At 43.2% G+C, this 72,089-nt stretch overlaps 1 protein-coding gene across 1 annotated transcript; it reads right to left on the bottom strand.

Annotated features, from left to right (window-relative positions):
* Positions 1 to 18,560: 18,560 nt before the first annotated feature.
* Positions 18,561 to 21,460, bottom strand: Il17a (interleukin 17A). The gene is made up of 3 exons (XM_059281276.1): positions 21,434 to 21,460; positions 20,212 to 20,423; positions 18,561 to 18,798 (listed from the first exon to the last, which is right to left on the bottom strand). Exons 1-3 carry the CDS (start codon positions 21,458 to 21,460, stop codon positions 18,561 to 18,563), a joined length of 477 nt encoding a protein of 158 aa, XP_059137259.1.
* Between the last annotated feature and the right edge of the window lie 50,629 nt (positions 21,461 to 72,089).

The following is a 72,089-nucleotide window of genomic DNA, read 5'->3' on the forward strand; positions in this document are numbered from 1 at the left end:
AGTCACACAGTATATAGTTCATACATCTTTACTTGAAGTGTTCATTGCAATGAGTCATTGGTCTGGTTTGAGGCCCCTGGCTTCTGCTACGCCCTAGATACTGGGCCCTCATTGGGACTCCTCTTGGATATCCTGTTGTTGTCCTGTGTCATGGGAGATCTTGTAGCTTTGGACCTGCAGGTCTGGGCCCTTCACATGCTCCAGAAATTCATAGATGAGGTGGATGTTGGAGTGGGCTACCTTGTAGTTCTGGTTCTGGGCCTGGGTGGTAGGTAGCTGGGTTGGTCAGCATGCCAGCTTTCCCTCATCATCAGCAGCAGCCAGGTGAGCTCTCCAGCACTGTCCTGGCAAACTCATCCAGTGTAGAAGACAGGAAGGAGCAGGGCCAGTTCTGCTCTCACACCCTCGGGTCCAGCTCACCTGCACTCACCCCACCTGGGCCAGCTCTACTGCTTTGCCTCGGTGAGGTGCAGCGCCCGCTCTCTGGATGGCTGCCCTTGGTGAGGGGGAGGGTCTTTTTTTTTTTTTTTTTTTTTGGTTTTTTGAGACAGGGTTTCTCTGTGTAGCTTTGCGCCTTTCCTGGAACTCACTTGGTAGCCCAGGCTGGCCTCGAACTCACAGAGATCCGCCTGCCTCTGCCTCCCAAGTGCTGGGATTAAAGGCGTGCGCCACCACCGCCTGGCTCTTTTTAAATTTGAGGAAACACTTAGATTTTGTTGAGGAAACTTAGAAAACCTGCAACAACATCAATCACTATGAGTTATGTCAGGTGGAGTTACGAATAATTGTGAAGTATTTTGCCTTTTCTGGAAGTGAGGAAAAGTTTGTGTTAAATTTCTTTTCAGCTCTCACTTGCATCTGAGGCTGAAGTCCAACACTGTGGAAAGGAAAGGGCCCCTGAGGAGAATGGCTCCGAGCTGCTCTTTCCAAGCAGGCTGACCTCACCCCTGTGCGTCTCCTTGTTGGGGACACCTCCCTCCCTGCAGTACAGAGGGCACATGGACTTGTGCTTCTTCTTCATTTCTCTCCGGACCCAAGGACAGAGCTATTATACTATTGTGGTGAGTGTCACAACTGCGAGCCACCGATTCACCAGGAAGGCTGCAGACAGCCTGGTTAACCACACTGTTTGTCAAGAGACGGGGTAGACCAAAGCGAGCAAGGCGGGGCTTTGTGGGAGTCGACTTGGAGGCGAGGGAGAGATACAGTCTAGGTTATCTGGGGCAGTGAAGAGTTTCATTACCAAAACCAGATCACTGTGCTACGTGCAGCTCATGCTGTTGCTGAAACATGGGAAGTGATCTAATAACTCTTGGCTGAAGAAATGTTAAACTCGTGCACAAGCCCAGTTAAAGTTATTGTACAACCTGAAAGAAAAAAAAGTTAAAAAGTAAATCTTGCCGGGCGGTGGTGGCGCACGCCTTTAATCCCAGCACTCGGGAGGCAGAGCCAGGCGGATCTCTGTGAGTTCGAGGCCAGCCTGGGCTACCAAGTGAGTTCCAGGAAAGGCGCAAAGCTACACAGAGAAACCCTGTCTCGAAAAACCAAAAAAAAAAAAAAAAAAAAGAAAGTAAATCTTGGCCCCCAAACATTCTTCTTCTTTTCTGGAGTTGACCCTTGAATAAAATTCTTTGCTTATCTCCAACATAATGGAATGATAGTCAGAATGTATAGTTCAAATATGAATATAAAACAGTAGACCTTTTCCCAAAATCTGACAGCTTCTTTCACTTTAGTATAATGCTTTTAAGATATATTTATGCTAAAGATCACCACTAGTTTTTTGGTTTTTTTTTTTTAATGTTTATTTTGAATTCTACATATATGTGTGTTTGTGCACGTGTGGGTGTAGATACTCACAGAGGCCAGAAGAGGGCATTGGATCCCCTAAAGCTGGAGTTACAAGCAGTTGTGAGCCATTCAAAGCAGGTTCTCAGGTCCTCTGGAAGAGCAGTTAGCACTCGTAAAGGATGATCCATCTTTCCAAGCCATGCTTTGTTCTTTTAAGGTGTTGGGTGGAATTCCATTGTTGGAATATACTCATATTTACTTATTCATATACTAATTGATGAACATTCTGGTTGCTTGTAATTTTGTCAGTTGTTACTTAAAATACATATAGATGTTTGTTGGTCAGAAAGTTTTATTTCTTTCAGGTAAAAATCTAGGAGAAGGTCTGCTGAGATTTGTAAGTGTACATTTAACTGGTAAACTATTTTCCAAAGTGGCATGTCCAAAAGTAAAAATACCAGCCAATTAGTTAAATGGAGTGTGTGTGTGTGTGTGTGTGTGTGTGTGTGTGTGTGTGATGTGTTTGAAATAGGGTTTCCCTCATATAATCCAGGCTGACCTATAACTCACAGTTGTCCTGCTTCAGCCTCTTGAGTGCTGAGTTACAGCTGTGTACCATCATGCCTGGTGTTTAGTGAAAAGGTTTTCATATACTATATTTCGATCATGTTTTTCCTCTCCCCCAATTTCTTCCAGATCCTCCCCACCTGCCTACCCACCCAACTTTATGTTCTCTCTCTCTCTCTCTCTCTCAAAAAAGCAAGAAACAAAATAAAAAAAAACATAAAGCAAACAAAATCAAAACAATCAAAGGGCTAATAAGGAAAAACAAAGCCAAAATGAAACAAAAAGTCCATGAAAATACCATTGAGTTTGTTCTGTGTTGGCTCAGTACCACTGGGCACGGAGCCTGCCTGCCATGGAGTGTGGTTGATATACCCCAGGAGACTCTATGGGAGAAAACTGAGTTTCCCTTTGCCAGTGGCTATCCAATCACAGATAGACTCTTGGTCAATCCCTTGTCTCCCTTCTCTCCTCAGTTCCGAGACACCATCTGACTTGAGCCTGTGCAGGTCTTGTGCGCATTGCCACAGTTTCTGTGAGCGCATCTATGCATCAGTCCTGTTGTGTCTGAAGGATCCTGTGTCCTTGGAGTCCTCCATCACCCCCGGCTCTTACAGTCTTTCCACCCCTCTTCTGCACAGATCCCTGAGCCTTGGGGGAGGGGGTTGAGAAAGACATCCCTCTTAGGACTAAGTACTCCAAAGCTTCTCAGTCTTTGTACATTGTCCGGTTGTGGGCCTCTGTTAATTCCCATCTACTGAAAGGGGAAGCTTCTCGGATGTGGGGTGAGTGAAGGGAGTCTGTGATAGCAGAATGTCATTAGGAGCCATTTTATTGCTGTTTCTTCAGCAGAATAATGGTAGGTTTTCCCCTGGGCCTGTGATCTATCTAGTCTCTTGTCTACCCTAGCAATGTTAGGCATGAGCTCCATCGCATGGAGTGGGCCTTAAATGCAATAAAAAAAAGTGGTTGGTTTCTCACATAACATTGGCGACCCTGTTGCATCAGTGTACCTTGCAGGCAGGTTGATGTTGGAGGACACAGGGGTTTTAGTTAATTAGTACTGACAAGTACTTTCCTCCCCCAGTAGCATGCAGCGTACCTTCCAGTACCATGCATGCTGACTGGTAGAGGCGAGACTTCTTGTTAGGCAGCAGCTCAGATTCTCCATGTTCAGTGACATAAGTGAGTGAGGTCTTCTGCAATGGGGCCTTGCCATCAGGTTGTGGAAAGCAATCAGGGACAATGGCAGTAGCCTGTGATGTTTGGGTGGTCTCATGAGACCCCTTCGGCCTGTGACTGAACAATATGTAACCCATTCCTGGCACTGGGAGGTTTTACTTGGTAGCATGAGATGTCTGGTTGGGTCATTGTGTATCCTATTACTTGGTGACTTCTATTTAAATTCATTTCATAGAGGAAGCTTCTACACTAGTATGTTTCCATATGGTTTTCAAGCAGCTTGCAGTGTTAGTTTTTCCTCCGGTCTTCCCTCCTTTATGTGACTCACCCATCTTCTCCCTTTTATCTCTCTATAACACTGTACCCATTCCCCCTTCCTGGGGAGAGCCTTTCCTCTCCCTTGGTCCCTTACTGCATCCATGGTTATTTGGATTGTTGTACATGTACCAAAAGCTTAAAAGCTGAGATCTACAAATAAGAATAAACCAAATTTAACAGAGAAATAGAACCACTAATGAAAACCCAAACTGATGTAAAAACTGGAAATGAAAACTTAGGATGTCAAACAAAACCTCAGAGGTAAGTCTCACCAACAGATTACAAGACATGGAAAGAGAATTTCAAGACTTGAAGACAAGGTAAAAGAAATGGATAGCTCAGTTAAAAAGGGGGGGGGGAATCTAAAATATAAACATACAAACAAACAAACAAAATCCCAGGAAATCTGGAACATTATGAAAAAGACCAAATCCACAAATAGAAGAAAGGAGAAGAAGCCCATGTCCAAGGCACAGAAAATATTTAAAGCAAAATAACAGAAGATTTCCCCAGTCTAAAGAAAGAGATACTTATCAAGGTACAAGAATCATGCAGAACACCAAGTAGACAGGACCAGTCAAGAAATGAAAACACTAAATGTACAGAACCAAGAAAGGACATTAAAAGCTGCATGTGAAGAAGATCAAGTAACATATAAAGGCAGACCCACTAGAGTAACACATGACTTTTCAATAGTGAAGAGGCTGTAATTAGCATTTACTTAGGATTCTGGAATCAGGCAATGTCATTCTATTAAATGCAGTTAAGTGTTCCGAGGAGCTGAATAGAAGAGATCAGCTTTGTGGGGCCTGGATGGAACAGAAATAAGACAAAAAAAATGCATTAGTATTTCCAAGTTATTTTTCTAATATTATTAAAGTAGAGGGAATGTAAATTAGTCTAGCTACTAAGAAAATCATCATTTTCTGAAAACATGTAGGAAGAGAACTTCTATATTATCCAGCCAGACTATTCTGAGTATATACCCCTGAACAAAGTTTGTTTGTTATAGAGACGTTTACATATCATATTTATTGCTTTATTATTCATAATAGCTCAATTATGGTGTCAGCCTGGGTACCCATTAATAGATAAGGAAAACATGGTACATATGCACAGTGGAGCTTGACTCAGCCAAAAAAATCAGACAGTCTGTTGTGAGATTGTCTCCTAGTAATGTCAGAAGCTACGCAGCATGACTGCCTAAACATGAGCTGAACAAGGACAACAGACAACCCAAAGTAGATGAGGAAAAATCCATGAGGCCTCAACTCTACACAAAGAACTATGGGCAACTAAGAAATTATGAGAGTGGGAGAAATAGTCTTCTCTGGGGAAAAGCATATCAATTGGTTATCCAGTAACAAATGATAATCCCTGCAAACATATATATAAGTAACATTATACAGACTGAGCAGGTTATATTTAGGAATATATGTATATATGCATGTAACTACAATTAATGAAAAAAAAAGGCCAAGAATTTGAAAGAAAGGAAGTAGGGTATGTGGGGAAGGATTTGAAGGAAGGAAATGAAAGAGGGAAAGGATATAATTAAATCACGGTCTCAAACATAAAATTTAAAAAGTATGTTGCTTTCAGGAAAATGTAGAGAACTTGATACCATTGTGTTAAGTGAAACAAGCCATTTCAATAAGACAAAGCATTTTTCCTCTTACATATAGAATCTGGGTGAAGGTGGGAAAGACTATCAAAGTAAAAGAGGGACTGTTAGGGATGGGAAAGGGAAGAGAGAAAGGAGGATAGAGGAGGAGAGATAAAACAGAGTACTAGAGGATGTGAATAAAGAATGTTATATTTAGCTGGGCGGTGGTGGTGCGCACCTTTAATCCCAGCACTCGGGAGGCAGAGGCAGGTGGATCTCTGTGAGTTTGAGGTCAGCCTGGGCTACAGAGCGAGATCCAGGACAGGCACCAAAACTACACAGAGAAAACCTGTCTCGAAAAAAAAAAATCAAAAAACAAAAAGAATGTTATATTTGTGCATGGAAATGTCATAATGAAACCCTTTACTTTGTACAATTAGTGTATGCTACTAATTAAAAAAGAGAAAAGAATCACACTACCACAAACAAGCAAACAGTAGGAGCAGAGGGTTCTGACTCAGACTGACTCAGGCTCCCAACTGTTTTTTGTTTATTGACTTCAATGCCTCCCCCACTTTTTTTTTAGTACAACAGACGTTACTGTGTCTAGTCTGGTGTGCTGGGGGCATAGTACAGGGCCAGTCTAAGAGAGTTTTCTACCATAAACTTTGGGTGATAGCATCATTTTTATTACTATCAGAAATATGTGAGACCCAGTGATTCCCACATCCTTCCTAAAGGCTGGTCTTCTTGGTTTTTAAAATTTGATAACTCTGGTGTGTTTGTAAAATGCTGTGCATGTTTGCACTTGTGTACATGCACGAGTGGGTGGAGGCCAAAGGTCAATGACTGGTATAATTCTCCGGGTGCTATACATCTTTTCTTCCCTCCCCCCACTTTGTATCTTCACTTCTTGGTTTGTTTCTTTGCCCCCCCTTTCTTTCCTTTCTTTCTCTCACGGGCATGGAACTCACCAGGTAGATTAAGCTAACTGGCCAGCGAGCCCCAGAGGTCCACCCATTTTGGCCTCCTCAGTCCTGGAATTATAAGCATGTCCTGACACTCTTGGTTTTTTAAAAAGTCTGGGTCCACGGGGCTGGAGTGATGGCTCAGAGTCAGTGGTGATTCCTTTCCTCTTTACAGCCGAGCTCCTTGGGAAATTGGCTTTTCCTCCTTGGCTTCCTATTCTTCCATCAACTTCGTTATCCTTTGTGATACTGTTCTTGCCTCTGTCGCTGCAGAAACCGTGTTGCCCCTCAGAATCAATAATTGGTTTCATCATAGCCCATGCTCGTCGGGTGACAGTTTATCGGACATCTCTAGGCATTGGATTCTGCTGCCCTCTCCTCCTTTGAGGCCTCTATTCTGGTGTCTCCACTTTCTGATTTTCCTTTGTGCACTTTTCATTGCTCTTACTCTTTCATGGGCCTTCTTTTGATCTTGAGCTATCAGAATTTGCAGGGGTCAGGTCCTTCTGTCACGTGACTTCCCTACAGGATATCCTGACAAACCCTGGCTTCTGAAACTTGTTCACACTTCCACACCATACTTTAGATCCCATCTGCTTCTACTCAGGGAGGGCTTTATTCACCAAAGATCTTTTGGCTTATATCTTTGTGAGGTTGCAGGCTAGTTTCTCTGTTTTCCTACTGGACGGCCCCACAGATATCTCAAACCCAACATGCTCGAAGGAAGGTCACTACTCCTACCTACTGCCTTATAATCTACCACCCCTCTTCTATTCAAGAGCATTGTGACCTTCCCTGGTGACCACATCAGGAATGTTTCCGTCTTTCCAACCACCCCATCGAATTCTGTTGATTTTATTTTTAATATATCTCAAATACATCCTTTCTATCCATTTCTGCCCTCTCCATTTTCTCACGAAAATAGCCTCATTTTCCACTACTTCATCCAGTTTAATTCTCTAGACATCCGCAACAATTATCTGTTATAGGTAAGGTTACCTGGGAATATCAAACCAGGGGATATCGTGGTCTGGTGGTGGGTTTGTTCTCCCTGGAAAACTTTCCCTTGGTGTATTTCTACACTGGGAGTCTAAACCTTGGTGGACCTTCCTCATTACTGACTCGCTGCACACCCTGACCTGGCCGCTCCACCATTATCCAGGCTGGATTTGAGTCAGATATATCGATTAGGAGTGGATTAAACAAATTTAGTTTCACGGAAGAACAGGAGGAACTGAGAATTTGATAGCTATGGGGGTGTGTGTGGAGTTGAGGACAGCACTCCCGTTGTCTTGGGTCCCGTCTCTACATGTCGCTGGAATCGATGCACCGTCCTATGCTCAATTTTCTTCCTTGCTCAGCCTGGATAAATGGCCAGTTACTGCAGTCACTCTTTTGTGTATGTTCTCTGTCTTTTGCTTGTTTCCCGTGGTCAAATTCAAGTGGCCCTATACCAAACACTATTGCACATGAGTCTCTTTTTACTAGGCCGGAACTCTCACTGGTGACTGCGGCTGGAGAAAAGCATGCAACCCTTGTTGACTAATTTTTATTTAAATATATGATCACTAACCTCAAGGAGATCCATAATACCACCCCGATGCCCATTTGCTCTCCTACTCTCCCATAAGTCTAGTGAATATTTACTCCTGTCTCTGTAAGGCAGTTACCAATTTATTACCTTCATTTCCAATTTTTTTTTTTTTTTAAGATTGATTTGTTTATTATGTGTACAGTGTTCTGCCTATGTGTTTGCCTGCAGGCCAGAAGAGGGCACCAGATCTCACTACAGATGGTTGTGAGCCACCATGTGGTTGTTGGGAATTGAACTCAGGTCCTCTGGAAGAGCAGCCAGTGCTCTTAACCTCTGAGCCATCTCTCCAAGCCCCTCATTTTCAAATTTATCTTTGTTATAATTTGTAGCCACTTCCTAGCTACATGACCATGCATGTGCTATCCCAGCAGTCAGGCAAAATGCTTAGTCACCTCAGGGCTTTACGGTTTACATAATCCCTGTACCCCGTGTCACGTAATCTACGCGCATGCGTGTTGTAGCTACACAGGCCCATATACCCATGGGAGAGGGAGACCTATAAAAGCAGATCCCACCCATTCCCTGCTCTCTCTTCTGAACTATTTGTTTCCTGTAGGCCTATTGCACCGTCCCACTTTCCCTCCCCTAATAAAACTCTTGTCGTGGATTTTGTTGTACCTCGTGTTCTCTCTCACCCAGTAAGTACGCTGAAAATAAATAACAATCTTGATTGATACGCTTTTCAATTCTCCACTCACCTCCATCATTCTTTACACTCAATAGGTGACTGTGCTTCTTATGCAGAAAATAAAAGCAACCAGAACTTTGGGAAGGTCTGTTACCTACCCACATTCCTGCATCAGATTACTCTCCTGTGATGATGATTGCACCCCCAGATAAAGCCAACTCTTCCATCCCCACCCCCCACTGGCTACTATCCCTTCCCCCATATTCGTGTTAGTAGCTCCGGAATCCTTCTATAAAAAAGTGTCTTTGTGTTATTGCTCAATTCACATCACTGGCCAATCGGCTTTTTATTAACGAGAGCAGCACATTTTCACAGTGTGCAGGATTATTCCACAGCAAAGAGCAATGAGGAAGAGCAGTGCTAGGCACTGACAAGAAAAACCTTGAGACATCAAGGGTGGTTGCTGAGTCCCACGCTTCCTCGTACGTTCAGCGCCGTTTCTTATCAGATGTATAATTTAGGGCACAGGTGACATGACTGGTTCTCAAAGCATAAATCTCACTCCTAGTGATGTTGGGGAAGTGGACATGTCTGTGGTTGAAAGCAAAGAGGCTTCAAAAAGCTCAGATCAAAGGTGACTCGTCCCTCACATACCTCATGCTGAATTACCACAGGTTACACTCACAAGTTCCTGGAAAGAGGAATTATGCATTGTGGTTTGCTCATGCTGTATGTCTGCCTAACATGAATGGCGATGGTGATGATGGCCAGGGAGACACACTCATGAATGAATTAGCATGTAGTAAAGACACATGTGTCACTGGCCCAATGTTTATTACTGGGAGGGCAAAGTTGGGAAAGCTGTCTCGTTCATTCTTATTTGTTCAGTGTTTTTCTGGAGAAGTAGGCCCTTAACTAACTCTTACTGGATGACCCCAAGAAAAGTTAGGAAATCACTGTACTGGAACGGTTTGAATGATCTTCCACTCCACCCCTCTGCCCAAAGATAACCTGATGTTGGTACCCGCAACATGGCTCACTGGGTAAAGTACTTGCTGCATAAGCTTGGTAAACTGGCTTTAATTCCTGGAACCCATGTAAAATAAAGGAGGAGAGAACCAATTCTAAACTCTACATGTCTGCCATAGCATGTACACACACACACACACACACACACACACACACACACACACACACATACACAGAGAGCAATTTTTAAGATAACATGATATTATTCACAAGTCAAACAATATTATCAAGTTTATTTCTAAAGAACAACTTCAAACATGAAAATCTCACAATCATTGTCCTCCAAAGCAATAAATCCTTCTAAATGTCCAACTGAAATCTTGAAATTATGTCCAATGTATAAAAATTCATTCATTATAAGTGTTATCCTGAAGGAGATGCAATAAAATATCAGATACTTTACATTTTAATTTGGAAAAAATACATATATACATATAACTGACACCAGTATATAGCACTGTGAAAATGTGTGCTCTCATTGTTAATAAAAAGCTGATTGGCACATAGCCAGGCAGAAATTATAGACAGGAAAACCAAAGTAGGAGAAAGATGGGAAGAAGGGCAGAGTCAGAGGAGATACCAGAAAGCCGCCCAGGAAGCAAGACATGCTAGAGGACAGGTAAAGCCACAAGCCACGTGGCAATACATAGATTAATAAAAATGGATTAACTTAAATGTAAGAGTTAGCTAGTAACAAGCCTGAGCTATTGGCCAAGCATTTATCATTCATATTCAGTCTCTTATTTGGTTGGACGTGAAATAAACCAGACAATGAGAGTACTTTGTTATCTTTGACTTTGTGTGTTGGTAGCATTGGCAGATGCATTGAGATTGTCCAGAGAAACGGTAGTCAGGATAGGCAGGACAAGACACAGGTAACAGAAGAAAGACACACTTGGGAAGAGGAAATCTCAGCCGAGGAATTGCCTCCTTCAGACTGGCCTGTAGGCATGTCTGTGTGGGTATTTTCTTTTTTGTTTTTTTGAGACAGTGTTTTTTTGCGTAGCCCTGGCTGGGTGGTCGGGACAGGAAACATCTGTTTACAGGTCTTCTTGTAACAGGTTCTGTGATTTTGAACCTGGAGGGCCAGGATTCCATTTCTATACACCCACATGGCAGCTCACAGCTGTCTACAACTCTAGGCCAGGGAATCTGACACCTTCACACCAACGCATACAAAATAAAGCTAAATAAGTTTTTTAAAGGGTGGCTTTGCAGTTAAACAGGAAGTCACATGTCTGTTCTCTCTGTCTCCTTCCTTTTTTTTTTCTCTTTTCCCATTTCATATGTAGTAACATCTTCTGAAAGTCTTTGATACTTACAATCTGCAAGGACAAAACCATCTCAGTTATTTAGCCTATGGTCTTCTGCAGAACTTCAATTCTTTCTTTCTTTAAACAATTATTTTCTTTTTAGGTGTGTGTATGTGTTTGTGTGTGGATTTGTGCATGTGAATGTAGGTACTCTTAGAGATTAGAAGAGGGTGTTGGATCCCCTAGAGAAGAAGTTACAGGTGGTAGTGAGCTGCTGGACATGGGTGCTAGGAACTTAATTCTGGTCCTCTGTAAGAGCAACAAGTGCTCTTAACCACTGAGCCATCTCTTGAGAATACTTCCAATTCTTCCTTTATGGTTATTTTCTACCCCTCTGCCCCTTATGCCCATAGAATACAATTTCTCTGAAGATAGGCACACTGTTACTCATCATTGACTTTACCCACGTTTTTTTTTTTTTTCTTGTCTCCCAAATAAATGCTTAATGTCACTTAAAGAATACAGTGACTGTTCCCTGTCACATTGGACCCATGTTCTGTGGATAAATGCCATCATCATTGAGAAAGGATGTGAACTAAAGTTGGCCACTTGGGTTTGCTTCAATGGGGAACAACCAGGTTGTGCAGCTGGTGAAGGCAACTCTTGACTCCCTTTCATCAAAGCTTCCTCCATCATGATATGATGATATCACTCTGAGATACGTGCATTAGTAAGCAGTCTTTGTTGTCTGGGTCCACCTATGTTCTAATTGCTCCCTGTCTCCTCACAGCGTCTTGCTCAAGGTAGCAAAAGACATGAAATGTGGATGCTAAGAATGTGAGGTCCTCGTGAATATGGAGGGAAGAGTTTTGTTGCAGCGTGCAAAGCACAAAGCTTCAAGTGCAGAAGTAAGAATGAACCAAACCAGGCGTGCTATTGTCTGAGCACATGTTCCCTGAGGGCCCACATGGTAGGGGTTTGGTGCCAAGCCTTTAGTTATATTAGGAGGAGGTGGAGCCTTTAACAGATGAGATCTGATAGAAGGAAGTAAGACTTGTGGGCATGCCCTCGAAGGGGCTGGGACCTCAGTCTCTTCCGCTGTCATCTTTCATAGTGTCTCCTCCACCACATGCTTTCATTACAAAGCAGGGCCAAGGTAGTCTGGGGAGGGAAGGCTGTGAATAATAGGAACAGTAGGAAAAGAGTGGTTCAGGCATTCAGGCAGAGGGGTCCAAAGCATAGACAGAGAATTCAACAACAGCCTAGTGGCTCCGTAAGAACCTCATTATGCTTAGAGCATTTAACTATGCAGCAAGCGGTGTGAAATAAACCAGACAATGAGAGTACTTTGTTATCTTTGACTTTGTGTGTAGGTAGCATTGGCAGATACTTTGAGATCATCCAGAGAAACGGTAGTCAGGATTGACAGGACGAGACACAGATAACAGAAGAAAGCCACACTTGGGAAGAGGAAATCTCAGCCGAGGAATTGCCTCCATCAGATTGGCTGTAGGCATGTCTGTGTGGGTATTTTCTTTTTCTTTTTCTTTTTCTTTTTCTGTTTCTGTTTCCTTTCTTTCTTTCTTTCTTTCTTTCTTTCTTTCTTTCTTTCTTTCTTTCTTCCTTTCTTTTTTTTTTTTTGAGACAGGGTTTCTCTGTGTAGCCCTGGCCATCCTGGAACTTGCTGTGTAAACGAGGCTGGCCTCAAACTCACAGAGATCCACCTGCCTCTGCCTCCTGGGTGCTGGATTAACGGTGTGTGCCACCACAGCCCAGCCTATTTACTGTTTAGTGATTGATGGAGGGGCCAGCCCACTGTGGGTGGTTCCATCCCTGGGGAAGTGGTCTGGGGAGGTATAAGAAAGGTAGCTGAATCTGAACCAGGTAAGCAAGCCCATAAGCAGTGTTCCTTTGTGGACTCTGCTTCCAGGTTCCTGCCTTGTGTTCCTGCCTTGGCTTCCCGTAGTGATGGACTGTGACCTGGGAGCTACAAGATAAGATAAGCCCTTTCCTCCCCAAGTTGGTTTTGGTCAGTGTTTTAACACAGCAACAGAGAAGCACATGAGGACACTGGGAATATCATAGTGATGAGAAGATATGGGCCCACAAAATGGTTAGAAAGTGAAAATCCTGAGCTTGATGCGTGAATGTTAGAAGTGTGAGAGAGGGAAAGAAGCAGGGAGAGTTACCTAAGCCCCACAGATTTCCAGCTTGGATGGCAGCTTGGAAGGACAGCACTTGCTGGGGAAAATGAAGTTAGAGTACAGGTAGTGTGCATTGGGGAGTGAGAGCCGCATGGCGTTCCTACTGTTTGGATGTGGTTTGTTTGTGAAATGTCCTCCATAGGATCGTGTGTTTGGGCATTTGGTCCCTAGCTGTTTGGGGAGGCGGTGCAGCCTTTAGGAGATGGAGACTGGATGGAGGACACTGGTCTCTGGAGTGCTGGCTTTGGGGTTGTACTAAGTTTCACTTCAGCCCAAGTTCCCCGCTCCCTCGTCTACCAGCCTCATGTTCCTGCTACCATGAGTTCTGCTACATCTCCCTCCTGGCCCTGGGCTAAAGCCCAACGTGTACACCAAAGCAAGTGTTTTCCTCCTTAAGTGTTTCTCTCGGATAATGTCAGTGTCAAGGAAAGTAACTCATAAGTTGTCTAAACATTCATTGCTGAAAACCTGCTCCCTCTTCTGGCGGATTTAAGGTGGTGAAACCTTTAAAAGGTTGGGCCTAGTGCAAGATAATTGAGTCATGGGGGCATCATCCTTGGGAGAGATCGGTGCTGTCTAATGATAGTCGACCGAGTCCCAGGGCACTGCCCTGAAGGAATAGGTTGTGATAGAAGAGCCGGGCACCTCCTCTCTGCCCCACATGTTACTTTGCGTGGATTCCATTTACCATGAAACCGTCACCAGAAGCCACACAGATGTTATAACAATACTAAATGAACAGAGACAGAAGGACCTGTTTCCTATGCCCCAAATCCTAGTAAAACTAATAGGAAATCATGTCTCAGGCACATGTATGTTCTCCTTTCGTGCTGCCCCTAAAATTTTCATTCAGTGAAACTTCCAAACAGTGAGCAGCAGGATTTTCGAAATGAATTTTAAAGCATGAAGGTAGCACCTGTCAGTGCTAGCCATGTGTGGGGAGCTTGAGACAGGCTGGCTATGAGAACCAAGCTCACATTGATAGTGACAGGAGCCAGAGAAGTTGCCCACTGGCTTTGGGATTAGAATGAAGTAGAGGTAGGCCATACAACTCTGGGTGCTGCTGGGGCACGCTGGAGAGTGAAGAGTGAACACTCCACAGGAAAGGTGCATGCTTTTCTCTTCCAAACAAAGAAATAAATTAAAAGAAAAAGCAGGGAGCCTGTGGGAATGGCTGGAGAACTTCCGTAGGGCTCCCCAAACTGGGCATGATGATAAGTTGGGGCATGGGGGCTGGGAATGGCTGTAATTCAAAGCTTGAAACCGACCTGTAGGTAAATATGACTCAGTTTTTATTTTGCTTGTGTTGAACACCTCTTATACTTGAAGCTGGCCGTGCCCCACTACTTCTCTTCTGGGTGCTTGGGTGCATCAGATGAGAGACAGAGGCCAGATCTGAGAACTATAGCTCTGAGAGGAAAACCTGTTCCTTACTGATCTCCGGTAGGCCTTGGTCATCAAAGGAAGGACTCCTGTTCCGAAAACAGAGTCTCCTTGCAGAATTTCCTCTTTTAAGCCAAATATCAGGTTATATTTTGGGGAAGTTTTTAATTTTTCCCTTTTGATCTTCAGTAATCATGTGCCATTCCCAGGGCCACTGTTATTGTTGCTTAATTTATTGTAGAATGCTCTGGTTTGTCCCATTGTCTAATAATAGAAGAGCCTTGTCCTCCACTGTCTTGAAGGCACGTGAAACCGAGAATGTGGAGTTGGGTAGTTCAAGGGCGTTGTTTCTCTGAGGCACAGCTTTGTACTTATCCAAATAGAGGAGAGATGAGGTGGTTCAAGTTCAGAGGTCCTTCTGTGTGCTCGGGGATGAGTAACAGGACAGTCCCTCCCCCACACCGAAGTCTGCGGATGCTCAACTCCTCGCATAAAATAGTGGCCTTTGCGCGTTACCTACCTGCATCCTTCCATGTGCTGTGAGTCATCTTACAGCATCTCACCCAATGTGAGCCCCGTGAAAACGAGGAAGACAGCACGTGTTCTGCACTGACACCAATCAGAGACCTAACTACATGCTCGCTTTTCACTCTTATTATCTTTTATTTTACGCACGAGGAGGCAAGAGGCTTAGAGATATTGCTCATGGATCAGCAAGTAAGGAAAGCCAGGATTGAAATCCACGCTTGTGTGATTCCAAATTTCTATTATTCATTTACAATTGGCATGGTAGAAAAATATACTATGTTTAAAAAGTGTTTTTGATACGAATAGAATTCTATCACTTTCCTCCTCCCTTTGATCCTCAAGAACCTCCCAGCTACCCTTCCTTGAAGATCCTCCACACACCCCACTCTCAAGTTCATAGTCTCCTTTTCTTTATTATCGCTATATGCAAATATATGTATGTGTATGCACAAATACATATAAATACAACCTGCTGAGTCCATTTTTGTTGTTGGTGTGCATATGGTTTCAGGGCTGACCACTCTGCATTAGACAACTAATGAGGGGCTCATCTCTAGGAGCGGCTAATTCTCCTTTTCCCAGAAGTCAATGGTTGCTGATAGTTCTTTATCTAGGGTTATGACCCCATGAAATTTCCCCCTTCCTTGTTAACACGTCCATTGATATTGCCATTGTTCTGATCTTGTTTATGCAGACATTTCTAGGAGAGACTGTTTCACGGCAGACTCTCTGATATTCTGGCTTGTAATAATCTCCCCCCCCTTTTATTCTTCTCTCATACATTACACCCTGTTTTAGTTAGGGTTTCTATTGGTGTAACAAAACACCATGACCAAAAAAAATCAAGTTATGGAGGAAAGGGTTTATTTGGTTTACATTTCCAGATCATAGCCCATCTTTGGAAGTCAGAACAGGAAGTCAAGCAGGGCTGGAACCTGGAGGCAGGAGCTGATGCAAAGGCCATGGAGGGGAGCTGATTACTGGCTTCCTCAGCCTGCTTTGTTATAGAACCCAGGACTACCACCAACAATAGTCTGAGCCTTCCCCCATTGATGACTAATTGAAAAAATGCCTTACAGGTGGATCTCATGGAGGCATAGTCTCAACTGAGGCTCCTTCCTCTCTGATGACTCTAGCTTGTGTCAAGTTGACACACATGACCAGCCAGCATGCATCCCGACTGATGCTTCCCTTCCCTCCATTCTTCCCAGTCCTTTCCCCAACCCTCCTCTCCCCTAGATCCACTTCTGCACTTCCCTTTAAAAAAAAAAAAAAAAAAAGGCCCTCCCAGGGATATCAGCTGAAATGGCATAACAATTACAGTAAGACTAGGCACAAACCTTCATATCAAGGCTGGATGAGGTCACCTAGTAGGATGAAAGGGGTCCCAAGAGACCTCCCCGCATTTCTACTGTTAGGAGTCCCACAAGAACACCCAGCTATACAACCATAACGTATATGCAGAGGACCTAACTCAGACCCATACAGGGTCTGTGATTGTTGCTTCAGTCTCTGTGAGCCCCTGTGAGCCCTGCTTAGTTGATTCTGTGGGCCATGTTCTCCTGGTGTCCTTGACCCCTCTGGCTCCTGCAATCCTTCCTTCCTCCCTTCTGTGGGGTTCCCCTGGCTCCATCTGGTATTTGGCTGCGGATCTCTGCATCTGCTCCCATCAGTTGATGGATGATGCCTCCCTGATAACAACTGGGCAGGCACCAATCTATGAGTATAGCAAAAATATTATTAGTAATCATTTCACTGAAAAAAAAATTTTCCCAGTCATGTTTGTTTTTGTCCTGGATCTCTGGGCTGTTCAGCTTCTGTTTCCTGGCCCTCCAGACAGTGTCAGGCATGGGGTCCCTCTTTTGGCATGGGCCTCAATTTGGACCAGTCATTGGTTGGTCACTCCTTAAAGTTCGGTGCCACCATTGCCCCAGCACATCTTGGAGGCAGGACAGATTGTAGGTTGAAAGTTTTGTGGCCACTGCTGAAAGCCTTGCCTGGCTATAGAAGGCTGGTTCAGGCTCCATTTCCCCATTCCTAGGAGTCTTCACTAGGGTCACCCTCAAATGTTCCAGGGAGTTTCCACTGCACTAGGTTTCCACATTGCCCCCCTCCAAGTACCCCCAAGTCCAGTCACCTTTCCCAGTACTGGGCTCTTACAATGTTTCCACCCCTCTTCCATTATATTCCCCGAGCCACAGATGCAGGAGCTACGCTGCACATGTGTCCACTGGGGCTGGGCTTCCCATAATCTGTTGATGATCTCTGCATTGTTCCCAGATAGAGTTTTCGGTGACACTCTCCATTTGCTGTAAAGAGAGATTTCTTTGATGAGGAGCAGCAGCTACACGTATCCAGGAAAGGTGCCTTGCACATCCTAGCTACACTCTTGATTCTCAACTTCTTAAATCCAAGGTTGTGGAACCTATACGCATGAAGGCTGATTATACTTTTTTGGGAGGAAGATTTATTTTTATATTTGTGAGTATGTGTGTGCATTCATGCATGCACGGCTGTGTGTGTGTGCCTATACAAGCAGGCAGAAGCCAGAAGAGGGTATCAGATGGCCCCCTTATCACTCTCTGTCTTGTTCCTTCAGGGCAGGGTGCTTCCCTAAACCTGGGACTTAGGTTTTCTCACATATGTTGGAGGCAGCAAGGCCAGGGATTCTCCTGTTTCAATCCCCCTTGGAGCTGGTGTTACCTGTTTGTTATGTGGGTTCTGGGACCTGAACTCAGGTCCTCATGATTACACAGAAGGGGCTTTCAGCCACTGATCCATCAGTCCAGCCCCCCACTCCCCACCCACTTTTAATAAGAAAGAATAAGGAAATAAATTTTATTTCAAAAATTTATTATTATAGTGATATTGTTACAAGGTTTTAACAGACCAGGGAGTTAAATTGACCAATACTTTTGAAGCTTCAACAATTTAAAAACAAGTTAATAAACACAAAACTGGGTTTGGTTTTCACTCCATTCATAGGAGGGACTCTTCAGTACACAAATAGTAAAAACAAAATTTCAATTAATATTTTTCCTAAGTAGGACTTCCCTATACAGATCCGATAATCATACTCTTTATCCTTTCTTTAAAGATTTAAGAAAAATAAATAGATCCATAAATAACTCATATAAATATAGGTTTTACCTGTTAAATAATAAAACTTCTGAGCCTTAAATTTTGTCTTCTTCAGAAAGAAATGTCGAAAGGTAGCTAATTCATTAAAATAACTTATGCCCCAAAGTTATCTCAGGACATATTAAATACATAAATAATTCAAAGTCAGCCATTTAAAGCAAACAAGAAGCAAACTGGCATCCCACTTAAACCCAATCCTCAAGGAAGGAGGAGCAGAATATTTTGACTCCACCTCTGAATCAGTATTACTTGCTGAGGATCAATCGCATGAACTGTTTTAAGAACACAAGTGAAGTTTGCTGAGAAAGGTGGGCGTTTCTTAGGGGCTGCATTGTGGCTGCTCCCGACTGCGGTCAGCCTCAGGCCTGGGCTTAGGCCACGTGGCGGACAATGGAGGAAACGCAGGTGCAGCCCACGCCCACCAGCATCTTCTCCACCCGGAAGGTGAGGGGGCAGTTCTCAGGCTCCCTCCGCAGGACCAGGATCTCTTGCTGGATGAGAACAGAGTTCATGTGGTGGTCCAGCTTCCCCTCAGCATTGACACAGCGCTGGTGGCGGCACTGTGCCTCCCAGATCACCGGAGGGTATCTGTCAGGGTCCTCGTTGCGGCTGTAGGGGAGACAGAAGCCAGGAGGAAAGTGAATTCTGGGTCAGCGGAAGGAAAAGCAGGAAGGGGGGGGGGAGGAGGGAGGAAGAGCATTAGGATGACAAAGAAGAGCACTGCAAAATCGCTGCAACTTGGGGTTGTCTGAAAATCTGGGCTCTCTCTCTTCCACCCCTTCCTTCCCCCTTCCTCATCTCCTTCCTCTTTTCCAGTGATAAGGATCAAACTCAGCGTCTCCCACGAGACAGATACCCTTTCTGTCACCGAACTGTACTCCCAGCTGAACAAACTTGGATCTTAAAGTTCATGACGTATTTTAGAAGAATGTCTTGAAAGATAAACAAATAAGCTAAAGACCACCGCGAGGACTGACACAACATAAAAGGTACATTTTAGGGTACATTTGACTTATGGGAAGAGATTAAAGGATGAACCATCAAGGACTCAGGTGGCTGTTCGCCTGACTCGGTGAAACTGGCCTTGGAAGGAGGGAACGTGCCAGAATTCTTTTCGAGACCACTTCTTGAGATGGAGCCCAAAGGTTACATGAAAAGCTGGAAACAAAGACCAAAGGCCCCTTATAAAAACTCTCCCTTATCACCTTATAAGATCTGAATAAGTAGTTCACTTAGACTTTTGAACTGATTGAACTACCTTTAGTATTGGGGAAAGTGGAAAAGAAGAAATCCTACAGATGAGTGAATCTAAAGGTTTCTTGCCACTGAAACTTATTCATATAAACTCAAATGATCAAAGTACTTTTGTACTGATGCCTTTATGGGGTCGAAGCACTATATGCCAAAGACATGTCCAGTGTAAGGAAGAAGAAATACTCAACATGATACTTCCTCTACCAGGATGCAAGTTTTGACTTTCCATATCTTCTTCAGGACAGGCACAGAAATACCTAATTAATTTTTAATTACTTTCAGCAAACCTCCTCAGTTGTAGCTTTGGTAGAGGAAACATAATGCTCTATGATAAATGTTCTGATTTCCAAAAAGTCAACTATTGACTTGAGCACTCATAAATGCTAGAATCACGGTTATTAATCTGTGGTGATAGGGAAAAATGCAGGCATTTTTATGCTCTGGGGTAAATTAATGCTCTGGGGTAAGTGTCCAGATTTCCAAAAATTCAAAAATAGACTAGCTCTCACAGGTGCTAGAATCATAGTTATTAATTTAGGTTGATTTTTGGCATTAGTGACAACTCTAACACGTTAGGGTGAAGTGTCCCCTGCTCGAGCCAAGAAGTCTGTAGAAGGAAACTTGGAGAACCATTGCTGAGCACAGTGGTCCTTCTAGGTCCCTGGTGATTCTGAGAGGGAAAATAAGAAATCATGCTCGGGGCATGTGTGATGAATCGGAGAGTAGAAAAACACAGATTTTTTTTTTTTGTTTGGAGTCCTTACGTACTGGAGAGTCCAGGGCGAAGTGGATCGGTTGAGGTAGTCTGAGGGCCTTCTGGAACTCACTTTCGGGCTAAGAGAGTTAAGGACTTTCAGGTTGACCTTCACATTCTGGAGTAAGTTCTTGCCCTCAGTGTTTGGACATCCTGCACTTTGTGGGATAGGTATCCCTGCCTTCACTCCAGCCTCCAGGCTCAGCAGCAGCCACAGCAGCAGAGACTGAAAGGGAAAACAGAGTGATGGGGGACTGGATTAGAGTATGGGTTTTGCTGACAAACTCATTATGGTGGAGTATATAGCTAACTATAGGAAACATACTATGTTCTGGAAAGATCTGTCCTGCAATTTAAAACGTTTTAAATTAAAAAATTCTTAAGATGACCAAAATCATCCTCAAAGCACAGAACTTCTTTTATTTTTAATCTGTTTTCTACATCCCTCTTGTGACTGAGGACAAGCATGCCGTGTTTTAAATGGCAGCGGTTTTAGAAATAGTGTCAAGTCATCTCGTCAGCCTGCTGGCTCGTGATGAGTCAACAGGACAAAAAATGACCTTGATTTCCCAGGAGGACATGTCCTTCTGCACCGGGGTTGGCACACACATGCACCTGGAAGGAGCGGATTGTAGAAATCCTATGTGACGTCAGCATCCATGTTAGAATTAGAAACAGTCTTTGCTCACTGGCTGCCTTGCAGATAAAAACTGGATCTTCCTATGTCTTCTTAGGTATATGTTCTGGTTGTTCTAAACTTTGCATGCATTGATTCTGTCATGAGAATCCGATTTCAGGACATATTTTTGAAGTGAAGTATTTAAAAAATATAAAGCTTTATTCAGAAACATGTATCTAATTAGAATCAAATGGTTTGAATGTACTAAGACCGGTATAAAACAATGGAAACAGTAGTTGCTTCCAAAGCTTTCAAATCTGCAAGAACAGAACTTTTGACAGACATTCTTTCTCACTGCACAGCATCATGTGACAGTTCTTATGTGGGTTAGTGCCATCACAACTGTCTTTCAGTTTTAACCTCATCTTACTGACTGATGCTTATCAGTTCTTGAAAATGCTCTACAATGATTTAGGCATCTACCAAAGGTTTCATTTCTAGTTCTACATACACAGATTCATGGACCTCCACAGTTAGAGTCCAGCATTTTACAGCATGTGCAGCAACATGACCTGGTTTCAGTCAACAAGAGCCTTGTACATTAGTGCAGCACTCACCACAGACGAAGTTCTCCCGGGACTCATGGTCGCTGGTTCTGATCAGCTGGTGCTGGATGAGCTTGTGCCTGGTGTGAGGTGGATGAAGCATAGCGCTCCCTTCTCTCTTTTTATAGGGTTTTGCACCTTCTGTGGTCACTTACGTGGAGAGTGGGTTGGGGGTGACACCATTTGGGTTAAGATTCCATCCTCAAACGAGGTCAGACAGACACCCTCTTATGACGAGCAGGGCATCATGTGTCTCAAAGGTAGATTGGAAAGGGCAGAAGTTCACTGTGCGAGGAAGCGTCACTTGCTGGGAGCTGAGTAGAGGTGCTTTGCTATGTATGGTTCGGCATCCTGTGTGTATGGACATATCTGAAGCCGCTGCAGAGATGTGCTCCATCTTATTGGTGTGTGGGGAAATCGAAGCTTGAACGTTGTCTGACTTGATCTTTCTCCTTTTCCTACCAGATTCCCTGGCCAGAGAACATCCCAGAAAACACTCAAGGTCTTGCCATATAAACAGATAAATAAAATAAAAAAATTCACAAGGATGGAATGCATTTTATTTAACTGAGTATAGCAACTGCTTTTCTTGGATGTCCCTTCTGTGCAACAAACAATCACAAAGTCCAGTTAGTTCTTAGGAAGCAGCTGGAGTCATGAGGTTTACTAGTGAAGACATGGCTGCCAGATGTTATCAAGAAACTTGTTAATACTTGCTGCTTTGTGGTTTAGTCTCATGCCTTTCTTTTTAGGAGGAGGGGACAGAAATCGAAGAATTAGGGGCTGAGTAGACGAAGGAAAGAAGGTATTCAAAATAGAGATGGAGACTGAAGAAAGACAATGGAGAAACTGAGGCACTGGGGAGTCGAGACTAGGAACACAGAGGAGGGATGAGAAGGAAAGAAGGAAAGACCCCTCATGCTCTCTCCTCTCAGTGAGATGACCTTTGTCTTCAGGACCTTGAGAAGAGTTTCTCTTCAGGAATAGAGGATGAGGACAAGATGGTGAATATGGGGGTCGTTAGGTCATTAGATAGAGATGTCATCTATATGTCAATTTTCTCTACCTGAGAATGAGGTAAGCCATGTCTCTTCAGCTTCTGTCTCACATTCAGCACAAACATGAGGCAAACCAGCAGCTCCCGTTCAGTAGCTGGAGCATCTGGTCGGATTGCTGGATTCCATCTGTGATCATGCTGGTCTCAGCAGCTGGCAGCAGCTCTCACATCCTTCTCCTCTCTCCAGGCCTTCTGCTGGTCCCCAACTCAGACTTTTCCCTGTTTGGACCAAGTTTGCTACTCTGACACTTCTAATGCCCCTGAAAGGATGCTCATTGCACATCTTTGTGCTTTTTTCTCTCGTTCTCTTCTCTCCTGAAGGAGACACATGAACTCCTTAGCCCCTGAGTTAGGATTGCAGTTTGGACAAACTCCCCTTCTAGCCTCACTCTTACCATGATCCATGTTAGGGTTCATGGGGTCCTGGTTTTCTATCTGTCCTCCTTCTACAACTTAGACACCTTTTGTTAAAGTACAGCCTTGGCAATGTCCTTTTCCACGTATATTGATTGTCTTGTAGGATCCCGTTTACATAGTCCTTCTAGCTGGGAATAACATCACTGGAATGAACATCCTACCACATTGCTACTTTATACCCCCTCTCTTGTCTTTAGTTTCATTGGCTACTGCACTGAATTCACCTTTGAAAAGTATGCTGTGGACATGTGTATTTCTGGTTTTGGATTGTACTGTAATTGTAAGGCTAATATGTCATTAATTTCTGTACGTTTCATTTTATATAATATAACCTTTTACATAACACAGGTCTTCATGGATTACTTTCTTTTCACTTGTCTCTTTTTGATAAGTAGCTGCACGTTCCTCTTAAACTGTGTGATGTTTGCTTCCTGACTTCCTTGCTAGATTGAGCTACCTGAACATGGGTAGCTGTTTTGTTAATCCTTGCATAGGATTTAGTAAATAGCAAGTGAGCTTTTTTATTGACTGACAATATGAAACATTATGTCAGAAATTTTAGGATCTTGTTTCTTTTTAGAACTCAGATGCATTCTAAGACACTATTGGTTGTCTCATCCCTGGGCTCCATAACCTGATCCCCTTGAATATAGTGTGACAGTGTTGTGGCCTATGCTGGACTCCATAGCATGGATATTCCTTCTTGTTGCTATCTGGCAAGGATGAGCTGGAGGGGAAGGAATATGTTTGCTGCTAATTCCATTGGTTGATGGTGAAGGGGAAGCTCTAAACCATCCTCCCACTCCAGTGTCCTTTGCTAGTGAAATCCAGCCTATGTACTGGCCATTGCGACGACAATCCTTGCCTTAACATAAAGGGAAGTTGGAGAAGCAATATCAGTTTTTATGATAGTGTTATTTAGACATAGTGATCAGAGCTGGTTGTGCCTGGCTTTGAGAAGAACTCCTTAGAGGAGCAGTTGGGAACACAGAGGTTGCACACAAAAGGATGGAGTTCTGTGCTTGCTGTTCCCTCAGAATTGGATCTGAGCCTTCAGGGGTAGAAAGAATACCACAGTGAGAGTTAGTGTGCTGGGAACACCAGAGGGTTCGATATCTTCACTTTCTCTGTGGCTCTGCCTTCTAAAGACTTATTTTGTCTTTTCAAAGGCTTAATGTTTTGCTTTGTAAAATGAGGGTTTGTCTCAATTGTTGATGGTGGTTGACTTTTTGCAGAAAGAAAATAGTAATGAATAAAACAGCAGTCAATTAGGAGTGATGATTTTGCTCAGGAGTGGTCTTCAAGTTGATCAGTCTTGCTTCTCTAAAGACAAAACAGCAGCTATGATGTTGGGGAGCCATGAGTTGCAGGGACCAGGGCTGAGTGTGGGAGGGTATGCAACAGGCGCCTGCTAGCAGTCAAGTGGTGTTTGAAGGGAAGAAATGTTTGTTGGTGTCTTGAAATTATTAGGCCATTAAACGGTATTATTTTGTGGCTATAACAGAGAATGGTACAAAGTGTAAGGGAAAATTCTTACTTTTGTAAACAGGATAGAATAGCTCTTGTCTCCATGTGGTGAAAAATTAAGACATTGCTAAAAATATAAAGCAAAAACCAATTTTTGTTTCTTTCTCAGATGGCAGGGTTATCATTGAGAAACTATCGTTTTACTAATTAGTATTCTGTAGCCCTTTTCAGGAAAAGCAACAACCATACTGTTCTGTATCAAGGAGGGATTTCACAGTTTTAAGTGGTTAACGTACATCCTAATTTAAATAGATGATGGCTGTTTGAGCAGGTGGGTGCCATTAGGTTTAAAGCTGTGTGCATCACTGTATAAGGCTCCTTTTCCATTGATTTTGTGTAACACATAGAGAAAACAGGCCTGGAAAGAATGTTCCTGGGTCCTAAATGTAGGGGCTTCCACTATTAAGGGATGCCACACCTGAACCAGGAACAATCCCCAACAGACACTTAAAGGAAAGACATGATGGTAAGAGAAGAGTGGATCTGTGATATTGACCACATGGAGGGCTTTGTGGAACTGATCAAGCTGGGATTTTATCGAGGCCTGCATTTTGTCTCAGCTTTAACCATAGTTGTGCTTCTGAGGACTGCTCTGGAACAATGCTGGGATGGGAAGCCCCAGGAATGGGTACCAGGTTTTTCTGGAGTCCCTGGTGGAAGAAAGTGCCTTCCTCATGTCACACAGTGAACTGAGCATGATTAATAAAATGGTTTCTTGAATTGAGCAGGCTGGTGCATGGGCTGTGTGTTTGAATGTTAGCATGTGGATGTATGAGCTCTGTGTGTGTGTGTGTGTGTGTGTGTGTGTGTGTGTGTGTGTGTGTGTGTAGGGGCCTGAGGTGTGTGTTGAGAGTCTTCCTAGCTTTCTCCCCACTTTCTTCCTTTGAGGCAGAGATGCTGGTGCTTACAGATTGACTGGCCAGAGAGCTCTAGGGATCCCTCTGCCTTCTGCCTCTTTTCCACTACTTCCTCTAGCTAGGGTTGTAAAGACTTAGTTTTATATAGATGCTAGAGCTCCAAACACAGTTATTTATATTTGCATGGCGGGCACTTATTGACTGAGCCATCTTTCCAGCCCCAGAAGCCCCTTCTACTATTCGGATTCTGTTTTTTCCCACCATTAATCGTTCTTCACTCTAGATAGCTCTTCTTCCCTGATGGAGATCAGCTGTGAGAGGTGCTTCTGAGTACTTACTTTGGTTTCTTTCACTACTGGTCTTTGCCAGTTCCCTTACCAAATATTGATCTCGTTATTTTTATTTGATAGAATTAAAATCCTACGACTGAATAGCTCTAAAAATCAAACCTAACCTATGTGGCTAAAAATCATTTAGTATTCATTACATTACCCATGTAGAACCAGTGCCCTTAGCAAGCTCTCAACAGTACTCAGTGATTCTATCACTAGAAAATGGTGGCTTCTTGTAGCACATCCTCTTTGCCAGCCCCAAAGCCCCGAGAATAATGCCTGGAACCTGAGTAAGAGAAGGAAGATGTGTCATGTCACGTCATTTCAAAATGACCGCAACCTATCTGTTTCCCCAGTCTCTACTTCAAAATCCAATCAAGCAGACCCTCCGAGCTTGTCAGCTTCTCCTCTGAGTAATGAGTATGAACCTCATGGAAACTAAGGCTCCTCTCTAGGTGAGTTTCTCACTGGTCTTTTACTGAAACATTGGTTTAAAGTGGGTCAAAAAACTTTCCATTTTTTTTTTCAACCAAGTACACTTAGAATTAGATACCTTTGTGTTAGCAGGTGCATGCAAATGGTTTGACTGGCGGGCCCCCACTTTGGTAATGCTGACTTCATTTGATACCCTAAGAATCAAGGTCAGCAACTGACTGGCTTTTCAAGTCTAAACGGATGTCACTGAAAAGTATAGTCTAAAATTAAGTAAGTAAACTAAACCACACACTGTGGTTGGATTATCTTTATTTTCAGCAATTTTGCAGTTAATATAGCGTAGGCAACCGCAGAAAATATTTAAAAAAGAAATATATAGCACATCAACTTGGAAAATATTGTTTATAGGTATTCTGTTCTTTAAATAATATCAAGGATGCTGTGGTGAGGGAGCAGGTCTGAGAACTGGAAAGATGGTCAAATTAATACCTTGAGTTTTAATTTCTGTGTTTCAAAATCTTTTGGGAGATTTAAGATGACGTGTTTACAAAAAAAAAATGTCAAGTATTAAAATTGTTGAATGTAGAAACAGAATCAAAAGTCCGAATCTGAAAGAGAAAAGCAAAGGCACAGTCCACAAGGGCAACATATCCGTATGTCTTTGAGCCTCCTGGAATTTGAAGAGAAGAGAAATGCCCTCAGATGTATTACCAGAAAGGAAGATGTTAACAAGCACCTTACTTTCTCTAGCAGCGGTTTTTGGAATAAAAAATTTGGCACTTACAAGAGATTCTGGATATTGCACTGGTTAAGAACATGTTTTTGGCTTCAGACATTCCTAAGATTGGGTCCCAGCTCTATCTACCTTAGCGACTGTGAGCTGCTGAGGATATCAGCTCACTTGCATGTGCATGCCCGTTTCTCTGCTTCTGAAGTGAAACTAACAACAGAATTTGCATGATGGGCACATAGTTGCAAGAGACAAACTCCTCTCTATGGTCTGACATGGATTCAGTGCTCAATGAGTGTGGATAAGCTATTAATGTTTATAGATATGTCAGGCATAAAAATCTGCCAAAGGACTCTAAGGAAAGAGGGTCTGCAGGTTGGAGAAATACCAGGTGTCTGGTAATCTCCATTGTGTATTCCCAAGGGGATTTTAAGGCTTTAGGCTTCCACATGGTCCAGATGAACTACACTTTCACTGAACAAATGGTTTTTTGAGAGGCTATTACAAGCGAAGCATGGCGCTGTATTCTGGGGATACAGCAGGGCACAGCCTACAAGCCTAAGGCTGGCTTTGGAAGAGTAGACATTCAGGGTAATGGAGACCCCTTATTCTATTCTGTGCTCACTGTACTGCTTGCTGATCAGTTAGTGAAACAGACGTGTTGGGTAGATGACCTGGAAAACAATGGCCCTGGATAGCAGACATAAGCATTTCTAGTGACAGAAAGGGGCAGTCCCTGCTACAAATGACAAAGTTGTTCTTTTGATTTGCATATCATTGCACTGACGATAAATGGAGTCCACAGTTTGCTTGTGCTTAACTTAATCCAGAATTCTGCATGCATCTACATTTTGTTTATCCTGTGTCTGTCTGTCCTTCTTTTCTTCCTTCCTTCCTTCCTTCCTTCCTTCCTTCCTTCCTTCCTTCCTTCCTTCCTATCTGAGAAGATAGGCTCATTCAGGGTGGTAAGGTGATAGTGTGTCTGCCTATCTATGTCCCATACCGACCACACATGTGTTCACATTGTTACAGTTTTCATATGAAATGTCCCTCACAGATTCATGTCTTGAACACTTGGGCCGCAGTTGGTAGTGCTAGTTAGGGAAGTTCTAGAAACTTTAGTAGATAGGTTATTGAGGGGTGGGTTTGGGCTGTCTGTCTTGTCCCAGGTTCCTCTCATCCTCACTCTGCTTCTTGTCTATCGTGCAGTGAGGAAAGTAATCTGCCACATTCTCTCACAGCTGTAATGTCCTCCCTAAGTCCATGGGTCGAAGAATCATTATTGGAACCCTGTGAAACCATGGCACAAAATAAGCATTCCCCCCACATACAGGAGAGAGAGAGAGAGAGAGAGAGAGAGAGAGAGAGAGAGAGAGAGAGAGAGAGAGAGAGAGATATTACTCATGCATAATTTTAAGTCTTAGAAAAAAGTTTTGGAGTGTACCTCTTGTTAGGATCATTTTAAGTTTTTAGAAACAACGTAGTATTTATTATAATACTGCTTTGTAACCATTTTCTCTCCCTATAGTTTATTCTAATATTTCCACCTAACATATAATCTCTTTCTCTCCCCTCTCTGTCTCCCCTACTCTCTCTCTTTGTGATGTGTGTGTGTGTATCTATCTGTCTGTCTGTCTTTCTACTTAACATTTTGAGGAATGGGTGGACGGTAGACTTGTCAACTAATTACTTACTGTGAAATGCCTTTATTCTATGTCATCTTCCCACAACAGAAACAATATTAATATCTTGGTATAAAGTAGATTATTGCAGCTTTCTACCTTTGCATAGTGACTTAGTTTGGTTGTGTAGTACTGTTGTGAAGACTGAAATGTAAAGAAAGATAAAGAATGTACCTCCTTGCAGAAATAGAGCAGAATTTGTGAATTCTTAATACTGGAAAATTGTGACTAATTAGGCCTGGGGAGATGGCTCAGTGAGAAACATGCTTGCTGTGAAAGTGTGAGAACCCATGCTTGTACCCACAGAGAAGTTGGATGTGGTGGTGCGTATCTGTAACCCCAACACACAGGGTGGAGAGCGGAGCCAGTAAGATCCAGAGCTTACTGGCCAGCCAGAGTAGCCAAAACAATAAGCTCCAGGTTCAGTGAGCGACCCTGTCTGAAAAAATAAGGTGGACATTAACGGAGGAATACACGTGAACTCAATCTCTAATCTCCCCAAGTACCTTCATGGACAAGCTAATATAGACACAGATACAGACAGACAGACACCATACACACACAGAAAGAAAATTATGACTAATTTAAATGATGCTCTGAGCTCAGAAATGTTGAATTCTAACTCAAATTAAAAAAAAATTGTTAAAACAACTTAGTGGCAAAGCTCCACAAATAGTTAGGAGAATGTTTGTAACATGTAATATGGAGAACAAAGTAATATGAAATGATTATGTGTTCGATATTTTAATATGTCTGGAAGGGAGATTATAAATGAAAAATTCCTTTTTGCTCTTTTGAGGTTTTACTGTCTGATTTGTACTTCTCTTTGGTGTTGTAGAATATTATTTTAAGGTGTGTTACATTTGTTTATGTTGCATTTAACTCTGTGAAGCTGTTACTGTGCCTGTGTAAAACACCTGATGGTCTAATAAAGAACTGAACATCCAATAGCAAGGCAGGAGAAAGGATAGGCAGGGCTGGCATGCAGAAAGAACTAATAGAAGGAGAAATCTGGGAGAGAAGGAAAGCTAGGAGCGAGAGAAGGAGGAGGACCCAGGGGCCGGCCAACCAGCTACACAGCAAGCCACGGAAGAAACAAAATAATATATACAGAAATAGAAAAAGGTAAAAGCCCAGAGGCTAAAGGTAGATGGGCTAATTTTGGTTAAGACAAGCTGGCTAGAAACAAGCCAAGCTAAGGCCAGGCATTCATAAGTAAGAATAATCTTTCGTGTGTGATTTATTTGGGAGCTGGGTGGTAGGCCCCCCAAAAGAGCCAAAATACCAACAACAACACCTTGGTGGAGAAACAAGGAGCCCTTTGCTTTAAGATCCATCCCTGGCACTGGGGACACGGCTCCTTAAACCAGCGTTTGCCTTGCAAGTGTGACAATCGGAGTTTGATTTCAGCATCCACATAAAAAACTGGGCGTGACGGCTTGTGCTTGTAATCCCAGGGCTGAGGAGGTGAGATAAGAGGATGCATGGGCTTTCTGTCTGGCCAGACCAGCCTAATTAGCAAGTGACCTCACCTCAAAAAACAAAGTCAACAGCTCCCAAGGTTGACCTCTGGCCTCTACAGACACATGCATGCGTGCACTCATACCAGCAAACACCCCCCCCCCCCCCACCAAAAGATGCTTTTCTATTAGTTTTGCTTGGTAAGAATAGAAATGGGGGGTTGGAGAGATAGCTCAGTGGTTAAGAGCACTGGCTGCTCTTCCAGAGGTGCAGAGTTCAATTCCCAGCAACTATGTGGTGGATCACAGCCATCTGTAATGAGATCTGGTCCTCTTCTGGCCTGCAGGTATACACGAAGGCGGAACACTGTATACATAATAAATAAATACATCTTTAAAAAAATAAGAATAGGAATTCTTTTCTCTTCTTTAAATACTTTTCTCTAAAACTGCTTTTTTTTCTTGTTATTTGTTCGATAAAATTTAATAGAATTATACTGTAATCTAGAAAACCTAAAAAGTGATTTAGAAAGAGGTTTACTTGGTATTAATTGCTGCTGTCCTACTTTGCCTGGCTGAGATATTTAGTAAAACAGGATTTTTTATATGTTTTGCATTAAGGCAGAAGCACCCTGTGTATGATGAAAAGGTGATGCTTACTATCTTGGTTCAGATCATTCAGGTTAAAAAGTAATTAAGGCTGAAGAGAGACTCAGTGGTTTAGAGCACTGACTGCTCTTTCAGGGGACCCTGAATCTATTCCCAGTGCCCACAAGGTGGTTCACAATCATCTGTAATTCCAATTCCAGAGGGTCCAATGCTCTCTTCTGGCTTCTGAGAGTAGCAGGTATGTACATGTACAGACATACAGGCAGCAAAACATTCACACATTTAAAATAAATTTAAAATTAGAAAAAAGGAACCATTTTCATTTAACCTGAAGGAGCGTTTGCTGTTTGTGTACTATTTTAACAGGGTTTGGTAAAAATGCCTGCAATTGGAGCTACATAAGATTTTTCTTACTAAAGAGAAACACGGCCATCCCAGCTACTATGGACAGTGTTTTGTACCCAGTAGAGATAACTTTATGAAATTAGGGTCTTGAAGGCTCAGTGCACAGTTATTTACAATCACCTGATATTCTTGATGAATTGCTTCCTTTATTAGTATGTAATGGCTTTTTAGATGATGAAGTCTACTCATCAGCTCTTGTAACAGCTGCACCAGTGTGTCCCCAGCTTCTGTTTGCTTGTCTGATTTCCGTTCTTTGACTCTGTTCATCTCCCTCCCTCCCTCCCTCCTTCCTTCTTTCCTTTTTTCTTTTTCTTCCCTTTTCTTTTTCAAAATTTCACTTTCTCACCCCTGTAATCCCAGAATTTGGGAGGTCAAGGCAAAGGTCACCAGAGTCCCCAGCCTGTTTGTTAGAGACTGAGACTTGGTTTCAAAAATTAACATATCAACAAACAAATCCTAACCAAAAACAACCAACAACCATAACAGAAACACCTCAGTTTCTTGGCTAAAATTCTAGTCTTTTGACTTTTTTTTTAAATCCACATTGCAGATCTTCTCTATTTTGCTAGCTTTCCTCTCCAGGTTGAAAATAGATTCCATCATTTCTTTCATCTGCTTGTTTTCGTTGGGAGATGTCTCCCGGATTCATGGGGATTGTGGAAAACAACTATAGTCTGAGATTTGCACAGGTCAAGTGGCCTGGTTTTGCAGTTGAAAGCCCGTTAAGCATTAAGCACTGTGCTGCAGGGATGTGGCTGCTGTGCTAGGTTGTCCCTATGGAGTGTTCAGAATTCTTGGGCAGATAGCTGGTTTCAGAGATTGCTCCCTCCTCTGATCTTAGGCTGAGGGATGTCAAACTCAAGAGCCCTTAGCTGATGAAGGTCAAGCTAACCTTGTGCTCTTTCTGGTTTGTGGCATCTTGGTCCTCACTCTCTCTGCCTCTGTCCATGTAGGTGCACCAAGCTGGCTTCAGGCTTCCTGACTGTAATTTTCCTTTGTTACCAGGTCCCCAGTTAGCTCAGTTTTAAACAATTGCTTTCCCCTCAACATGGGGTCAGGCCACTACTCTTTGAGCTTGGGGAACTCTGCTCCACTGAAGGACCCATCTCACCTGGGAAGTCAGTGCCTTAGCAAGATCAGCAGGAGGTTTTGAAGCTTGTGAGAACTTGCTAGTTTATGTTTGGTGGATGCTTCTTCTTCTCTCCCTCCCTGAGGAGCCAAGGGCCGAACCTGTGTTCAGCTTTCCTTCCCCTTTCCAGGCTTCCTCCTCCTGTGTTTCCGCACCCTTCAGCTGTGCCTTGTCAACGTCTGAAGCTCTTCCTGTTCCTTTGACACGCAGTCTCTTTTTAATTATCCCTACACTTCTTCAGGGTCACAGAGCAGTGTCTAGTACACCTTCTTACCCACGTGTCACTAAATACTTTTGGAAAACTTAGTTTTGCAGCTGAGTCTCTGATTGTTTTTCCAGAGTAGCAAGTTGAGAACATTCTCTTGGTTCACGTCATCCTGGTGGCATTGCCTCCTGCTCTCGTCATAGTTTTTCTCTCTCCCCACCACATACTCCCCGAGCCTTTCTCAGGGTTTAATGTCCTGTTCTGACTTGATGTTTTTCTAAGGCAAATGGCCGCACAAAATTGAATTTAAGTATGAGCATAATGTTGGATAATACTATATGCTGTCTGAGAATTAGATTGGCTTCCATCTTTTTCAGAGGAAATAGGACATTACAGTCAGATGCATTTTAACACTGGAGAAAAATGTCAGGGTCAGGATTTTGAATATTAGACCAGTATTGATTTAAGCTTTATGAATTTAATTGTACAATTAAGATGAAAATGGGTGAAGAGAAACTAATTTGGAGAACTTTCAGATGCAAGCATATTTTTAATATGCACCTAGAAATTCGTATATGTATCCTACTATTTATTTAATCCCCGGTTGATGCATTTCATGTTCATTCTATATTAATCTGGTAGATCTTTGTTTAAATACACATTATTTACTACAGGGTACAGGGGCCTCTTCTATTACTCCCTATGTTTTGTTGAGAAGTTGTGAAGATGATTGTTCTCTGTGGTAGAAATTCAACTGAGCTAGTATGAGCGGAAGTCAGAAGTCAAGTATGAGGAAACAGAGATGCCTCAGTGAAAGAAGGTAAGATTTCCAAGCAGGGATCCAAGCCATCCCTGCAATAAGCTAAACATGCAGTCTCTCCACTCTCTCTTGTCCTGAACTATGCCTTTTCCTCCGTAAATCTCTTTTCTGTGCTTCCTATGCTTCTGGCAATTCCAGATGGACCTGCTTCCTATCCCAATCCCATGTCTCCCAGCTATGGTTGCCCAGGATCATGTATTACCAGTGTAAATGAGGCTGCAGAGAAGAACCTAACCTTCGGGTTGGGATAGTCCTGTTTTTGAAGTAGATATCGTGGTCTCTGGACAGACATCTCAATGGTATGTGTGTGCCGAAAGTCACAAGAGAGGAAAAACATGTAGACGCCACAGATGCCAAACCTATTTCTTTTTTTCATCCAACTGAGTCCTGGCCAGCATGCTTATAGCTCCTGCATATTTCTTCCTCAGCGTGAGTGATATGGTTACTTTTGTTTTATTCACAGCATCATATTTTCAACTACACACTTATCTATGTATACGTATATGTATATGTATATGTATATGAATATGAATGTCAATCTAAATGTATTTCTCTGTGTGTATATTTTGTATATGTATATAAATGTCAATTTAAATATATTTCTCTGTGTCTATATTTTGGTTTCTCTCTGGCTAAGCTTAGTAAGTTTTGTTTTAAGCATTGCGCAAAGTATAAACAGTGAATGTTTAATATGTGCCTGTTATCTACCACTTCAGTATGCTTTATAACCTGGGAGTGATGGCTCGCACCTGTGATCTGAGAAGCAGGGGAACTTAACCAAGAATATCAGTGTGTGTTTGAGGCCAGACAGGGATACACAGTTTAGGACAGCCAAGAGTGAAACCTGGTTCCAAGAATATGGGAAACAAACAAACCAAATTAGTTATGTGCTTTATGGAGGCCTATGCAGATCTCACCGAATCTGTGTGATTTTTTTTAAGTTTTCATTTGGTAAAATCTGCTGTGTAAGCCTTTGTAACCAAATGTGGGCAGCTTCATACCTAAGAGTGATATATGGGGAGCCAGGGCCCCATCTAGGCTAAACACAGCCTCTGCTGGAGATGATGAGTAGACAGCAATCAAGGAAGTGGTTGACAAAACATTTGCCATAGGTGGGAAACTCATCTCCAGCCAGAGAGGACCTTGGTCAGATGCTTGGTGTATATACAGTAGAGCTTAAAAGACACTCCAGGGAGAGGAGCCTGGATTTCTGCAGAAATGAATCACTCACTGGTTGCCCCATTCATGGAACATTATCTATCTATCTATCTATCTATCTATCTATCTATCTATCTATCTATCTATTTATCTATCGTCTTTCTGTCTGCCCACACACCCACCCACCCATCTATCCACCATTATTTTTCCATATCCTTTGTTGGTCTGGCCAGTATAGACAACAGGGCAAGGGCCTGGAGGTCATAGTTTATCAGGTGTGTTCTCAGTTATCACAATAATGGACATGGTTACATAATGAAAACAGCTAGGAGGTGGTGGTGCACACCTTTGATCCTAGCACTTGGGAGGCAGAGGTAGGCAGATCTCCGTGAGTTCAAGACCAGCCTGATCTACAGAGTGAGTTGCAGGACAGTCAGGGATACACAGAGAAACCCCATCTCCATAAACCAAAACCAACCAACCAACCAAACAACAACAGTCTTCTGAGGCTCTGGGAACTTTCTCGGGGAAACTGCATTCCATCGATCTTAGCTGCATGTAGCTGCAGATGAGTGAAAAAACACTTTAGAGCTGGATGCTGAAGGAACCTGCAGTAAGATGGGGACTGAGGAAAACCAATTCAGTTAGTGTTCGGCTTGGGGGCTGGGGACTAACTAAAGCACTGTGTCCTCTTTCTCTTGGGTGCTGTAGAGCAAAGGGCAAGCCCCCCACCAGGAGCCTATGACTCTAACAGATTCCCCAGGTGCCTGAATTTCAGAAGAAAGGCAGGAGCCGGAGTTATTATTTCCTCAAGGAAGTTGATAGGCCTGTGCATCAGACTTGAAGACACAGAGGGTTCTAGATGGTGGTCTATCCTCCACTAGTGTAATGGGCAAGCCTTAACTACTTGTGCCGTCTTCTCTCACATGTCAGGGTCACACATTCCTTCCCTGGAGTGCAGGACTGTCTTCTCCCTCCCTGTTACCTGGAACTAGGGACAGCCCAGACTACTCATCAACGAAGTGCCATGATACCTCTCCCTTCCTCTGAAACCTATAAGGGACCCCCACTCTGCATGCGGGTCTGAAGTCTCCCCAGAACCTCCACCATGCTGCTGTTTGACCGTCAATGGTATTAATAACTCATCCTACACTCTCTGGTCTGCTGGAGCAAAAGCCACCAAAGCCCCCACTGTAGCGGCAGGTGTGAATAAAAAACTTGCCTCATCTGAAGTATGCCTCAACATCTGTCTCTTTCAAACCAAGCTTTTCTTCTTCTCTAGTGCATCTTTAAGAGATCCATCCCACATTTCACATGGTGATATATGTATTTATTCATTCATGTAAAGGAGTTTAACTGGGGTTACCCTATGCAAGGTGTATAATGCTCCTAGAAGCTGTAGGCAATCTAATAAAAAGCCCAATGCCAGGTGTGGGATACAACCCCCATGTTGGTGGTCAGGGGTGTCCAAGAGACCCTCAAAACAATATAGGCTATTGCCACTGCTCTTGGTTGGTTATAAGAACTTGGTAGTAAGATCCTAATGTTGAAGACACCACATATTTTGGTCACAGGACATGGAGAAATCAAGTTGATCCTAACCAGGAAAACTCCTCCATGCTGGCTAGTATGGGAAGGTATTATGTATGCTGCTGTGGTGGTGATGGTGGGGGAGTTATCAATGGTCTTACCCAGCTGTGAACCCCTATGAACTACAAAAGTGACCAGTATGGCAAGATATGCCCATAGATGTAATAGTGGCATGAATGTTATGGGGATAACCAATTGCTTTCTGATTGAAGGCCCATTCTGGAGGAGGAAATACATTCCTAGGAATGTAAATTTGGCCAAGAATCCATGCTTGGGAGCTCACATGTCTCAGGGGGTGAACCTACTACTAATAAATTACATAATAAACATAGTATCAAACTACTCCCTAAATTTATATCTACATACCCATCGGTTAGTGCAGCTCTCCGACTGTTTATTTGTACAGAGGACCGTGGTTGACAATAAACTCACAACTGATCAAAGTTCAGAGAACAAGGGTCACAAATGGGACATCTATATCATAGCCTCTACCACCAAGGTTCACAGAACACCAAGGAAGAGGATCAGAAGTTGGGAAGAAACAGAGTGATAGTTTTCTGGGCCATTGCACTCATGATGTCACAGCAGATGTTGTTGCTAGCACAAGATCAAGTCATGGACCTTCTGGAATGGACCAGGGGTGGGGCTCATGAGCCCCCACCACAAAGTGAGGAGCTATGGACAGTCAATGGCTTCTAGGGGAGGGAAAGCCAGTTTACCTTAGGGGTGTGCTTCTGGCAAGGGGACCACATGCCAATGGATTGTTCCATGGTCATGAGTATGAATGTATGGGCAGCACAAATTGGACTGACTGAGTTAATAACAACAAGAAAGGACTTGAGGCTTTGAGGGGGTGGGAAGGTGGAAGATGGCTCTGGGAGGAATGGAGGGTGAATATGATCAAAATACATCATATGAAAATCTTAAAGAAATAATAAAATATTACATTTAAAAAACATAAGGGGAACAAGGACAGTACCCACCACAGTGTAGGACAGAGAAAGGAGAGACCAGTTTTTGTTTTCTTAAACTCTGGGGTTGCAGGCTTGACTAGAGGTCCCATGACCAGCAGCTGCCTTTCAAGTACACATCCAACTGCAATCCTGGTGTCTGTAGTTAGTTACCTGTGGTTAATGTTATGTGTATGGAAGAACTAAAGCAAACGCCATTTCTACATGCTTTTTAAAACCAGAAGCTCAGCCGGGCGGTGGTGGCGCACGCCTTTAATCCCAGCACTCGGGAGGCAGAGCCAGGCGGATCTCTGTGAGTTCGAGGCCAGCCTGGGCTACCAAGTGAGTTCCAGGAAAGGCGCAAAGTTACACAGAGAAACCCTGTCTCGAAAAACCAAAAAAAAAAAAACAAAAAAAAAAACAAAAAAAAAAAAAACCAGAAGCTCTAGAAAAATGTTCTGAAAGAAGGAGCATTGTCACTGTGCTGGTTATTTACATCAACTTGACACAGTTACAGTCATCTGAAAGGAGGGAACCTCAGTTGAGAAAATGCCTTCATAAGGCAAGCCTGTTTGAGTATTTCCTTAATTGCTGACTGATGGGGGAGGGCCCAGCCCATTGTGGGTTCTAGGGTGGTAGTCCTGGGTTCTATACAAAAGCAGGCCAAGCAAGCCATGAAGAGTAAGCCAGTAAGCAGCACTCCTCACGGTTTCTGCATCAGCTCCCACATCCAAGTTCTTAACATGTTTAAATTCCGGTTCTGACTTCCTTCAATGATGGACTACAATGTGGAAGTGTAAGCCAAAGAAATCCTTTTCTCCCCAACTTGATTTTGGTACTGGTGTTTCATCAGAGCAGTAGAAACCCTAACTAGGTCAGCTACCAGTAACAGATACCTTTATAATTAACACACGAGATATTAGGTCTAGCTTTTATAATTTGCTTTTCTTTGAAGAGTGATACAGCTGAAAACTTTTCTGCTGTTTATTAGCCTTTATGTTTTCTTCTGTGAATTACCAGCTATTTTTCTGGATCTGTAAATGTATGGAAATGTTCCCATGCTGACATTACTACCTGGGAGCTTTTTAATATTTACAAGGGGATGGATCTAGAGTGTAAGACTTTGGCCTTAAAGGTAATCTATTAGCTGTGAGTGGAGAACATTGTGCTGTGCATTGTGACACATATCCAGAATCACTCTGGGAAGCTGAAACAGAAGGAATGTGGGTTCAGAGCCAGCCTGGGCTATATAGCAAGGTGTTGTTTCAGAAGAAAAACCAATATAAAAACAACATCAAAATTGAAAAATGAGAATAAAATCTCTAAAGTGCATCAATTGAAAATGAGTACCCCAGAGTGATCTTCAGAGTTGACTGGACTCCTTACGATGCTCTTGGGTCTTAGGGGAGTAGTATTTACTACTCACTAGGATTTCTAATGCATCAATTGCTGTTCTGTATTAACCTACTGATTCCCTGCCAACTACCTTGGGCAGGTTTCCTCGTTCTTCCACCATCCCTATTTTCAGGTGAGAAAAATGAAGATCATTATGTTCAATGTGCCCCAAGTAACATTGCCAGCAGGCTTCTCCGTTGCTTTGTGAACACAAGAGTTTGCATGTGGGATTTCACGTCTTCACCCCTAAGCTGCTCTGGCTCACACACACACCAGACATTTTACCAAGACAGGGCAGATAATTCTGCTCTGAGACCTTTCCACATTTAATGTTTCTTCTCTAGACTTTGTAAAAAATTAAATATTACCTGCACAACATGTTCTGAAGTATCTTTTCTCTGGCTGGAATGTAAGCTCCTGCAGGGCAGGCAGTTTTTTTCTGGTATTGCTCACACCACGCCCCTAGCATTTATCATAGCCTTGTGGACAGTGTGGCTGCATTAAAGACTGGCTGAGTGAGTGAATGGTCTTCACTATCATCTTTCAGTGGGTCTTTTGCTGCAGTGCAGAACCATGCCTGTGGTTGCCCAGATCACAGGTTGCAAGTGGGCAAAGGGATATGTGAGCTATCAAGTGGACGGGCTGTCAGTGGTGAATGTGTCCACAGAACTTGTCTTTCTTATGGCGAAGGTCCTGTCCTGACCCTTCCACTCTTCACCCATACTCTCTCCCTCTGTCACAAAGGGTGTCTCTGAGACTGTGTTACTAAATCTGTGAGCTTGGTCTGGCTCTCTTCTGATCCAGAAATGAACAGGCTCTGATGGCTGATTTTGATCATGCAACTACTATATTAGTGCATATTAGGAAGCATCTAGCCAGCTCTCAGGGACACAGCGCGTGCAAAGGACTAAAGATCTTGGCCAAGGTTGAGTAGCTAATGATGGACAAGTTTCCTGCTGTTGAACACCCTGGTTGGTTATTCTTTTCACTACAACACAAGGATATGGCCGTTTGGGCTGTGAAAATCTGAGCCCCTTTTTGTGTCTCACTGAAGCTCTGATACCTCAAATACCAAAAGCCAGAGGATGGAGTGTCAGAAAGTGTGCAAAAGTCCAAATCCTCTGTGAGTCTTTGAATGTCAACTTGAGGGCTCCTCTAGATCAGACCTGCGCAACAAATAAAACATGAGCTGCATACATAATTTCACCTTTTTTAAGTGAAAAGAGACACGTGAATTCAACTTACATATATAATTTGATGTGGGCTCACACTGTAGCCCAGGATGGCCTGAAACTCATAGCAATACTGTTGTCTCAGCTTGCTGAGTGCTAAGATTATAGGTGTGAATTAAATAATCTATTATTTAGCTCAGTAACATCTAAAACACCATCACTTCGACATTTAATTGTGTCAGATATCATTATAAGATATCAGAAATGACAACTGGCACTAACTCACCCGCTACACTCTGTCTTCTGTGAAGCAGTGGTTTAAGGAACATGTCCTACTGAAACAGTGCATTGCACTTAGCAAAGAAATGTTTTACAAGACTCCAATTTAAAGTGAAAAGTTCACTAATTAATATTAATTAAATTTGAGATTCAGCTCCTTGGTCCTATTAGCCACATTTCAGGTACTCACAGGCACACATGGCTAGCAGCTGTTGTGCTGGGAACTTGCTTTAGAGAGTGCTTTGATAGACATAGAACGACTGTTGCTGTTATGAACTGTTACCTGCAGCTCAGGCTGTCCTGGAACTTGCTATGTAGCCCACATTGGCCTTGAACTTGTGATTGTCCTGTCTCAGTCTCAGTGCTGGCGTTATAGGAGCATGCCCCTATACCTGGCTAACAGACTGTTCTGATATCAAATAGGTCATTCCATTTCCTGGAGGGTTTGTCTGATCTGATGTCCTGGGGATTCTAGGAAACTGCTGGATCATGCTCAGACTCAGGAACTTGGGGGCAATCCCACTAATTTTGGGGTGCCATTTGGTAGAGTTGAAAATATTGTTAGTAGTACTTCTTTTGAGGGATTTCCTAACTTACATTAGAGGAAGTTTCTTTCTAGCAGTTAGAGCTAGTATTTCATGACAAGTCAACTCTGAGGAGAAATGTCCACCCACTACTGGATATGGAATATGGTATTGTGGGCACTTACTTAATCCCATCATGCCTCAGACTTTTTTTTTTTTTTTAGTAGTTACTGCACCTCATGGTTGGGATTATGAAGAGTGAATGGTTTATACACTTAGTACTTACAAGTGTGCACATGGCATGCACGGACTCAGAAAGTATTGGCCTCTGCTTTTATAACACTGTAACCTAGCTCCATCTTGCCTCTGACAGCCAAGACACAGTTGATAATTGTCTGTGTGGAAGACGTTCCACGTCAACCGCGCTTCCCATCTTTTAATTCCAAGCTGAGAGTTCGGTGTTCCAAGGGCAGCCTTTGCTTTCTTCTCACACGGCACTGAGACCCCTCCCGTGGAAGTGCACAGCCTTCTGGTTACTCTGTGTTCCTCACACTCACAATACGTCTGTTCCCTTGTCTGGATCTGAGATCTGTGAACTGACACCTCCATTCTTCGCCGTGTCCTCAGAACCTGGCGTATTTGTGTGGTGATAAAAGTACTGTTAGTGGTGGCTAACGTGCTCGAGTGCTCACCGGCTAAAAATTTATCCGCATTCATGATTCTCTCAGGAAGCTGCTATTGCTTCCATCTCCGTGGAGTAAGACTTAGAGAGGGGTTAAGGAAATCTAGATGAAAGAGCGACCAGTGGCAGACGGGACTTGAACCTAGCCTTTTTTTTTTTTTTTTTTTTTTTTTTTAAAGATTTATTTATTTATTATGTATGCGGAAGAGGGCGCCAGATCTCATTACAGATGGTTGTCAGCCACCATGTGGGTGCTGGGAATTGAACTCAGGACCTCTGGAAGAACAGTCGGTGCTCTTAACCTCTGAGCCATCTCTCCAGCCCAAACCTAGCCTTTCTTATCCTGATCTCTCACGCTCTGTAAACATCTAGCTTGGGCAATCTGCTGCCCCGAGGCAGATCTCAGACCTACAGGATTTAAGAACTCAGGAGGTTATGTTTTCCTCTTCTCTGTGGCAGTGTTCCACAGCAACCTCTCTCTTCTCCCTTGCTCTTTTTTGTTTTTTGTTTTTTCCCGAGACAGGGTTTCTCTGTGTAGTTTTGGTGCCTGTCCTGGATCTCGCTCTGTAGACCAGGCTGGCCTTGAACTCACAGAGATCCGCCTGGCTCTGCCTCCCGAGTGCCGGGATTAACGGCGTGTGCCATCGCCGCCTGGTGCTCCCCTGCTCTTGTAAGGGCTGCATACGGCCACTGGCAGCATCATTTAAGATGGAAAGACGAGGGCTGGAGAGATGGCTCAGAGGTTAAGAGCACTGACTGCACTTCCAGAGGTCCTGAGTTCAATTCCCAGCAACCACATGGTGGCTCACAGCCATCTGTAATGAGATCTGGCGCCCTCTTCTGTATACATAATGAATAAATAAATTAAAAAAAAAAAGATGGAAAGACGAGCATTCTCTTTCTCGGGGTCACAGCAGATTCATGCAACCCCCTGTTCTGTATAAACCTCGCCGTTGGCTCTTTAGTGCTCCTCTAAAGGTTCATTGATGGTTGTTGGCAGGAGCAGGGAAGACGGGAAATGGGAAGCTGTTGTTTAATGAGGCAGAGTTTCAGTTTGCAAGATAAGGTTCAAAAGGTCTGCTATACCGTTGGGCTGAACTGTACGGATAAAAATGATTAAGACAGGAAATTTCATGCTGCGTGTTTTCATTTTTTAAACAACAGATACAAAATTAAAGCCAATTAAACAAAAGCCACAGCCATTCAAGACTGTTCTCTGTTTTTTTTTCTTTTTTCTTTTTGCAAATGTGTGGGGTTATATTTTGTGAGCAATTGCCTCTACTGATGGACATACCCCTGGTGAAAAAAAAATCTAGTTTTAGGGTAAATCCTATAATCCTAACCTCTCATTGGTGTTATTACCTCAAAGTGCCTAGTAAAAACATACATATTAATAGTGTGTTCTTTTGTGTTGAAATCCTCACAGCAGCATACTGTTGTAAAGTGGGAGTTACTGGAGCTCTGACATGACTATTCAAAGTGTGGAGCCTTGGCACACCCAGTGCTTTGAAGTGAGGGAGATCGGGGGACTTAGGAGCAGGGTCTATAGATCTTGCTCTGTCCCTTTTTCCTCTAAGCAGAGTGTAGAAATCGGAATTTCTTGTTCTGTAGACCAGTCACAGAAACTTGAACTCCTTGCCTCTGAAAATGGAGACACCAGAACGGTCTATGATTTCCTCTTCTCTCTAGCAGGTCCTTAGGTGTTCTGTACCTGTGGGAAAGACCGCAGGAGGAAGAAACAATCAGAACAAAGAGGCCTTTTGGAGTACCCACTCTTACCAGCAGCTCATACCCATTTTCCTGCTGTGAAGCTTCCCTATACGTATCTGTTGTTTCTTCGCCAGACTCAGCACAAACATGTACAGTTTCCCTGCGTGTTTGAGTCTTCATTTCTGGAGGCCTCATGTCATGTAACTTCGTTAAATAAATGTTTCCTGTTCACCTGTCATGTCACGGAAGTGTCTGCTCGACCTGGTGCTAAGTGAGGAAAGCTGTTATGTTCGACCAGGTTCCAGAGAGGAAAGGCATTTATTGGCCTGACTCTTCAAAAGGCCCGCTCCCTTGTACATGTGCTTTATAGGTGCTGTGGAAAGACACTCCTGGGCCTGGACTGTCTTTCCTGTTGTCAACTGCTGTCATCTGGTGGCAAATTTGAGGAATAGCAGAAGCCATCCGTACAGACAGTCGTTTGTTCTTGTTACATTTGGGAACACATGCCTCCAGCATATGATCATTAGGTGGCTCTTGACAAAGCTGGAATTTATTTGCACACATCATCTCATCTGTCTTCAGGTTACAACGCTAATAACTGGTGATTAGCGAACATGTACTGATGACCAGGGTCATTGTAAGTGCTTTACATGGACTGTCTTATTTAATATTTGTGAGACCCCATGCTGGCTACTTTTATGTCGACATAAGCTATAGTCATCTGAGAGGAGGGAACCTTAATTGAGAATATGCCTCCATAAGATCAGGCTGTAAGCAGACAAGCCTGAGGGTATTTTCTTATTTAGTGATTGGTGGTGGGGAAACCTATTGTGGGTGGGGACACCCCTGGACTTGTGGTCCTGGGTTTTAAGTAGGCTGAGCAGGGGTGGTGGTTTGAATGAGAATGGCACCCATAGGCTTATATATTTGAATGCTTGATCAGCAGATAGTAGAACTGTTTGAAAGAATTAGAAGGATTAGGAGGTGTGGCCTTGGTGGAGGAGGTGTGGCCTTGGAGGAGGTGTGGCCTTGGGGCAGGAAATGTATCACTGGGGGTGGGCTTTGAGGTTTCAAAAGCCCATGCTAGGCCCAGTGTTGGTCTCTCCTGAGGAGCAGGATACAAAGTTCTCAACTACTCCAACACCATGCCTGTCTGCATGTCACCATGCTCCCTGCCGTGATGATAATGGACTAAGCTTCTGAAACTGTAAGCAAGCCCCAGTGAAAGGCTTTCTTTTTACAAGAATTTCCTGGGCTGTGGTGTCTTCTCACAGCAATAGAACACTGACTGAAACACAAGCCACGAGGAGCAAGGCAGCAAGCAACACTCCTCCAAGGCCTGTGCATCAGCTTCTGCCTCTATTCCTAGGTGGAATTTTGAAACAGTTGTTCCCATGCCGTTTAGCTATGTGCCTAAAATACACTGAAAGGAGCGCAGAGATCTTTGACAATGGAAATTCACTGCTTTTGTCTTTGGAATGAAGATTTAGATTTAGAGTAACACATTTTCTTTTTGTAAGACCTTTTAAACCTTTCTCTTTTTCAACTCTCATTTCTCTGTGGCTAGTCTAACAGAGACAACAAAGAAAGAAAATCCTACATAATTCATTTCAAAATTTATAGTCATACTTCTTTGCCTACCAAAAGCACATTGATAATTTTGGACATATTTATACATCATATTGTTTTTGTCATACTATCTCAATTATACCATTGTCTGTTTATAGTAAATAAAGTCTTTGGGAGTTTTACTCATGGTGATAAGTTTATTTCTTTTTTCTTTTTTTAAAAGATTTATTTATTTATTGTGTATACAGTATTCTGTCTGCCTGGACACCAGAAGAGGGCGCCAGATCTCATTACAGATGGCTCTCAGCTGCCATGTGGTTGCTGGGACTTGAACTCAGGACATCTGGAAGAACAGTCAGTGCTCTCAACCTCTGAGCCATCTCTCCAGCCTGATAAGTTTATTTCAAAGGTTGAAAACTGTACCCATTTCTGCCACCTACTGCCCAGCAGATGTCCTATAACAGCTGAAGAGAGCCCTGTGTTCTTGAGGGAGGAGCATGCTACCTGGCTTTTGTTCCCACTGAATATTCACTTAAGTGTAAAACTGTCTTTTCACTTACTAATTTCCCCATATGTAGATACAGAAAGACATGGCTGGTAAATTAAATGGCTTGGGAGAATTGTAGGCAGTTATCTAGGGACTCAGGACCTCTGTTGTCCTAACATCTTCATGTCAGATCTCCCAAGTTTAGCATCCTGACAGCCCATGCTATAAGTGATCTGTGCTTTTAATGGTTCAGCTTCGGGTGACTCCCCCTCACTTCCCTCCCATGATTGTTGAAGGCCTGATAAATGCTCTACTGTCTCCTACTCCCGTTTGCACAGGTGGACACTGAGGGACTGAGGAAGTGGAAACCAAAGAGGGCCTGGGATAGTCAGTTGGGTTTAGGTTTATTCATAGAAAAAGTCTATTTTTTTTTAAATTAATAGTTAAGAGTATGCTCAGGGCTTGGAGAGATGGCTCAGCATCTTCCAGAGGACCTAGGTTTTATTCCCAGAACCCAGAGCTCTCAACCATTTGTAACTCCAGTCCCAGAGGATCTCACGCCTTCCCCTGGCTTCTGAGGGCACCAAGCACACACATGGTGCACATACATACATGCATGTAAACACTCATACACATAAAGATCTTGAAAACAAAGAATATGTTCAAGGTTCTTTAAAAAATTTGTGTGTGCATATGTGTATGTGTGTGTGTGTATGTGTTTGTATATGGATGTACACACTCATGAGTGTACCTGTGGAGGCCAGAGGTTGATTTTGAGTGTCTTTCTTTATCATTCTCTATCTTAATTGTTGCAAAGGGAGCTCACACTGAGCCTAGGCCTTAACATTTTTGCTAGACTGACTGGCCAGTAGGTCCCGGGGATCTTCTGGTTTCTTCCTGCTCACACTTCCCTTCTCCATCTGGAATTACAGGTGCATGCTGCCAGGGCAAGCTTTTATATGGGATGTGGAGATCCCAACTCAGGACCTCATGTTTGCACATCAGTTTGTGTACCCACTGAGCCATCTCCCAGCCCCAAGAGTCCTCATCAGTCGCTCTTATTTCAGATCGTAGGGTTGAACTAATCATTCTCAGCATGGTAATCACCAGCACTGGTTTCTTTGAGGCCTCTCTTTCCCAGGCCCTCTTCCTTTCCCGCTGCATCTCCATACCCTTTTCTCATCTGCCATTGCATCCTAGGCATACTTTAAAATGAACCCACTGCATCTGGTTTGGCTTGTATGACTCCTTGCAAGATGTATGTTGTATTGTGCACACCCAGTTTAAAAAAATGGTTCAAATGATGCTGTGTTGTAGATCTCAATAATTTTACTTAATTCTCCAGGATGCTGCTGCAAGGGAAGGTGAGTTGCTGTGTACACACTGTGACCATTGTCTCTTATCCCATTGTATTCACCTTCCAGAGATCATCAGGTCCTTCTAGTGATGCATTTCAGACCAATGCCAACTCCAACCCACACTACTATAAATAACTCAATAAATAACTCTGTGCTTACTTTTACAGGCCAGAGTGAGAATTGCTTTAAGTTACCATGTGCAGAAGAGTAGAAATCTTGATTCATAAAGTTTGGTCCTATCTGTCTGTCAAGGTATACCCAAAACCTCTAGTTTCCAACTCATTAAGTCAACCTGAAAACTAAGACTTTGTTTGGCAAGATATTAAGACTTAGCAGAAAACTGTAGCCATTATTAGGTTAGTGATATGTATCAGTGAACTTAGAGATAGCCCTGAATACATGGGTAAGCTTAATATATGTTTGTTTTTTCTTTAATAAAAAAAGAGTTCTATATGTCAATGGGGAAACATGATGTAGATAGGGTTGCTTCTTATCTAAGTAATGAAGCCAGATTTCCATCTACCATTAAATACAGAGGTGGACTCCAGGGATGCATTTGCATGTGAGTAGGACAGTTGTGCAGTTTATAGAATAACAACTGCAGCACCTTGACACCTACATAGAGTAAAACACTTCTTAAAATCTCTAACTATGAGGCAAAAATATGATGGTGAATTGACTATAACAAGATGGTAAATTTCTGTTCAACAGAAAGTTGTAGTAGATGTATAAATGCAGTATACATCTACTACAAGTATGTATGTAGGTGTATAAATGTCTAAAATTATCAATGTGTGTTTGGTAGACTAAAAGAATTGGTGAAAAATTTTGAAATAAGTTCTGCATGGTTTTCTTTTTATTATTCTACTTTTTTTTTTAAAGGGAAGAGATTCAGAGACCTCTCAAAGTATGACTTGGTAATTGCAAGCTTAAGCAATGCATTTACACTGTGCAATCAATCTAACCACTCAGCATAAAGAGAAGAAATTCCCAGAGCTAACTTGCCTAAAGAGAGATTTTCAAAATTAGCTGTAATCAGAAAGCGCTCATGAAAACAGCAGTGAGAATAACTTGGCACATACCAACATTTAGCACTGCTGGAAACCGCACATTCCATCTAATGTGTGGACTTTAATGTTTAATATGTGTGCTTATGTATGTGCATGTATAGGAGAGAAGAGTCATGAGACTGAAAGAGCACCATGAGACAGGGATACAGCGATCTTAAGGAATGGGGGGGATAGGAAGGGGAGTGGGCATGGAGAGGGGAGTGGATGGGGAGGGGAGAGGGTAGGGTGGAGAGGGGAGCATGCCCTTGGTATTGCAATTTTAAAAAACTGTGTGTCACTCCAAAATACATGCAGGCAAAACACCCATACACATAAAATAGAAATAAGCAAATCTCAAGAAAAAAAGAATTAAAACAAATTCACCTCTTTTTCCTTTCTCTCTATCTCACTGCTCTTCCATACCCCTTCATGTCCCAGCATAACCCGCTCTGTGCACATGTGCCCTGTGATAAAGTGAACTGATGAGTGAGAAGGACTGAAAATATCCTTTGCAAAGGCTGGAAGCCAAAGGAATGTCTGTAATACAAGGAACTTTTATCTACCCACCCCTTCCCCTTCCTTTGGACTTAATTTCTCTAACCAAGGAGAGAAGGGAAAGAATACAGGGCAGACAGTGGGAGAGGAGGGAGCGAACACTTCTTCCTGCTGCAGAGTGTGACTGCTTCTTTGGGGTATGTGGCCTTTGCTTCTGCACAACATTCCAGCTTGACTGAGTCAAAAGAACCGTGGATCACTCTGGCTAGCGGGTTTTATTGAGCATCCTTGGTTTGGGAGCCCAGGAAAAGCCTGTCAACAGGTGGTGGCTTTTTCTGAAGTAGCGGTTCCCCTTTCTCCAAGGTGCTCACAGTTGCTGTTCTGGAAGAAGAGATGGAAAGACTGCAGGGTGGGGGCAGAGGCCATGAGGGCTGGCACACATGTGCTGAGCAGCTGAGTCATGCAGGGTCGGGCAGTTACACGGACATTACTTTGAGCTGAGGCTACCGGATAGAATTTCTCTGACTACCGGGATGAGGATAGAGCCTCAAAGAAGAAAGTATGCACAGTTCCTCAGATGATCCCATCAGTCGGAATCTGCTCTCTAGAGGCCATCAACATGTGCTGGTGGCGCCTTCCTTCAGTAGCTTCTGGGGTTCTGAGCTACAGCACAATATTTCATGTGTTCCATTTGAAGGGATTTTTTTAATTCACATTTTAATTTTAGTTAGTTCCCTTTGTAGTTCTATGTAGTTTCCCATAATGTGTACTTCATTGATTTTCTGTATCTATACACAGTCTTGAAAACACAAATAAGGGAAAACATTTAATATCTGTCTTCCTGAGGTTGGCTTACTTTGCTTGATGTGGGTATCTCCAGCTGTATCCATTGTCTTAAAAACAACATGACATTGTTCTTTAGGGCTGGAAACATTTCCACTGGGTACACATATACACCACATTTTCCTGGCTCCCTGTTGTTGACTACCTGGGGTGGTTCCATCACTTAGCAATTGTGAATAGTGCTTCGAAAAACACTGTGTTTTTGTGTGCAAGTGTCTCTGGGATATGATGACTTGGAGTCCTTTTGGGGGATACTCAGGAGTGGGACAGCTGGGCTATGTGGTATGTACGTTATTTTTTTAGACATCTCTATATTGACTTCCACAGTGGCTAGATTAGTTAATATTTCCAACAGCAGTATATAAAGGTTCTCTTTTGTTCATATCCTGGTCAGCACTTTTTGCTATTTGCTTTCTTAACGATTGCCAATCTGATAGGGGCCAGATTTGTTTTTCTTACAACTAATGAGGATGGACATTTTGTCAATGCTTATTGGCCACTTATACTTCTACTTTAAAAAACTATTCATTTTATCAGCTCATTTATTGGATTGTTTGTTTAGTTTTTGGTAGTCTAGCCACACATGGAAGACATGAAGCTAGATCCCTGTTTATCAGCTTATATAAAAATCACCTCCAAATGTATCAAGACCTGAGTGTAAGACTCAAAACTCTAAAACTGTTGGAGGAAGAAGAAAGACACCACCTCATGGAACAGGCATGGGAAGGACTTTCTGGGTAGGACTTTTGCTCAGGAAATAAGATCAATAATCGATATCATGAAATTCAAAGAGCTCTTCAAGAGCGAAGGCCTCTCTGTTAAATGAATGACGAGACTGGGTATGGGATGGGAGAAAAACCTTGCAAGCTCTACATTTGAAGATTATTTTCAAGAGCCATTGTAACAAGACTATGGAGATATTTCAACTAGGATGGAAGAAAGAGGTGCGAATCTTCGGCTCTTTTCCAAAAACAATTTCCAGCGATCCACCCACATGACCTTCGCTTTGTCCCGCTTTGGAGGTGAAGAGAAAAAGCTGGGGTTGTAGGACACAGAATTCAGAGGTGGTGCTGTCACTGTCTAGGGGTCTCCGTTGGCTTCATTTTCTCCGATAAAGAATGAAAAGGCAGGGCAGGGAGCAGGAGAGCAGTCGCGGACACAGAGGGCAGAAGCAGACAGACATGGCAGCTGAAGAAATGCTTTTGTCGGGGAGAAGTACAGTACACAGAGAAAAAGACCTGGAAAGCGGCCAGGGACTAGGAAGCCCAGCATCTCCTTGAGGGCTGGGAGTTTTTTAAGTCTTTGAAGGGTCTTCCTCCCCTAATTTAGGGTTGGTCAGTTTGTGGAAAGACAGGGTTGGCTCACGACATTCTTCATTTGGCCTGAAATTTGTTGAGTTAGTCCACCAGCAAGCGGCCTACTGTTAGAGAAAAAGCCCACAAGACCTTTGGTTTAAACTGCCAGGCTGTTGTCTCAGATCAGGGGGTGAGAGAGAAGCTGGCCATCCTGGAATTGCCTGAAGGATTCTCTAACAGGCCCGAGCACTGCAAACATGGTGTCTGCAGGTCTTCCCTTGCCCCTTTCCCTCGCCCTCTCTAAGCCTTCCGATTACATTCCTAACACTAGCCACCAGGGTCTACTCCCTTATTTGGCCACTTCCTTATGCCTCACTAAAACACCAGCGTCCGGCGATCAAAAGTCATTATTGAGTTACAATGCCCATCATGTCCAATCAGGACTTACCAACTCACCCTAGCATCAACTGTTTCTCCTTAAAAGCCACTCCTGCAGAAACACCTGCTGCTGTCTTTGCCCTATCCAGAGGCAGCACCCCACCTCCACTTGGCCCACCAGGGTAATACATCTCTTCTGTGCTGAGAATTTGGTGTCTGGTGTGTTCCATGCTGACCCTGAGGGCCCCTTCATTTACCATCTTCATTACCTAGCCATGGCTCTCCTCCCTGTCTGTCTGCCTAGCAGGGCATCTGTCTAACTGCTACTCAGTCCCTCAACATGATTAAAAGCTCATGGCGTTGGAGGTCGTCGGCCCTGGCTAGGGGTGAGGGTATCTAATACTGCTCTTTGTTGACTGGATCTTTTTGCCAAACTTCTTCCTAAGTATTTATGTTTATACCCATCGGTTAATGCTGCTCTCAGCCTTGGCCAGAGAAGGCTCTGTAGAGAGTGGCTAGCAGTTCCTGAAGTGACCCACAAGCAAACAAGTGTTCCTGGCATTTCCGTTGAAAGCTCTGAGTGTACAAAGGCCTCTTACTGAATCTCTAAGAGGAGAGAGCTGGAAACTATTTTGGGGTGGATTCAAAATAGCTGCTGATTTGTACTGGTGAAGTGTGATCTACAGAGCAGATCAAGTACTCAGCACTGCACCCTGGCAATGTGAGAGTTGCCTGTTGGTCAGCAGGCTTGCTAGCGTTGGGAATTACCATGATCTGGCAAGCCAGATTACTTGGATTTGGGTTGCCAGAACCCACATAAAAAGCCTGTGCAGTAACATATGTCTATAATTCTTCTTCTATAGGAACATGGGAGGTGTAGACAAGAGAATTCTCAGAAGTTCAATGGCCAGTTAGTGTGTTTCATGCAGTGGTAAACCATGAGAGGCCTTTTCTCAGACAAGGAAGGCTGTCCTCCAAATTCCGTATGTACACAGTGGCACGCGTGTATCTACACTCTAACACAAAAGCATATATTACATCATATATATATATATATATGTATGTATACATATACAGACACACACACATACATATCTATATCTATATCTATCTATATATATGACACAATACTTAAAGACAAAATTTTATAAAAGAAAATTTTTGTGTCAGGAGCAGTGGTCCACACTGGTAACCCAAATACTTAGGAGATAGAAGCAAGGGACCATGAATTTGTTGCCTGAGCTACACATGAGACTTGTAAAATAAAATCCAACCAACCAACCAACCAACCAACCAACCAACCAACCAACCAAATAAATAAATGCTATCTTTGGTGAATTGCGTGTAGTGGAATTTTCCTTTTCCTGTGACTGTCTGCAGGGTAACTTGCCCCAAACGATTCTCATCAACTCCTCCTGGGCAAAAGCCCTTTCAGCGGTGTTGTGTAATTATTTCTTCCTTCTAGATGTCACTCTTGCCCGAGGTGGGGATTTACCCAGAGTCAGTGTGCTTTGCCAGAGTGACACCATGCTTTGCCGGTTAGAAGGAGCGTGGGGATGATGACTCGGCAGGAACACACAGGAAGGGACACATGCTGACAGCAAAACCACATGCCCCACAGGGTGGCTTAACCTAGATTCCTGCCCTGAAAAGGGGCTGTGTCAAGACAAGTGGCGGTAGCTTGGGACAGGATGCCCAATCATTCGATGCTGCTCGATTTCATATGAAGGGCAGAGTTTGCTCTTGAAGAACCCTTAGACAAATTTGCCAGAAAGCATCCTCGCTTAGAAGTCCCACAGTCACTGTAGTGGTAAGCGGGGGCCAGATTCTCTTTGCTCCCTTTCTGGTTTGATGACGATTAAACAGAAACTTGACATGCAATGTAGAGAGTGGCCAGTATGGTACCTTGGTTTAAGAGTGGAGCTTTGACTAAAACTAGTTCCATCTTGCAGACCTCAAAGATATTTTGATCAAGAGCAGGGGAATGTTGAAGGTGACATATTCTCCAATACTTCCAACAAGTCTTTGACCTCTGAAAGGTATAGTTGCAGCCCAAGCCACCCAGTAAGTAGAGGCAAAGCTGTCCTTTCCAATTCTAGCTATGTGTGGGTTGGTTTCTTTCTAACCCAGAGGAAGACATTATTTAATCTTAGCCTTATAAAGTCCTGTCTGGATGTATCAAGCACTTTGGCTTTAAACCCCACATTTAAACATGACCTTTTCTTGACTCTTCTGTTGCCTATCCCAGTTACCATTCATCTTTATGTACCTGATTTCTTTCCTGCCAGATATACAAGTTCGCTTCCCTTCAGTTCACCTAACATTTGATCATGTCATGTCTGTTTGCACATGATTTAACCGTTCTGTTCCCTCGGGTACACTCCAGGCTAGAGGAACATGACTACCTTCAGATGCTCCTGCTTCCACTCTTAGTGATGCCTGTACCTAGCTCTAGCTAAAGTTCCATCACACCATAAAGTTGGGGAAAGAGAGAGAGGCCTGCCATGCATCCCCTTACCACTGGTTTGAACCAATGTTGTGTGTCTAAAGAGGTAAACAGAAACCTCACAATTCTACAGTTTATGTTTAGAATAAATAAATGACCAATGCCATCGTTTATTTTTAAAAAGTTTATTAAATACCGATTTGGTTTTAGGAACATTTAGGAACAATATAAAAATCTCATTATGCACTGAGTCTTAGGTTTAGACCTTTTTAAACATTATTTTTATTCCCGTGAATTCTCTACAACATAGAGAGATATTTCCATTCTTCCCATGAGGAAACAGGTTCAGAGTAGAGGGCAGGTAGCCACCAGCAGCCACCAGCAGCCATGCTTGCTCTCTGTTTGCCTTTAGAATACATGTTTCACAGCCTCACAGACCCTACAGTGTGTGGCTCTACAGTTATAGACCAAGCTCAACATCGCTCAAAAGCAACATCTTCCCAGGCAGTAGATTCTCATGTGTGAAATAATTTCTGGAAAAACTTACTACATACTAATAATACACACTAGGGTGAATGTATGCTGCATGCTAATAAAATTCATAGTGGGGATATAAATATACCCTGTATTTATTTTGGAAACTTTGTCTTTTTAAATTTTCTTCCTCCTCAAGGTGTCATGCCTATGGGCACAACATCATCATTGTATTATTGACACTTATAATAGCAAGATAAGCATTCCTTGAATGCTTATTGTTGGCTATTTACAAACATCTTTTTAAAATTATGGAAATGATGAGATAGGTGTCACTGTTTCTATTTACTGATGACACAACTGATGTATTTACAGAGTTAATGGAAGCGATTTGACTGAGGTCATTCCACAGTTCATAGACAAGAGGGGCCAGGATTCAAACTGGCAGCCAGGGTTTCACCTTAATTACAGGTAAAAGTTACTGGAAGCTTTGTAAACCCCTTTCGTGTATTTTAATTTCAGTACACACAAAGTCACTGGGCTACATGGATTCACAAGCAGTTTCAGTGAACTACGTAAGAATTATATCTTGGATCAACCATGTTCTGACCTGCAATTCCATTGAGCTTTGTTGTGTTTCTATGGTCATTACCTTCTTATGCTTCTGTGTCCTTGTGAGCAGAAGACCTGTCTCCTATGTATCATGCATCATGTTCTGCCACTGGCTGGTGTAAGGTTGGCCCAAGCTCTATCCTTAGCATCATCATTGAGTGTGTGTAAAATGTGTGTGCACAGCTGTAGTTGTGGGTGCAAAGGCAGGGGATTCTGCGTGTTGAGCATGAGACCCATGACCTCTTTTAACCTAGGTTTCCTCCTTTCTTCTTCCTTCCTGGGAGCATGAGACTACAATGACAAACCCAGAATGACTTTTTGTAAGGAAGGCTGTAGCAGCCAATTTCTCTTCTCTTCTCTTTCTCCAAGGATTGGGCTTTGCCAGCCCTGCTGTAGCTGGTTGAAGGGGACCAAACCTCTCAGGAAGACGGACTTGGTTCCGTTTGACCAGCCAGAGCAGGGGGCCGCTCCCGTGGGAGGTGACTGCAGCCTCCACTGTGTGAACTCCTTGGAATGTCCAAACCTGTAACAGAGAGAACCACATTAGCACAAATCAACCCCCAGAGGTTACATTGCCCTGACTGACCTCTCACATGACTTGAAAGAAATCTCACATAGTCTGTATTTTGCATTCCAATTTTTATTTGTGTTTTTTTTCAGTTCTTATTCTTTCCCTCAGATTGAAACATTAGGGACAAAAATGACATGCAATTATAGAATATGGAGAAAGCAGTAGACTCTCCTTTCTTCTTCTAAAGTAAATTTGACAAGTGTATCTGTATGCATCAAACAAACGTACATTTTACAGTCCTTTATGAATGTGTCATGGTTACATTAAAACTGAAATGTAAGTAGGTGGGAATAACGTAGAGTAACTATGATACTGAGTTTCTTGTTTTCTTATAATTTAGATGTTATTCTCTAAAGCTTTTATCGTTTATGTACATGTTCTGAAGCATATATTTCAATGTATCATAATATAAATATTCATCTGTGGCTTGGTATTTTTGCTTTAAATGGTATCTGTAAGGTTCATGCATATTAATGTGATAACTGCAGTTCACTAATTGACATTGTTTGATAGTTTTCTATTATATGAATATACTATCTTCATTCTTTCTCCCAATAATAGATATCACAGTTGTTTGGTTTGAAAGAATGGATAGAACTGACTCTAGTAGAGTCTACTGAGGGAGACTGAGACAACTTTGGTTTTTGTAGACATGAAAAAGCCCAGATTCCAGTATGGAAGAACTTACAAGTTGGCCTTGCAAAGGAAAAGTAACATTTACCACCCCAAGATTTACAGCATTGGGGTCCTCAAACCCATCTACTTTGCCCTTTAAAGTTTGAGAACTTTTGAACTAGAAGGGATACCCTCTGGTTTTGACTTGTTTCTAGGAAAGTGAGATCAAATATGGTTAAGGAGAATCTCCCCAGAAACGTCGTGTGGCTATCTTCATAAGGTGGTGAAACGGGAGGGGAAAGCGGTAGGCAGAAAAGATTGTTGCAGAAAACCAACTTTCTCCCCTGGGGCTATTGGCTGACATTTTGTTTTCTCTTCTTGATAAATAGAAGCCATTAAGAAGAAAGTAGGTAGCCTTGGATCCACCTTTATCTGGGTTCAAATTCCACTGATACTTTTTTATTTATCTGCTGTGGAGAAGTTAAATAGCATCTTGAAATGTCAGTGTGTTTGCCTGTTCCATGGGGAGTATGCCTAGTGTGCCTGCTTCGTGTGGATTTTCAGGGCAACCAAGGGTGTACTGAGTCCCTTGGGTGTGCAGTGGAGCCTGGCAGGGCTTGGAGGAGAATCTGAGGGACAATTCGGACTGCTTTTGATGCCAAGAACTTCACTTTCTATTCCACCTTTCCTGCTGAGTGTGTCCCATCATTCATCTGCAGCGGTTTTTATTCATCCACAAATGTGTTAAAATCACCAGTCACACCTAAAAGTGAGGTAGCTAGCCAACCAGCTTCTTGAGAGGCCTGTCTCGGATCAACAAGGTACCTCATACTTCAAAGCACTCAGCAAGGCGCTGCAGAAAGGCAATGGGGTAAAATCATACTCAAATGTAGCGATGGGAAAAATAGACATCACAAAAGCGCAGCTCTAGGATGGTCTGTACAGGACAACACTGAAGTTTCTTTGTGTCTTGAGTCACACCTTTTTGGTGTGAATCCTCCTGGCTCAGCAGTCACAGTCTTACCGTCTCCACCCTCCTCTTCCGAATGACATGTGTCCTGCCGCTGCTGCCTACCATCTTGTCCTGTGTCTGTCTTGCCCACAGCTCATGTTAGGGAGCAAGGAGGCCAGCAATTGTAGGGCAGAGGACAGCCCGGCAGTCTGAGTTTATTACTTCAAAAACACACAGAGGAATTGTGAACACCGTTCTTCCATCTCTCTCCTTCTCTGTACCCGTGTCTATTGACCCAGCCTCAGCAACACAGCCATACATGTAACATACCCCTAATTTCAGAACAGATGATATGAAACCGAACACCAGGGTAGAAAACGAAATCTATGGGCATAGTGGATCAGATTAGAAAAAGATAGACTGTCATTGGAAAGAAGTACAATTTGAAGCATCCAGTTATTTTGTATAAAGAAGACAGAAATCTAAAAAAAAAAATAAAGGACAGAGATTTCCTTTGGGGAATGCCAGGGCCAGACACCTTACTATCAAACACAGAGTTTCTGACTTTCACACACTGAAATTTTGTACTGGGTCCTCCTTTGCTATGGGGCTGTTCTATGTATTGTATATGCTTTGCTGAATCACTGGTCATCATCCAGGAATCCTCCAAGTGTGACAACCCAGTAAGTGCCAGCAGTATCCAGTTTGCTGAGCACTGATCTAAAGCAGTGAGATTCTGTGCTCAGTCCTGTAGCTGGCCCAGCTCTAGTATGTCCCCCTGCCCTTCCACATTCCCACCTGTCCCCAGAAGTATAGGATGGCATGCCCTTGATGGTAGCTGGGTGATCACCTGGCTCCTGGAACAGGGATGTAGGTGGTCACTAATATCGTTGTATCCCACTTGGGAGCATGAGAGAGCTTCTGCCCACTGTGTTTTGTGTGTTGATGTGTTTGAGCATCTCGCAATGTGTCCAGGAAATACATGTGCCCCACCTCTCCCTTTTCTCCTCCCATATACTCTTCCTGTACTGCTCAGTTACACTTACACATCCTTCCTGGGCTTCTGGGCATGCACTTTCAAATGTTTGGTGTTGTGTTTTCCTTATGAACTTAGGCTGCAAGTTTAATGCAGTTCCAGCCTTTGTCTGATACATTATTCTAAAATAAAGAGGCAGAACGGTGTGAAGAGTGAAGCCTTCCATGGACCGGGACTCAAGTGAGGAAGGGAGAGGCTTTCATCTTTCTGACGGCATGCTAGGCAAGGGTGCTTCCTCAGGTTTTCCCTCTAGAGTCTACGTCATTCCTGGTGTGAGTCAGAGCTGGAAACGCAGGGGACTGGGTTGAGAACAAAGGAAGTTAGGACATTAAATGCGTGCATCACTATTTTAAATCTCCACCTTTCCTCGCACAGTATAGCTCAGAAGTAACACACTGATAGGGGGTCATGGAGGAGAAAGAACGGCACCCCGGAGCCAGGAGGTATGATGCCTTCTGCCAAGGCTGTGGGCTTCTGAGCCCACTCACATCTGCTTTCTGTTTGTAACACAAGTCAAACACACGACAACTGCTATAGATCTGTCACATAGAACTGCCATTTGGCGTGCTTGGTAGAAACATCCATTTCAGGAGCAATATGAACAGAAGAGCGAGCTGGAGGGTGAGAGCTGATTCTTTGAGCAGTTTCGGGGGATGTGATCTCTCCCAGAAGATCGGGTATGAGAAATAGCATCGGGGAGGCTGGTGCAGAGGTTCTGGAGTGGGGAGCAACAGTTGGTGGCCTGAAACCAGAACTAAAGGAGAAGTCTGTAGAGGGGGTAGGCAGTGTGTGGGGTCGCTGGGGAAGAGGGCACCTGCAGGCAGGAAACGTGGCTGCTGACGGAAGACGTGGCCGGCCTGTTCTCCGGGTGGAGCCATGCGTCCTGAAGAAGTACTTGCCCAAACCACACACTTCCTTACATTCCATAGCACAGTGATATCTATGGGGATATAAAGAAGCATGTGGCCTCGGGAAGCAGAGCGGTCCGAAGCAGTCGTCACGTCGGAAGGCAAAGCCGCTTTGCGTAGGTGAGAAATGCTAAGGGTCCCTGGGACCTGACTCCCAGAAAACCATCCTGGGGTAAGTCGCTTCGAGGACGAGCCGTGCTTGTTGGGAACACATTTTCTCCTATACACTTCAGTCGACGACCAAGGGCCCCAAGCCTCACTAGAGATTTTAGCCCGGTTATGGTCTAGTGATTCCGTTATCGCTGTTATTAACCAAGTTGCTGCTGCTGCAGGGTGGATTTCGAAATGATTCTGTTTTAATATCCCCCCCCCCCCCAGAACATTAAAACAAGGAGTGACTCCATGCATGCAGAAACTGCTTGGCTTAGATGCTGGCTCCGGCACAATTGTGCTTCCTACTGTACGGGGCTTGGTATGTGTTGACAGGCTGCAGCTGCCAGCAGAGCATTCCAACACAATTGTTCATTGTAGAAAAGGATCTTTTTTGTTCAGCCTCTGCTGCCCGTGGCCGATCACCTGCCCCACAATCTGCGAGGCCTGGGCTGTAGGAGAGCAATGGACACTGGCAGCTGTTGGACCATTCATGGTCTGGACTGGTCACCCTTGGCTGGGGGAAATTAAGGGTTGGAGCTTCATGGCATAGACTTTGCTGCCAGGAAATAGAGAAGCAAGCTAAGAGGAGAAGTAGGTCTCAGAGCAGGCTCATGGCACTGCCAGGGATGCTTCATACAACCAAAGAATAATAATAATAATGATAAGTAGCTTTTTTTCCCCCCAGACCGTTTTTCTGTGACAGGATCATTTTCAATATTTTTCATCTGCAAGTTCTTTGAATCCTCATGTCTATGTGAAGTAGTAGCCCCCTTTTTCTTTTTCCATTTCTTTCTGGTTTTAGAGATGAGGAAGATGTGGTTCTAGTAATAAATTAATTTACTTATATGCCAATATAACTCCTTTAAAAAACTAACCAGATTGGAGGAACAGCCCTAGATTAGTACAGGTTCTCTTCATGTGAGCTTGGTAGGTAAGAAGTGTTGAGAGGAGGGAAGGAAGGAAGGGAAGGAGGAAGGAAGACATTAGTATTCTATATGCCACATATTGTTATCCTCCTGCAGTTTTGAGCTTGGGGTGCTGGTGTTGACTGATTTAGAATCTGTGCTCTTTTCTTAGGTGTGTAGGAAAGTGTCCCGGTCAAAACCATTCTGGTTGACATTGGGAATGATCTAGTAACTCAGTTAATCTAATCTAATCTAATCTAATCTAATCTAATCTAATTGCTGTTTAAGGTTCTGCTCTGAAAAGACATCATTCTTCCAATGTCAAGCACAAGCTTTATATAAGTGAGCATACAGCTGAACTTCCTGCACATCTGGAGGAGTGGTCCATCCAAAGCATGGTGTCAGGGACTGATGGCCCTGGAGGGGATGCTCAGGTCAAAAGAGATGTTGTTATGACTTTGAGAAAAGTAACAATGTCTCATCTTCCCAGAGAGACAGAGTCCTTACGAGCAGGGCCAATCTTCATCTTAACTCACTGAATTTGTCACGTTAGAATCCTCTAAAATGTTTGGCATGTGTGCTGTCAGAAGTGGAGGTCTGCAGAGCCAAGAGGGGTCGCTCGCTGTGTTTTCTGTTCCTAAGAGCTCTAAAGGCCAGCTTTATGAGACTTAACTATTCATGAGGTTGACGGTGGTGAGTTCATGTAGGAACACGAATAAAAGATTTCCCGGAAGAATATTTGGGATAACCAGGAAGTGTAACCATTACTGAAGATTGTTTTTACCATTTGGGTGTGAATTGTTTGGTTTTCGTTAAGCACAAACCCATATGGTCCAAGTGTCACATGAAAGTTCACTGTAAAATCTTCTGGAAAAAAATTAAAAATGCTAATAACCAATACCTCCACAGTTCATGAGTCCAGGAAGCTGACATCTTTACTAGTTTAGAATACACAGAAAATTTGGAGAGTCAAGAGGAAGTTGGAAGTAGGATTCTACAATTAAAGGCTCATCTAAATTTTTGTTGCCCTTTGTTGGACAATCTAACTTAGGATGCAAGGAAGGACCTTCATAAGACGGATTTGAAAAAGTTGTGAGTGGCAGACTGGAAAAAACAAAACCCAAAGAAACAGCAACAAAACCAATACCTGCTAGACAGGAAAGATGGCATGAAAAATTGTAGGATGAGAAACATGAGACACATGCTTCTCTGGGGATCGGCACAGGGCATGTTGAGTGTCTCCAGATCATTTAATTAGATTCTATCTGCCTGAATCTCCTGCCTTGGATAGGTGGTGATGAAGATAATTGTGAGACATGGCATGCCATCTAGACACTTGTACACTGTGTGGTTTTGGCCAGAGCCCCACCTTTCTCCTCATCTCGGCCCCAGACCCCAGGACACTTATCTGAAAGTAGTGATTGTGTAACCCCATCTGCCCACTGAAAGGTGGTTGAAGAGTCATGAGATGACAGACACATGGGAAAGTCTTGAGTTTCTTAAGAGAACAGGTTAAGGGCAATATAGAATGTCACTCAGCACATTACTGGAAACAAGGTTTATTCCCAACCACCCATCCCTGTCCCACAATTAAATCATTCTTAAAAGCCTCCCTTTCTAAACTGCTCTTTCCTGTGATTCTAAGAAGCAAGTGGCATAGAAAAGCATTAGCAACAGTGACAGTCGTGTCAAAATCACAAACAACAACCATGGCTCTTGTTCTATTTTTTCCCCTTTTTCTTTTTTACTGAGCCGAACATTTAGATAGTTGAGCACAAATAATATACAAACTTAGACTTAGAGAGACAGGGATGGTCTTTGGAACATCTCTGAGATTTGGGAAAAATCAGGGATGGGTTGAGACAGGGAGAAGGCCAAAAAATAGACCAACACACAGCTGTAATCTTCAAGGCTATTGGGTGCAGGGTGTATGAGGATGGTGACTATGGCTTGATCATCTGTGGCCTTGAGTAAGCTACCAAACTTTTTTGAGCCTCAGTTTCCTGATTTGGAAAGTGGGAATAATAACGCTTATTGAACAAGAAACTTCAATGAGAGATGTTTGGAAGGTGTAAAGCGCCGTGAGCTTAGTATTAGTTTAATAAATGGTTTTATTATTAATAACCATAGTATTTAATGTGTTACTAATGTAGTGACTAAGTCTACATACTATGTGAGAGTCTTTATGCATGACCTACTTAAAAGAATTTAATTAGCATAAAATTATTTTTTATATATGGAGTTATTCATAAGTATTTAGGAAAGCTTGACTATTATTAGATGTTCTCCTAAGAATTCTGGTCTGCCTTAAAAAAGCCCTTAAATAAAACATTTTCATGTGTCTGAAGAGAAGTTGAGAGGAAGGATCTTCATCGATATAATTTCTAACAAGAATCATTCTGAGTGCTAGGTTTCCAGTCTCACTTTGGGGACCTTTACAAGTGACTTATCTGGTAAGATGCTCAGATGGTCCCTTTGTTGATTGCAAGGCATTTGCTCTCTGATGACAGATCTGACTCTAGACGGTCAGCCCTAGGCTGGGTGAGCAGAGGAAACCTGGACCACTCGGATTGCTACCTTCAGCTTACTCTCTGTGTTTCCGGTGAAGGCAGAGCTGTGTTCCCAGTCAAGCACTGGGATGGAAGTGGTTTTCTTTCATGGGGACTGACTCTACTCAGGCCTGCAGGAAGATGGCCTACACACAGGCCTCATTCCAATGTCTGATGACTTTTGCCTTGCACTCTGGCATCTACTCCTGGTGATCTTGGTGGCTATTCATGAAACACAAGCCAGTCTAGAGTTTAACAGCCATTTGGGGCTGTCATCGAGCTGAGGGGGTAGGAAACAGGTCAGAGCCCCCTTTCTCTAAGGCAAGTGTGTGGTGATAGGATTCTCTTTTTTTCTGGGGGCTCAGCCAGGAAGTCTTGCTATTTTTAGAGCACTGACCAGTTCTGAGTGTTGATTCACTCATGGGTTTGAATCCCAGTTTAACTCCCCAGGAGCAGTGAAGGGCAGGGGCAGCTCCAAGAGCCTCCCTTCCCTTCCTCCAGGCATTCTGCTCAGAACACGGTGGTGTTGGTGGCGTTACATTAACCTGTTGTTGTCCTTGCCTGCGTCTCACCCAGGCGACGGATGGGGCAAAGGGATGAAGAAGCCAGCACCATATGAAAGCTGTGTCTTGGAATCTTTAAGTTTACACCAATCCCATGAGTTACACTTTATGGCGTTCTCAAGGAGAAAGGGAAGTGGACACAAAGCCCCACTTCTAAACCAAGAAGGTGTTTGCAGCTGACACCTACTGGGAGGGGACGTCAGTTTTCTCCAGAGTGGCATTGGGTATATCAACTCCCAACTCCAGGGCAGCCCCATGCTTAGGAGCCAACACAAAACTGACACCACAGTGTGTGTGTGTGTGTGTGTGTGTGTGTGTGTGTGCAAGTATGCCTTCTTTGTTTTTGTTTTTGAGAGAGAGAGAAAGAACATGAAGTTGAGTAGGTAGAGGGATGGGGAGGATCTGGGAGGAGCTGAGGGAGAGGAGAGAATATAATCAAAATACAGTGCATGAATTAAAAAAAAAACAATACGTGAACAAAACAAACCCCTATCTCAAACATGTTAATGAATTTGGGGCAGACAGTGGTTCAGGTCCATAGTGAAATCACACGGCAGGTAAGTTGTAGGTATAACTTGGTTATTTCCCCTCTGACCCAAAGCACACATCCGTTCTTACATGCTAACATTTCCCAGCCTTGCTGATTGTTAGCCACTGAGGCACTCACTACACTCCGAGAGAGCCTGAGAATCAGAATCTCCAGGCTGGCTGGGAGCACATGGTTGAAGGGCACTCTGGCAACCACGCCCATTTTGTATTGTTGTAAGATGTAGGGGGACTTTGAAAAACACTGGTCTGGTAATCAACAAGGAGAGACTGGATTCTAAAGTCATGAAATTACTACTATTGCAAAGCCCGCACTTCAAGACAAGGAAGGAAACTTCAGTTTAATGAGGATTCTGCACACAGAGTGATAAATGTGTAGACTCTGAAACACCATGGCCCTCTTCACAAGGAGTGCTTAACATATTGCTAATGGAAAGGCTACACAGACCCCTAGTGAGTTATCTTCCCAGTGTTCCCAGTGCTCAGCTCTTACTGCCCACCCTACTGCCCCTGTTTGCTCATCTCCAGAGGTAGTATTACTTTTTTTTTTTTTTTTTTGAGACATAGTTTCACTATGTATCCCAAACAGGTCCTAAAGTACCAGCTCTCTATTTCAGCTTCCCACGTTTCTCATTCCATAAAACACTTTCTTGACCAATTTTTTTTCTTCTTCATTAATGTTCGTAATTGGTCATATAGTATATCACACACGACCTTGGTTGCACTCTAATTCCTTGTACACCTGAGAAGCACACATGTCTCCCTCCTAGACGGCTGGCATCCTCATGGCTTCATGTTTTGATTTCTCAGTCTGTCTTTTATGGCCTAACCCCACAGCAAGAATGAAGCAGATAAAATTTTCACCAACCCAGTGGAGCAATATGTGTGGACAAGTAACTTCTATTAGAAACACTCCTACTTTATAGATGAAAGAAACGAGCAGCTGGACCACAGAGAGTCCTGTTTGTTGAAAAGTCTCCTTTAGGACATTTGGCCCTGAAGGCGATCTCATCACATCTGTAAAGACATCTGAATACAGTCGATTCAGGAAACAGCACCTTTAAAAATCACCACTTTCTAATTCAGTGAGTCATAGTCTCCTGGTCACACCTCTTAAACATGAATGGCCAAGTCCCACTCTCAGAGTTCCTGATTTGGGAAGTTCAGAGTAGGATCTGGAACTATAGCAACTATAGCATGTTTCTGGGGAATATTGATGTTGCTGGCCTGGGAACCGCAATGAGAAACTACTGTGTCAGTGTTTCTGATCCTGTACAGGTCAAGGGCAAGGGACTGACCCTACATTCTGACCTCTTACAAATGAGGGGACAGCCAGGAAAGTGTGAACTGTCTCAAAGATGTGCTTAGACTCCAAGCCTTAGAGGTTCCTGTAACAGTGAGGATACAGCGAGCCAACATGCCATCCTTTAACAGTGGGGATACATTTAGCCAACACACCAAAGAGAGGGGGATCCCATCTGGGGAGGTTACCAAGTGTTTTGACTTGAGCTGTTGTGTGTTACTTGAAATGGACCCTTTGCGCCAATGTTTATTAGTAAGTTTGGTGGGGCTTGGTGAAGAATAGGCTCAAAAAGAGTTAATATTTTTTTTTTTTTTTTGAGAAGGTAGCTCAGCAGAAGGACACTGGCTCACATGCCCTCATGTGGTATTTGCAAAAGGATTATAATGATAATATATAGTATAATAATGTAATAATACAGAATAACAGCAAACATCGTTAGTTGCAACTCTCTCTCTCTCTCTCTCTCTCTCTCTCTCTCTCTCTCTCTCTCTCTCTCTCTCTCTCTCTCTCCTACCCCCTCCTTTTCTCCAGGTCACTAAAGCAAAGGACTAACAGTTGCTTAAAGTTCAAAGGGCAAGTCAGGAACACTGAGTTCTGCTCCAAGCTTTCCAAAAAAAACTACATGGCTCAGGGATTTATTTTCTTAGCTTTCAAAACATTGTATTAGTCCACATTGTCTTAGTGGGGATGTCTATGGTTTCATCCAAAACTCAGCCCTGTGGAGTGATGGGATATTTGAGATACATTCATTACACACACACACACACACACACACACACACACACACACACACACATCTTTTGAATTCTTTGGGAAAAAAAATCAATGTAAATTTAAAACATTTTCTAAGCCACTCAAAAGGCATGCTGCAAATGCAAGGTCACATGATGCTGAGTTCTTATCCCTCACACCTAATGCCCTACTCTTCAGCTCTTCCTGAGGTAATGTGCCAGCCCCTTGGATGGCTATGAAGGAATCTCTCGCCACAGTTGGATTCAGGAATGAGCACCTTTCATGGTTCCTGGATGTCTCCAGGCCCACATCCTCCCGTCTGGGTCTTTGCTGCAAGCCTCTACACACTGAAGCAAGCCCCACTTCAGTACCAGCCAACAAGTCATCCACATGCGCCACCCCCGCAGGTGGAGGCCCCGTCTCTCCTTCACTCCCCTCCCCAGCTTGTTTGAGATGCAGAACCCGGAGCTTCACCTGCTTGCATAGATCTGTCTTGCTGGCTTCACATAACAGAGGCGGATCACCCACAGGGCTCCCCAAAAATTCACAAAGAAAGAAAGAAGACAGCAAGGGATGGCAGGAACAGCCAGGGGACAAATAGAGGAGAAAGCAGCATGCAAAATCAGCTCAGTGACATACCTGGGGAAAAGTTGCAGGCGGGTCCCTCCTCCTCTGTGGGCTTTCTTGCCCCGCAGGCTTCTGCCCCCATTGAGGAGTGTAGAACATGGGTTGTTATTTATTTATTTCCAGAGCTGGCAGGGTTGGCTGGCATTTCTATGCCTTCCTGTCAGAATCCTCTCAAGGAAACAGCAGCTGGTGAGCTCAGAAATGTCAGTCAGAATCTTGGCCTAGTTTGGGGCCTTGAAGATTCTTACAGAAAGTTAAAAAGGTTTCTGGGCCAGTGTCTCCTCTGGGTTTTCCCTTGCCTGCTTCTCACCTTCTCCATCTATTTTTTTCCTTTTCTTTTCCTCCCCCCCAACCCCCCGCAGTAGCTAGCTACTTAAATTGCCTGCTCCTGTCTTTCAGAGGGCCCCCTCTGGGGTAAAGCTGTGGCTCTTCTTCCTGCCCAGCTGAACAGCCTAGTGACTTTCTGACAGGTGGATGGCCGTACCCACACATGTTTCTTACTTCATCTCCGGATGAATTCCTTTCCCTCTCTCCCCATTTTCTTTCACTCTTACCTCTGCCACTGCTCTCCTTCCAGTCCCTCACAGAGAAATCACATTCTATCCTTGCCTCATATTCGCTGTCATATCAGCAGCCTCTCACTTAACCCTTTAAGCCCTGGGCCTATTTCTCTTTCATTCCTTACGGCTATCATCTGTTCTAGCTTTATCTCTGCCTCTGAGTTGAGCTCGGTCCATGTGTTCTGAGTTCAGGTTTCTCCTCTCCTCTCCTCTCCTCTCCTCTCCTCTCCTCTCCTCTCCTCTCCTCTCCTTCTCTCCTCTCCCTTTCTCTCCTCTCCTTCTCTCCTTTCTCTTCTCCCTTCTCCAGTCTTTTTCCTTCCCCTCTGTCTCCACTCCCCTCTCTCCCCTCTCTCTCTTCTCCCTCCAGTCAGTCTCATGCCCTCCTTCATCTAGTCTCTGCTGTTCCTAGGCGAGGCTCTTCCTTTTTGTACTCTCCAGCCCTCTGCCCACCCCCAGCTCACGCTCCCACCTGTCTGTGTCTTTTAAGGACCGTGGTCATGTCCCTGCCTTCTGTCCACCTCAATCACTCCAGTGACGGGCTTCTGAAAGCTGTTAAATTACACCTCTTCAGCTGTCCCATTGCAAAGAGAAATGTCCTTGGCTAAATCCCCCTTTTTCAAATAGGCAAGTCCATATTAATGTTCCTATTTATAGAATGTACTAAAACGACACATGGATTGTTTTAAAGAGTAAGAACACACTTTTTAAAAATAAGTGAATCCTCATCTTTAGTTCGCATCAATATATACCACTTGAAATGCAGATTCGTTTAGCTTGTCTGAAACTTACTTCACGTGTGTGTCTGATGGGGAGATGGTTTTTGCAGAGAATATGAGTAATTTGGGGAGTAGATGCTCAACAGCATGTAACTGGTGCGTGCTTGCCAGAGTGCTGTGTACCTTATTAGACACCAGAACTGGAAAGAAGTGTCTATGCCCTTGAGAGACATCCTGATTCTTTTGGGGATGGAACCTGAGTCTAGGGACATATACGTAATAGAACGTAACTGTAGACTGGTGGTCCAGAGTGAGTACTGCCGGCATTCAAAGCCAGGTGGTCAGAGCTCCATGGGTGAGCGGGGGTCTCAGCTGGGTGCCGAGGAATAGAGAGGGCTAGTGCACATGGATAGAGGTGTGAAGAGCTCACTCTCAGAGGAGGGAACAGTCTGGGCAAAGGTTCAGAGGCAGAACATGCTGACAGAGTAGCCATTCTAGGGACATAGGCTTATGGTAGGAGATGTCAAGTTTTTAAGAGTCCCTAGAGAGCAGCCATTCCTGGGTTATTTTTATGTAAAAATAACACTACAGGTTGGCATGGCTTCTGCAACGTATATGAACATGAATTTGGATTTGAATCATGATTATATGGATTTACATGGTCTGAGATTTGTTGTTAATGAACAATCTGAGAGAAGCAGACATTTCTCTCCAATCACCAAAGCATTACAATTAGTTATCTTAAGATCTGCTGTTGTAAATGTAGAAGCGTCTAGTCTTACCTATTTCTAGCCTATTAGGGGTTCCACCTCTCTTACACAGAATACAATCTGGTCAGGATAGTTTACAGTTAGCTTAGATTCCAACCTGGCTGGAATATGCATTTGTTATGAGTCTATGTATGCTTTAACATACTATAATACTGCCTTAAAATTCATTTTATATATGTTTAAGAAAGTCTAGAATTCACAATACTGAAAATTCTTGGGAGTCAAATTTACTTCTTTGTTTCCCTTTTTGTCTTTAACATGATGCACTGCACATATCAGGCTCCCAGTAAATGCTTAAGGTCACACCAGATCAAGAACTTTCTACAACTTTACTACAACATATAATCCCAATAGGACAACAGCCTCTTTAAAACACATCCACCCACTAGTTCTTCTGAGCTTTAGTCAGAGTCAAAAGAAGGAATTGATACTAATTTAACAACATGTCTTTCTATAAGGTTACATTTCACACTTGAAGCTAAAAAGTGAGCCTTCAGGACTACCTGAGGTGAATAAGTCAGAAAGATGTTGATATTGAGATTTGGAAGATGGGACATGAAAGCCACTCAGCAGCAAGGGACTTGCTGAGTGCACAAACATACTCTGGGGTGAAACCAAGTCTTAGGTCTCCTAATCAAGTTTGCTGTTTTTTTTGTTTTGTTTTGTTTTTTAAACATCAGTAGGTTTTAGGGCAGAGACTTTGACTTTCCCAGTTGAAGAATCATGACTGCTTTTCCTAAAGTCTTAAATAATTTTGTTTTAAATGATGCAGGTTCTGGAGTGAAGCTGTGATGTTTGGGATGGTGCTCTTCCTGAGGTTTTCTTAATGAGAGTTCTTTCCCTTAGGAAAGTCAGGGAACAGGGTAAAATTAGAACCAGTCTCAGAGACTTCAAGACAATTCACTCAGTTATCTCCGTTAGTGTATGAGGGATCCAAGACCAGATGGGACATTGCCATGGTCACAGAACCAGTGATTCCTAAATCTCACGATTGTTGAGTAAAGCCGCTTTGAAGGACATTTTTCTTCCCTAGTCCTCACCAAGACGCAGTGGTCATGAAGAGAACCTTCAGGAGGATATATTCCCCTCTTCAAGCTCTTCAGGAGTAAGTGGAAACCGGGCTGGGGGAAGGAGCGGCAGCTGTTGGACACTGTCTTGATGCTTTGTAGCAGGCTCAGCTGCCGAATTTCATAGGGGTGACCATAATACTACAAGTGAACTCATAGGACAGTAATAATAAGTCCTTTGAGATGCTGCCAGGCCTGCGCACTGCAGGCTTCAGATGCCAGCGGACAGCTGCTCAGCTAAATGTGGTCCCCAGTTGTCAAGGAGAGACCCACCCTGTTACAGGAGAAACAAATCAACAAGATGTGCACGACACATGGGGACAGAGCCACAGGGAGGGGAGGGCGTCACGTTAGACCTTGTCTCTGTCCTTATGGAGCTAGCCATTGCAAATATGTTCAGACCTTCACATTTGACACAGGTGTGTGTGTGTGTGTGTGTGTGTGTGTGTGTGTGTGTGTGTGTGTGTGTGATTCAATAAATTAGGGATAAAAAAAAATATCATGTGACCTAGGTGCTTATCCTGATTCTAGCCAAATAATTTACAGTTGTCAGACACCTGTAAATTTGTTTCCCCCCAAGCTAACTACGTTTCCTTAAATCTAGAACAAAGGACTTCTGGTATCTACCATATGAATGCCAGAAAACTGCTGAATTTTTACCTTTAATTCTTCTTCTAAAATGTAGAGGTGATTAGACAATAATGTGATGACCTCCCCATTAGGTTTGTTTGGTGGATTAAGGAAGTATCTTATCTAGTTTCCAATTTGTTTTAATTGTCCTTTGCAAGGTAAGCCGGCACAGTGCGTTGCAGAGGGCAGAGCAGCTTTGGTTTGGTAAAGGTAGATTCAGCAGTGGTGAAGTTTGTCCAAGGGTGTGGTGGCCTCACTTGTAATAATTTTAGATCAGGCTTTTCCTTTTGCAGAAAGGAAATTGAGTCTTAGAGTCAAAGTTGTGTGTGTGTGTGTGTGTGTGTGTGTGTGCGTGCGTGCATGTGTGTAGCATGTATGTGTATGTACGTATGTATGTATACGTGTGAATGAAACCGTAACTGGCATCAAAACCCAGCAGACATTTGGTTCCTGATTCATGTTACCTGTTTTTTTTTGTTTTTTTTTTTTGTGACCAGATGGGATCAAATGACACAATCGTGAGACATGCCTGTTGCTAGCCTAATTTGAGAGAAGGTATCCTTAAAACCCCATTGCTACAGGAGGCGCTGGGGAGGCAGGACTGCTACTGTGGTCGAGGAGCTTAGACAGGAGGTGTTCTGAGAGGAGATTTCCAGTCGGAACTAGTTTAGAAGCAGATCAAAGGCAAATCACTTGCAGCTATTTGGGGAATAGATGTAAAGAATAGAGTGGAAACCTCCTTTTGCTAAAGGGGCACTTAAATCAGCCTAGAAACTACCCCAGTTTATGGGTTTTCCTTCCTCCCTCTCCCCACTTCCTCATCTTCTATTAACTTTTGGGGCTGTTAGGAGTTTAAAAGACATGGGAAGGTGAGTCAATTTCTCTTTAGCTTAGGAAGCAATGTTAAAACAAGATTACCCGCCTTGCAATGCTTCTCCTCAATATAACAAAGCACATGTGATTTCAAAGCAGCAAGAGGGTTTAATTATATACAAGGGGAGCTAAGTTTATCAGGTTCCTAGCCCGAGACAGCTCCATGCTTTCACAGTTTGTTCTTGGTTACTCTTTACAAAACTCTTTAGGTTTCATAGAAGAACTCAACGGGGGCGGCGGGGGCGGGGGAATTGTCTTGTCTTTCAAATTCTGTTGCATTCTTGTGTATCCAGATTAATATTTTTAGAAACGTAGAATATATCCTATTTGTGTACTACTTATTTTTAAATTCATTTTTATACTGATTATTTGGATTTATAGGTTTTTAAATTGTGATTATTCAAATAACTTAATTTCTGGTATGTTGTAAATATTTGACATTTGCAATGTAAATGTTGACATTTATAATTCAAATATCACATCATTCTGCTGTGTAATGTTACTTTAACCATGTAAAGATGTGTTACATTTGTTTATATTGTGAAATATTACTTTAACTATGCAAAGGCATGTTACATTTGCTACTGCTGCATTTGTTTAATTATGTAAAGATGTGTTGCTGCTTCACCTTGCCTGCTTAAGGCACTTGATTGGGCTAATAAAAAGCTGAACAGCCAATAGATAGGCAGTCGAGGGATAGGTGGGGCTGGGGCAGAGAGAATAAGTAGGGGGAGAGAAGAGAAGAGAGGAAGAGAAGAGGAGAGAAGGAGGGAGAAAGAAAGGGAGACACCCGGGGCTAGCCGGCAGGCAGCTGCCAGCCAGTCAGACATAGAGTAGGACATACAGAAGGAAGGAAAGGTAAAAGGCCCTGAGGCAAAATGTAGGTGAATAGAAACAGGTCCCTCTCCTTCGGTGTTGTTAGAGTCATAGATGCAGGAGCTATGCTGCACATGTGTCCATTGGGGGCTGGGCTCCCCACAGTCCATTGTTGTCTGTGGTCTAACCACCCTGGATGGACCCAATTTTGTCTGATCTTGGAAACTAAGGAGGGTTGAGCCTAGTTTGTACGTGTATGGGGATATAACATAATTTTCAACAAGAATTATGTTTCCGTTGCTGCAGTGTGGACATGGATTATTTATTGGGGGTGAAGGAAAAATCCATGAATCCATCAATCTGTAAGGGAGACATTTTGTCCATTGTAATTTTTGTCACCATTTGCTGAATGGTATTTCCATGACATAACCAGACGTATGAGAACAGAATTTGCTTAACTTCAGGAATGATGCTTCCTCAATTCCCAGCCACGTGCTGCCAGCCTGTAAACACACACACACATCCATGCTTCCAACCAATTTTCAAACTCATCATCTCTAGACTCCTAATCTTCCATTCTAAAACCACGCCCTCTCCAGCCTTCCTAATCTTGTTGGTGGCAGCTTCATGACTGATTGTTCAGTCCACAGTCTCCCTGTCTTCACTTGACCCCTAATCCAAGTCACCATGAGCTCCTGTGGGCTCTCCTTCAAAACGAGTTCAGGATCTGGTCACTTCTCACTATTTCCACCATCTCTACCTTGTCTCCAGGCACTTCCCTGTGTGCTCTTCTAGCTAGATTTCAAGTGATTGGCTCAAGGGATCACTGGAAAAAAACGTGAAGAATGATGCTCATACTCGGTGTGCCCTGCAACGTGCCCCTTACGCAGAAGAAAACCTATGGTCTTTGCAATGGCTCACATGGTCCTGCATGATCTCCACCCTCCTCCCCAGTCTCCTGAGTATATCCCTTTATCTCATTTTTGAGATTATAATATAATTACAACATTTCTTTCTCTGCTTTGCTCCCTCTAACACCCCCCCCAAATACTTCTCTTTGTTCTCCTTCAAATTCATGACCTCTGTTTTCATTAATTTTTACTGCATGTGTAGACATACACACATTCCTAAATATCACCTGTTGGGGCCATAAAACGTTGCTTGAATGTATCTCTTTCTTCCTATGCGTCCTTCACCACACTGACTGACTTTCTTGATTTTTTTTTTTCTTTTTTGCGTGGCAGAGGTATTTCCACTTTATGCTTCTCACTCACTGTTTTCTCTGCCTGAAATGTTTCCTACAAGGATTCATGTGTCGGACACCTTTACTTCCAACTTTTGTTCGTTTGTCTCTTCCATGAGATGCAGTCTGAGAACGCTATGAAAATTGTCACCAATATTCACTTGTTTATCATTATGCTCCTTAACAACCTCAAAGTTGGTACCCAGTGATCTTTACCTTCCCCACTGTTGTCATAGCCTGTATGATTCTTTTCTGCATGGAACTGGTTTCCAAGTCATTGAATATGGTGAAATTGTCACTTCTAAATTAGTTTATATAAGAATTGAATGTCTTTATTGCTAGAAGCCTCTGTTGGCTTTTCAGCCTGTGTACCTTAATGAAAACAGGTATCTATGTGGGCAG

The sequence above is a fragment of the Peromyscus eremicus genome, chromosome 16_21 (assembly GCF_949786415.1).
Source record: "Peromyscus eremicus chromosome 16_21, PerEre_H2_v1, whole genome shotgun sequence".
NCBI classification, from domain to species: Eukaryota; Metazoa; Chordata; class Mammalia; order Rodentia; family Cricetidae; genus Peromyscus; species Peromyscus eremicus.

Excerpts from the sequence above, each read along its gene's own strand:
- Il17a (XM_059281276.1), bottom strand. The coding sequence starts at position 21,460 with ATGAGTCCCGGGAGAACTTCGTCTGTG. Across the intron at positions 20,424-21,433 it reads CCGGGAGAACTTCGTCTGTG|TCTCTGCTGCTGTGGCTGCT; the intron begins GTGAGTGCTGCA and ends TTTCCCTTTCAG. Across the intron at positions 18,799-20,211 it reads ACTTCGCCCTGGACTCTCCA|CCGCAACGAGGACCCTGACA; the intron begins GTACGTAAGGAC and ends TCTCCCCTACAG.